The 72089-nt window shown below is 35.5% G+C and overlaps 1 long non-coding RNA gene across 1 annotated transcript; it reads left to right on the forward strand.

The window, feature by feature from the left end:
• Positions 1-25863: 25863 nt before the first annotated feature.
• Positions 25864-29274, forward strand: LOC130232929 (uncharacterized). The gene is made up of 4 exons (XR_008838148.1): positions 25864-25937; positions 26013-26072; positions 26711-26821; positions 28790-29274. It is a non-coding gene; the product is annotated as an uncharacterized LOC130232929 (long non-coding RNA).
• Positions 29275-72089: the final 42815 nt, after the last annotated feature.

Consider the following 72089-nt stretch of genomic DNA (forward strand, 5'->3'; position numbering starts at 1 on the left):
GTTTGGCTGCTGTGTTTTTCATGAGCGGTTTGTACGTCTTTAAATATATTTGATCCGCGCCGTATCCCTTCAGAGTGCACAACATTAAGTCCCTTTGGTAAATGTACAAATATGTGCTGGAGTGTTGAGCGCAGAGTCAAGGATCAGCGCATCAAACGGCCCTGATAAGCCGTGGCAGTTCCTCAGACAAAGCTGACCCAGATCTATCTGGAGCTCTTAACCGAGAGGTCTTAAGTCCGGCCTGTCCCGCAGCCACTGTGCCTGAGGGCAGGCCTGGAGGAGAGAAAGATCCGCAACTCCTCTGGGGCTCAAAGTAGCGCCTCTGTCTGCAAGGGGCCGTTTATGAGAGGTTATGGGGGGAGACGCTGACGGACAGTCATGTGGAGGTGCACTTTTGAAGCTTCTCAGTCAAATGCTGAAGAAATAAATAATGATCCGCTCATTCTTGAGTCCAGAGGCGTTTAATGTTGTGCGTTTTGGGAGGGGTACAGCAGGGAAAGTATATATATCAGGCATCAAACAGGGTCAAAAACACTTAAAGATGTACAAACTGCTCATGAAAAACAGAACAGCATGATGCTTCAGAGCGTCTTCTCTAAAGAGAGAACTGGAGCTCGCTCAGACTGTCAGAAGTAGGGTTTTGTTTTCGTGGAAGCCTTCTTGCAGATGGCCAATAAAAATGAATGATAGTTGAAAGGATTTATGATTTTGTGATGAGAAATGCTTGAAAGATATAACAATACTAGTTAATGGAAGGTAGACATTCTACAAATCTTATTTTAGACTAATCTGTATACACACACAGGCATGCACACACACACACACACACACACACACACACGCACACACACACACACACACACACACACACACACACATACACACGTACGTACACAAACACACATGTGCACAAACACACACGTGCACAAACACACACATTATAATTATATTATTAATATTATTTTTATTATTATCATCAATTCATTTTTATTTAGGATTAGTCCCTTTAATGATCTAGCGTCACCACAGCTGAATGAACCGTCAACTTTTCCAGCACATATTTTACCCAGCGGATGTCCTTCCAGCTGCAACCCAACACTGGGAAACACCCATACACACTCTTTCAAACACATACACTACGGCCAATTTAGCTTACCCAATAGACCTGTACTGCATGTTTTTAGACTTTGGGGGAAACTGGAGCACCCGGAGGAAACCCACACCAACACAAGGAGAACAAGCAAACTCTACACAGAAATGCTAACTGACCCAGCAGGGCCTCAAACTAGCAACCTTCTTGCTGTGAGGCGATTGTGCTACCCACTGCGCCACCGTGACCCTATAATAATAATAATTATTATTATTATTATCATTATTTTATTTATTTTTTATTAGGGATGTAACGATTTATCTGACTCAGGATTCGATACAATTCACGATACTAATCTCACGATTCATGATTTTTCTGCAATAACTAAACTGGAATTTAAAAACAAAATCCTAATAAAAAAAGTGAATAATACAAACTAAAGAAGAGTCTTTAATATACTAAACAAGCAAACTAAAACTTTGACTCGGCTAAATTACAAATTTAAAACGAAAATAAATCAGAAATGAACAATACAAATTAATAAAGAAAACTCTTTAATACAAACTAACTAAAACTGTGACTGTGCTGGGATTTGACAAAATATTTTTTAAAAAGTCACACTTTATTTTGATGGTTCGTTTGTTGAATTTTAGCTACATTGCAACTAATTCTCATTAGATTATAAGTAGACTGTTAGGTTGGGGTTAGAGTGAAAGTTGACATGTACTTGCAAAGTTTCTTATAGTCAGTTAAATGTCTGTTGAAGGAGCAGTATTAACAGATATTAAGCAGACGGTCTACTAATACTCAAATGGACCGTCAAAATAAAGTGTTACCAAAAAATATAAGAATATATATCTTTTTGTTTGTGTTTGTTTGGTGCACCTCACCGCTGTCAGGTTGTTGCTAGGTCAGATATGGTTGTGGTCGGAAGTTAACGAGAATTATATATATATATTGTTAAATTTCCCATTAATTGTATTTTATTAACGTCTACCCCCACCCAACCCTAAACACAACTGTCACAGTAGTTGTAGCAAGTATTATTTATGTTATCTATTAAATTACCCAATAAATAGTATTTTTTAATTCCTACCCCAACCCTAAACCCAACCGTCACAGTATTGTAAAAATATTAATTATTGTTATACAGTGTCATAAAAAAATGCTGCTATATTGATGTGCATATTGCACTTCTGGCCAGCTGCAAACCCATCTTTACCCCACTGTCATTTTAGTCTGCTACCCCACTTCTTGCTCGCAGCTGATGTGCAGGTATACACAGCGCCTCCTCTGTTCAAAACATGTATCGCGATTTATTCAACATGCCTATCGCTTTCTACCATTAGTAAACTCGTAGTTTTAAAGCAATTCATTTACGTTACACAACAAAAAGGTGAATAAACCCATTGCCTTAAAATTATACAGGATCAGGCTTATTTTATTTGTGCCTAAGGCAATTCAACTTGGACATAAGGCCTGCCACCAAACACATAGATACATAGATACAATAGTTACATAACTGGATTCTTATAGCTGCATCCTTTCGCCAACACATTATATACATATTATATATAAGTTCATAAGGTTCAGTGATAAGGGAAAATAATAATAATAATAATAATAATAATAATAATAATAATAATAATTATATAACTAAATTAATTAAATTATAGGTTAGGTTAAGTTAGGTTAGGTTACTTTATTTAAACCCGAAGGTAGATTTGGTTTGCAGTCAAGAGTCCTCATCTCACAACAGTGCCACACAAAGGAACTCACACAGTAACAACAACAAATGAACATTAGGACATAAAACATAAACATAAAAACACTTATAAAGTATAAATGAGTAATCACTTCAAGTGTCCACCCCCCCATCCTTGAAAGGTTAAACTGTAACAGCATGCTCCTGGTATACTGTATTCTTCCTTGATTAACAACAACAACTGTAACTTCAACAACAACATTAACAACTGTATTCTTCCTTGATTATAAATATGTGCATAATTATAAAAATTAAGTCAACAGATTTACTCACTTTTCTAAGTAAAGTAAACTTGTCAATTTTAAGGCAACAGGTTTACCCACTGTATGTACTTTTGCATGTTATGGAGTACCTTTGCACAGGGATGAACACATTTGGGGTTTGTGAGACATAAAAGACTAAAATACCCTTGTTTACACCACAATCACATGAACATGCAAAGGGTACATCTCTAAAAACAAGTTAATATAACCTCCATTAAATGACAAGTGAAATAATTCAATATGTCATTGACTGATATTGTGTGTACAGTGCTTAAGAGGCACTGCACGATTTCCTTAATTAGCACTAATTTCACAAAACAGGTTATCATTTGTTGAAGAACCACCTCATAAATTGCCCTGATATCTGTGTGCAGCTCCACCTTTCTCTTCCAATACACTAGCAAGTCAGGTTAACCACTCATAAACCCCCTCCTTGTGGCTGGTAAACACAATTTATCTTAATCCCTGTGGTTTTAACAAAGGCTGTCTCCAAAATAATGAATGTTCAATGCAATTAATTAAAGACACACTGCAGCACACTAACCTCTCAAAACAGAAGAAGCTTTTATTGATATCACAATCGACAGCTGATATAATGCTCTGTAATTTGATTTCCACTGGAGCCCCTTTTTTTGTAATTACAGTGTTGTCTCTTATCTATTTTTATCACACCGTGTTAGCCATTTGTTGGCGGACACTGCTTTTAATATCATTTAAATGAGCAACACTGGCCTTTAATTTCAAAAGACAAGGCCATCTTTTTCATGTTGGCCTTCATTTTTTTTTTCCCACACTCCTTCGCAAAATACAAAATAGACCATGTTCTGTTTCATTCTCTCTCCCTCTCTCATGTTCTTCTACGTCCTCCCTCTCTCCCTGGCTCAACTTGTCAGTCAAAACATGAAGCTGACACGCCGGCATAAATTGTTCAAAGTAGTTTTAGGTGAAGAGGAACGGAGATGGGAAGCCAATGTGGATATTTTTTCCCCCTCTCTACAAAAGCCAACCTCAATTTGCGTCAAACGGGGTTAAAAGACCTTGGGATTAAAGCAATAAAGTGGCTGCTGTCAGCCCTGAAACCCCCTCCATCGCTTAAGTGCCAAACTAGAGTTGTTCAATATCATCTCACATTAGATCATGTCATCGCGAGGTGACGGGCATGCATCACAAGTCCCGACAGGTCCGATTTCTGCTGAAGAATTCATCCCTGTCTGGCACAATCAAACCCGACTCTTCTCCGCAAGCGTCGAAAATGGGAAATCCAATCTGATTGTGCCTAGGCAGCATGAGAGCACACGACGGGGGAAGATGTGAAATTCTAGTCGGCTGATGAAAACGGAAAAATTTGGGAAATGGAATGTGATGGGGGCCCAACATAAGCGCCTGGCCTGCTCACCTGCGTCTTGACGCTCGCCCCTTCGAGACTAATGGAGCGCTCATATACGCCAACTTGGGAGGAATAATACACTCGGACAGGGGGTAGGTGGGGTTGTTATCTCAAAATTGGAGTCTGAAAGGATGTTTATTTTTATCATCTTCCCACCGAATATCTGTCTTCCCCCCAGCTCCTTCCTCCAGCAGCGGCCCGGCATTTTTCATTCACAATGGAAGCGAGGCCATTCAGACAGAGTCTGCAGACTTGGAATAAATAGAGACTGCCAGAGGCTGCCGGTGAGTGACTGACAGGCGACAAGGCCTCAGCCAGCTCACTGTCACTGGCAAATCCCTCTGCACACATCGCTTTCCTTCACTCGATGGCTTCTAGGCCTTATCACTCAAGGGTCTGCTAATTCACTAGCCAAGGTTGGACTGATAAGGTGCGCTCCTCGCCGTCCGTTTCGCTCAAGAACGGAGATGGACAGGTTCCCAGGATAAACGCAGCACACAGCCCCCCTTCCAACATGTGTCTGTCTCAATGACACGGCTGCCCGACGGGTTACAATGCACAGTGCCCTTTGAATTAAGGGACGTAAGCGATACACTGATAAAGTGACACACTGTGCGGCAAAAGAGGGGAAGAAGAGAGACAGCAGACGAGCGAAAAAGGACTGTATACACAAATAAGGACTCACGCAGGCCCACTTTTCCGCAGGAAGTGGATCATGCCTAAAATATCAAGTCTGTCAAATAACAAGTGCACGGTGGCATTTAGCAATGTCTGTAACTCTTTCCTGCTCTCTCTCGGCTCACACGCCAGTGCGCGATGAAATCCACCATCTCCCTAATGAGACAAGATGTCGCGAGTGATGGGCCGCGTCGCAGTGAGAAGCGTTGCGGATCTCAGAGTGTGAATATCCAACTTGAAAGTAAATGGCAAAACACTTGCTGGATATATTCACCACTATATCAGTAAAAGGCGACAGCTAGAAGAAGAGAGAGAGCGAGCGTGCGCGTGAACTATCAGCACATTTTCAACAGAAGCAGCGTTTATTGTATATAATGGAAATATTCCACCATATAAATGATTCAGGTACGCGGAGAGAGGGAGCTGAAGGAGGGCATTACCATTATGGTACAATAATGAGGAAGAAGATCTTCAAAGCAACACGCTAAAGCTAATCAAACACAGTGGTAATCCCGATGATATATGGGCAATTTAACTATCAGTGGAGCACTTTTTAATTGTCGATTCCCGCTTTGAAATCCCCCTCAAATTGACGGCCTACATGTTTCGCACCTAATGCTTTTTTATTCTGATCTCTCGCTCTTTCTCTTCCTCCGTGACATATTCTTTCATTTCACATCGAACCCCGGTCGCTCAGGGAGTCATTTGAACGGCTTTGTTAAACACCTAATAATATTCCTCCGTTCACAGATACACTGGGATGCCACTCAAATGACCTGATGTTAATCTTAGAAAGAAGAAATGGAGAAAAAAAGGAAGATCAATAGCAATGATAGAAAGTTTTTTAGATGCTATGTGTTTGACAATAGCTCTGGGCAATGGGAGTGTATTGTTTAAACAGTGTTATCTGTGGAGGCTGTTACTGATGCTACAGTCAAGAGCACAGATCGTCTTATCCTCTCTCTCTCTCTCTCTCTCTCTCTCTCTCTCTCTCTCTCTCTCTCTCTCTCTCTCTCTCTCTCTACTGCTGCTGCCTTATGGTTCCTTTTTTATCGTTTAGGGAGGACAGAGATCTCTCTCAAGGTCTTCCTATTTTCTCTTCTTTGTGATATGAATGAAAAAGGGTAGAACATAACAAGAGTGGAAAATTACTTAAAAACATCAAGTTGTTTCTCAGGATAGTTTTATATCTTTTTTGAAGGTATTGTCAAGAGAGACAAATGCAATTACTAATTTACAGAAGTGAATGAATCTGTCTTAAATAATTGAATGAGTCTTTTAACTTAACCTATGTTATGCAATGGTATACAATAAATACACCAGAGAAGTAGTCACCGTGTCATATTCCTAACAAAATCAAATGTAAATCACCACTCTTTTTTAGATTTAGTTTAGTGCTGTGAACAAATAGTTTTAAATAAAGAGTAACCAAGATTATCTGCACGGAGTCATTTGTAAAATAAGCAGCAGGTGAAAAGAAAACATTAAGCATCACAACCATTTTTAGTATTCATAAAAATGAGAAATATAAAGCACCAAATATGCATATTAAAATGACTTAAATAGAATCATGTCATGTGACATTTAAGACATCTTAGCTTTGTCATTACATAAACTGCATTTTATGTTGCATTACAACATATTGTATATAGCAATACACAGGTTGTTTTACAAGATAAACTATTATTAATTTCAATAAAATTTAAAAATATACTATATATTTACTAAATATATTTACTAATTTCTTATTAAAAAATGTACCTACCACCACAACAACAACTAATAATAATAAGGGTGGCACGGTGGCTCAGTGGTTAGCACTGTCGCCTCACTGCAAGAAGGTCGCTGGTTCCCAGCTGGACCCGTTGGTGTTTCTGTGTGGAGTATGCATGTTCTCCCCGTGTTCGCGTGGGTTTCCTCCGGGTGCTTAATTTTCCCCTCATAGTCCAAACACATGCGCTATAGGTGAATTAAATAAACTAAGTTGGCCGTAGTGTATAAGCAACTCAGGCTCATACTGAAAATGTACCACTATATACATTTCTGGAGAGTGCCAAATACGTCCCAGGAGGTATGTTTTTTTTGCAGTTTTTGCTTTTGCAAATCCACCAGAGGCTGCTGTGTGTGCATTTTCAGATCTTACTTTTCCCTCGCTAGGCCATTCGTGCCTGCTTTTCTCATGTATATCTACCAGAGGCCGCTGTTGACTGACTGACTGATTAATCAACTGACCCACCCTCCTCCTTCCCTAAACCCAACCAATAGTGTTTTCAAAAGCATTTGACCCGCCCACCCACTTCCCTAAACCCAACCGACAGTTTTAAAAAGCAATCCAAAAAAACAAAAGCCCTGGCCTGATTTTTACCACGATTTCAGATTTTACCACATTCTCACACTGTTATTTACTTGTTTATTTTATTTTTGGGCTTCTGTTTTTGTCCTACCCACTTTCTGGAACCGTTCTTCACTAGACTTAAACCCTGTTGTTGTGGTCAGCTCCTCTCTGCGTCTCAAGTCTACCGACATACATGGCGAGCTACATGGGCAAACTGATAACAGTGGGAAAGGTTGAGATATGGAGACAAGTGGTCAGCGAAGCGCGAAAAGGAATGGCGTCATACCATCCCGTAGCGTTCGTTGTAAAGATGAAATGCAGCCATACGTACTTCTGGCCACATAATTCACGATCTCCATAAATGTAATAATAATAATAACAATTTACAACAACATCAATTATAACACAATTATCATTATTGTCGTTGTTGTTGTAAATAAAAATACGTATTTTATTGTTGCTACTGAAGTCCAAAAAATTGAACCAACAACAACAAAAAATATAAGCCCTGGGAAGCCATTGCTCTTTACAGTTAATAGTTCATTCATTCATTCATTTTTTCATTCATTCATTCATTTTCCTTTCCGCTTTGTCCCTTTATTAATCAGGGGTCACCACAGCGGAATGAACCGCCAACTTATCCAGTATATGTTTTACGCAGCGGGTGCCCTTCCAGCTGCAACCCATCACTGGGAAACACAGTTAATAGTATTTTATTAAAATAATCTATTCTTAGCAATGGCACATGAAGCAAACTGTGTGTCACCTGCCACAATAGCCTTGACAAGAGTGTGTGCTCTGTAATCCGCTCTTGTCTCTGCACAAACAGCACCAAATATCTGTGGGCAGGACCATGAAAGGCTGCTTTACCTTGGTGCAATCCTCCTCGTTTGCTTATTACACACCGGCCCTGAAATGACAAATGTGTGTGCTCTTATCACCAATGAATATAGATTCCTGCTGAGCAAAACAGAATATCTTGTAGTTGCACCCGGAGAGAAAGAATAGCCAGATAACATCTGCATAGGTGTTGTTCAATTACTCCAAAGCAGTGTGCTGCAGTTCAGCGCAATTTTAACACGCGTTTAATTCATCATTGACGATGCCAACTGTTTTATTTTTCAGACATAAGCATCTCGTTTTAAACATTCGTCAGTACTTTTAGGCTAACACGTGAGACCTGACCTAACCTGAACATTTTGCCTCCGATTTATCGATCGCGCTAAGAGAGCAACTGTTGCAAATCCACCCATAATTCACATATCTGTCATCTTCCATTCACATGCAAAGGTAACATTTGGTTTTAGAATGGATTCTTTCCTCCATTATTTTAGGTCTCCACTTCTCATCATGGAGATATATAGGTTAATGTCTTTGTGGCATTTCACCAAAAGGCCAGGCTGAATGGTCCCTCCTGCCATATGAATAATTGAAACCAAACTGAGCATTGTAAAAGTGAGCTGGTCACCGGGACTGAGGAGAGACAGAAGATGAGATGAGGAGCACAGAGTACAGCAGAAATACGTGACAAAGGCAAGATCGAATTCAGGGAGCCTTGACAATACAATGTGTCAAACCTTATGTATTGCTAAGAAAAAAAAAAAAAAAAAAACATATTTATCTCTGGAGTACATACACTTCCACACTCCTTTTCTCGTCTTCAAGATGAAACGTGGCATCTTTGGCCTTTTAGTCGAGCAGACAGAAGACAAGAGTCGTCCGAATGCAGATTCATGGCTGATTTCTGTTGACATGCTAAGAGGGAGGGATGCAAGCTATTCAACGCTAGTCCCCGATCACCGCATTAGCCTCTCTCTGCGCATTAGCCGCTGGCGCTAATGCTACGCTTACTCTACTTCTATGGTCATTCTCGACGCCTGCGTCCCCCCGCTCTTTCACACACCCTGGCACACATGGTTCACGTTGCGTCCATCTTCTGTTGACGCTAATGTGACGCAGTGACTCCTAATGATTGGTTCGTCTTGATGAATAATATATTCAGCACACCATAAACATGATAAATTATGTGCAGAGTCTGTGTGTGCTTCATTATACATGAGGCAGCACTTATAAAGGGCGATATAAATGACATTAAAGGCTTAATAAATGGGGTATTGATGAATAATTGACTGCTTCGGCATATCTTTTTGGAGGCCCGCGGTTAGCCTAGTGGGGGCATGTTTTTTGAAGATTAGGGCACATTACTGGAATGATGTGCTAATGTTATCTGCGGCACCGTGTTCGGCGGGAAAAAGCAAGATAGAGGGACGTGTCTCTGCACTCTGGGAAGACAGCCGTGTTTAGATGTGCTGTCCCCACACTGTTGACTGGCGCTGCGCATCAGTCTCAAGTGTGCACTGGCTTCACATCACATTTGCAATAAGGCTGATATCATACAGAGGAAGTAACGATGGAGATGCAGCAGTGTGTGCATACTTTAAGGATTAGCGTACCCAAAAATTATCAGTCTGTCATCATTTACTCATTTTATGGTCGTTTCAATATTGTAGGACTTTCACTTTCCATAAAGTACCATTATAACAATTATAACAAAGAAGGACTGAACTTCAAAAGTCTAAAATGTTCATATGCTTTTTATTATTTTTTATCCCAAACATGTATCACACACAAACCTTGTACACGGAGTCTGATGCATATTAACGAAAATGTTAGCTCACAATAGGCTACAGCCAGGGTCGGACTTAGTGATTTAGGGGCCCTAAGAAATTTTAGGTATGGGGCCCTTGCATTTTTGAAGAATAAACTGCATATTATAAAATATATATATGCTGTGCTTTCACCTCACAGCAAGAAGGTCGCTGGTTCGAGCCTCTGCTGGGTCAGTTGGCGTTTCTGTGTGGAGTTTGCATGTTCTTCCTGCGTTCGCATGGGTTTCTTCCGGGTGCTCCGGTTTCCCTCACAGTCCAAAGACATGTGGTTCAGGTAAATTGGGTAAGTTAAATTGTCCGTAGTGAATGAGTGTGAGTGAGTGTGTGTGGATGTTTCCCAGAGATGGGTTGCGGCCGGAAGGGCATCCGCTGCGTTAAACAAATGCTGGATAGTTCATTCCGCTGTGGCGACCCCAGATTATTAAAGGGACTAAACTGACAAGAAAATGAATGAATGAATGAATGAATATATATACAGTTAAAGTCAGAATTATTAGCCCCCCATTGAAATTTTTTTCTTTTTAAGTATTTCTCAAATGATGTCTAACAGAGCAATGAAGTTTTCACAGTATGTCTGATAATATATTTTCTATATATTATTATATATATATTTCTATATAATATTTTCAAAATTATTAGCCCCTTTAAGCTATATCTTTTTCCGATAGTCTACAGAACAAATATATATATATATATATATATATATATATATATATATATATATATATATATATATATATATATATATATATATATATATATATATATATATATATATATATATATATATATATATGTATGTATGTATGTATGTATGTATGTATGTATGTATGTATGTATGTATTTATGCCTGAATTTGGATTAACCACTCAATTCATATGGATTCATTTTATTTTATTTATTTGATGGGCCCCAGGTTTTGAAAAGAATCAATAATGTTTAAATCTTAAAAGTTATAGACAGATTTTTACAACGTGATAGAAAATGTATACAAGAGCTATATGATTAATACAAGGGGGCCCCTAATTCCCCATGGCCTTAAGCGGCTGCTTACCTCGCTTATGGGTTAGGTCTGCCTTGACTATAGCAGTGGTTCTCAACCATCTGACACAATTTGTCTTTATAATCTACATTTTGTTTGTCAAAGTAAGCTGTGCTTTGAAATTTATAATTTGTCAGATGCCATTTTAGATTTTGATTTCCGCTTTTATGGTGGCTGTGAATGGTCAAAACATCTCTCAAAATACATGCAATGAATGCAAAAAATAAAAAATTGTCATTTTTAATAAAATAATTTTTAAACCAATCTGGATTTTTTTTTATGACGTATGAAAGTTTCAATGAAAACGTGACTGACACAACGTGAAGTCAAATAATATGAATATCTTATTTGTGCTACAAAACTATGATAATGATTTTTTTCTTTTTTTTCTTTTTAAATGTTTTTTAGAAAGTTATTATTGTTATCAAAACGATTGTTATCATTTCTTATTCCCTCATTATGTTCTAAACCCATAAAAGTACAAGGTTCATCTTCAAAGCACAAACTATGGCATTTTTAATGAAACCTGAGATATTTCTGTCTTCTGTTCATGCCTGTGCGTGACTGAATTTGGATTAACCACTCAATTTATATAAATTCATTTTATTTTATTTATTTGATGTTTCTTTGAACAATTCCTATGTGTATGTTAGTTAAGTGTGTGTTCTACAGTACCAGTAAGCTCAGCTTTCTTGCTTCTTTTTGTACCAGGTTAGAAGAAGAAAATAATACATTTTGGGATAGTTCAAAAATGGAAAGTTAGCTATTCATTTACTTGCCCTCAGGCCATCCAAGATGCTAGTAACTTTGTCAATCTTGTAGAAAAAAAATAGATTATGTAAGAAAGGATTTATAAAATGTAAGCATACTATTAAATAAAATGAAATAAATTATATAAATACATACTGCACACCTTAGTTTCAAGTAATGAGTAGACACTATTCAATATCTACAGTATCAATGCAATTACAATTATACATAATTGATCTAATATGACATTAATTATACAATCTGATCACTGTACTGTAGGTAAAATGACTTCCTGTGTCATTCCCTTTAACACTGGCGCTCAATTAATCTTGAACTAAAAGAGCTTGCACATGTTTGGACTGTGTGAAAAAAAAAAGAGGATGACAATCATGGTTCATCATACTGACAAATTTGTTAATATCACTATTATAGTAATAAATAAATAAATAAATAAATAAATCATACAGTAACAGCAAGACTCCTTGCAATACCCAAGAGTAAGTTTTGATTTTTACTGGCTTGAGCCACAAACTCTTTCAGACAAATGTGTCTGGTTAATCTGGTGATCCGGTTAAAAGAGTGATTTGCAAACCCAATAACACTCCAGCCCGCTTGTCGGAGATTGTTAATTAGATAACACTGCTGTAAATATTATTTATTTTATTGTACAGACTGATCATTTTACTTTATATGACCTTAATTTTATATTTCCTGTTTGCTTTTTTATTCTGAAAGTTTTGGGATCCATTGACTTGCATGATATGTATAACTAGGGCCTCGCACTTATCTAAAATTTGCCTGTATCTTGAATGGCCCGTCAATGAGTAAATTAAAATCATATTTATTTATTTATTATTATTTTGTGTGTGTGTGTGTGTGATTTATCCCTTTATTACTACACTTAATGTCTTCTAATGTTGTGCTGAAACCAGCATACTGTCCAGTCACCTTCAGTCTCACTAAAGCACTCCTGCTCTGCCCAGTACAGGGATAAAGGGGAGTTTCTCTCCTTCAGTGTTTGACCGTTTTAAAACCCTGCCACTCATTTCCAGTCACACCCATAAATCTCTGGCAAAATGAAGTAAAAGGAGCCCATTACATTCAGATCTGTGGGCATTTAATCAGGCCGATGTGCCACATAAACTTTCTCCTTCTAAAGCGTCATCCTTTTTACTGAGATTGCCAAGCTGTGGGTGGAGTCGGGATGGGGTACGACCATTCGGCGAATGGTGTTGCTGGGGACAAGGAATTACAAAGGACACAAACATTCCCCACCGTGTCCCTCCACGACGCGGGTTGTGTTTTGTCAGTGATACGACTACATTGATTTAGGAGGAATTTTGCATGATTGCATTTATCACTCCCTAGATGAGGTGAGCTGATTGATGCGTCTGGGGATCGTAAATGCCAGTCTCTGAGTCTGCGTTACGCACAGTAGGATTTCTGTCAGAGTTAATGGTGCCAGATTGCGATTCTGACCCATCACACAACACAATTTGTTCAAGGTTTAAAGAAAAGGGAGTAGAAGATAGCGAAAGCAAGAGAAGCCTTGGACTGTATCAAGCGTGAAGGCATTTGTCTGTTTCGGCTGTTTTCTCTCAGATGCTTTTTGAGCAGAAGGCTGAAACATCAGTACGGACAGGACGGTTGTAGTGCTGGCCATCAGCCTGCGGCATAACACACGATGACTGCATCCCCATAATCTCTTTGCCTACATTCACAAAAGATGATGAAGAAAAAAAAAAAAAAGTCTAAAATAAAGGAATTTTGACATGCAGCTCATCCATGGCAGTTTTCTGTCACTTTCTTTCCAGTCGTGTTCTCATTAGGGTAATGTGATGCTACAAAGTGGCAGCAGAAAGTGCTTCAGTGGTGAAAGTCAGTGAACTTGCATGACCACTCACTCCAAGGAGAACACATACGTGACTGATGCTCAGAATAAATCCAAGTGACCAGAGAAAAGACATGTCATTTGTGGATTCACCAGAGAATGATTTGAGAAATACTGACAATGTTCCTGGCTTCACAAGAAACACACTTACATACTCAAACAGTCTGAAGTAGGGCTGCACAATATATCGTTCCTGCATCGATATCACATTGTGTAATAGCCACATCGCAGTAAACTGTAATGTACTTTTATAATTATAAATTATTATATTAGAATTGACCAGACATTACAGTTAGCAACATCGTCTGAGTGATTTAAATTTTTTGTTTGCATGTGTTTTTAAGCCCTGTAACTGTCGCCATTTTAAGCAATTTTAAGCCATTTGGGCACAAAAAAAATGTAACAAAGTGTACATTATTTAATTATTTACTCAATGAAAACGTTAGATTGTTGTGTTGCTGTTATTATTATACAGTGATTATTTAATTTCTGTTTATGAATACTGTTTGACTCAACCAGAAAATTCATAAATCTCAGTTTATTTGAATCTTTTTTCTTCTGTCTTGAACTTAATTTGTAATTTAAACAAATGCCTATCTTTTATGCAGATACACTCCCCTACAGCAATCAAAATTGACCATTTCAGACTCGGTGTGCAATGAACCTAATGCTATACTATTTATGCTATAAAACTATGATAAGCTTTTACTTTTCTTAAAAGAAATCTGTTATCATTTCTTAATCCCTCATGATGTTCTGAACCCATTAAGCTAAGGTAGTGTTTTACCTTGTAGCTCAGCTTTTTTGGCTCCTTCTAAATCAAGCTAGAAGAAAAGATGAAAATAATACATTTAGGGATAGTTCAAAAATGGAAAGTTTACAGAATACTGGCTAATAATAAAATTTATTTATTTATTTGTTGATTGATTGCCTTTTAAATGTGTAAAAAAACCAAGAAACAAACACACAGATGAAAGAAAGGCTGTCCCTGGCCAACATTTTACAAATCAGTTTCATCAACACCTAACCAACTAACAAAATAACTCATTAGTTAGTCATTTACTGCTTTTTTAATTAAAAAAAAATAATATTAAATAAAAACACACACACACACAATGCTAAACTTGTAATGAAATTTATATATTGCTTCTCTCTGGTGACCTGAAGTGCTTCTATTACATTCATTTGTAAATTGCTTTTAATAAAAGCATCTGCTAAATGACTAAACGTAAACTGTAAAAAAAAAAAAAGAAAAATAAAAAATAAATGACCCTGCCATTATATACCAAAAGTATTCAAATGTGGGTGTGTGTATGTGTGTGTGTTAAATTCATTGAAATTGGTTCAATGTTCAACTTTCTTCTTTCATTCATTTTCTTTTCAGCTTAGTCCCTTTATTAATCTGGGGTCACCCCAGCAGATTGAACCACCAAATTATCCAGCACGTTTTATGCAGCAAATGTCCTTCCAGCTGCAACCCAGTACTGGGAAACACCAATACACTCTCACACGTATACACATACACTACAGCCAATTTAGTTTATTCAATTTACTTATAGCGCATGTGTTTGGACTGTGGGGAAAACCAGAACACCCAAAGGAAACTAATGTGAACACAGGGAGAACATGCAAACTCCACACAAATATGCTAACTTACCCAGCCGGGACTTTAGCCAGCAATCTTCTTGAGGTGACAGTGATAACCACTGAGCCACCGTGTCACCCCTTTCTTTTTCTCAGAAACATAAATAAATGAATAAATAAATAAATAAATTCATAACAATGATTTTCTTTTGTTACTAATGCTATAAAGACAAAGTAAACATGCAGTAAACTGATCACACATGTGCCATTTGACTGCTGTATATATAGTGTAATTGTGTTTATGTCATCCTCTTGAGCGTCATTTGAGCATGAACAACTTGAATCCATGTGCAGGCCCAAGTGCAATGACTGCGAAAGTGGAAACTGCTGGAAGTCGTGGACTCAAGTTGAATTACGTTGCCAAGATGAGCAATTTGTTTTAACTTTTAATGCACTGCTGCATTGTGCAACTGCGTCTTTAATTAGCAGGGACGTTCAGCAAATGAAGCGTGCTCCAAATTGTTTGCTTGCGTTGCCTTTAAAAGACGGCATACTTTTTTATGGCCCTCCGTTTGAGTTAACAAATGCTGTCACAAAACTGATCTTTCTGTTACTTCCCCCTCCTCCTCCTCGTCCCATTTGCCGCGCACTGGTGGCAGCAGTGGGTCTGCGCTTGACTCTGTTAATCGGCAGACGACAGCTTAACAGCTTGCGCGAGCATAATTAACGCCGCTCGAAATAAACGTGAAGAGGAGGGGGGAAATAAATAAATAATTCAAGGAAATGTGGCAGTCTGCTGACTGTTGTCTCAGGTACGGCTTTACCTGACCGGGCATCTTCACACTAAACAGGGCCGGGGCAGCGGGCACACACAATGACAACCTTAAATTATTCACCACGTCAAAGCACAACGTGACTATTTAAAAGCCATTATTATGTTTAATAGTAATGACTCTTTCAGGTCTTGCCGAAATAGACTGATTGTCAGAAATCACTTTTGCACCTCCGCATTTTTGTCGAGAGCACAATAGTGAGGATCCAAAAGAGAGAAGAAGAAAAAGAAATGTTTATAGCTAGATTATAATTGCGTTCTTGAATGACTTTGGGTGCTAGACCAGTTTTGTTTTGATTGCTCGCAAAACCAAAACTAGAAACAAGTATTTACAATTAAGTCTATTTATTAAGATACAAATTGCACGGAGAAAGTGTAAATTAGCAAAGAATGATTTTCTCACATCACACTTTCCGTTCACACTTATAATGATATATGCTGCGAGCTAAATTGCTTGCTTAAAAATGGAAATATATTAATTAGCCTCTTCAAGCATTGTTTATAATGCTTCGTGGTTTGTTCCCTGTGTGAAAAATGTCAGCTTCAGTAATAGTCTCTGTCTGAATTCCCTTCAAGGTTAATGTCTCCAGCCCGGCCTCTTATGTCTGCTGTCAGCAGCCGTGTTTACATGCTCCTCCGCTGTTCACGTATGCAACGTTAAGCTCCTGCAACCAAGCCAGGGTGAAATTATTGCTTTTGTAGGTGAGCGCCAGTGAGCATGAGAGGCGGTATCCAAAAATCCCTTAGCATATAAATAAACCAATTCATCACATGCTTTTTTTTTGACAAGAATAAACACTAATTTTCCTGACGCTGACCCTGACAAATGGAGCGTCGTGCGAAACGTCCCCAGCTACGCTATGGTCACCTCGTCAACAATGCCAGCCTGCTAGCGGGGGCTAGGTTGGCTTTAGCAACGCGAGGCGCCTAATAAACGGCTAGTGTCAAAAGCGTTGTCAGTCCATTCTTTGCTTGTTTGGGTTCAGCATGGGTTGGAGAGAGAGGCCAGTGAGTGTTCGGCCGTGTTCAGTGGCTTCACCCTGAACAGGAGCTATTGATTTCTGGCCGTGCTGCTCTTTGTCAAAAAATCAGATACAGCTAGGCCCTCTGGACCCCTTCACCTTTTAAAACACATACGCCGTGTCTCTTATGCGGTGGGCGGAGAGCCGTATGGACGTGTGTGTGTATGTGTGTCTGTCTGCTTCTTATGGGGAGGAATGGTGCTCTTTGTTTGAGATGCGGTTGGAGCTGGTCTGTGTGTGTACATGAGGGGCGTCCGTGATATTTACTCTTACTGTGTGTGTTTTTTTTTTTTTTGTTAAATAATGCGAGGAGGTTTACAAAATAATGCTATGGAGAAACAGGTATCTTAAATTGTTGATTGTGAGAAGTCTTAACGGGAAAATCTTTAAAGGGATACCAAAAATGAATATTATTGCGTTGATAAATCAGTTTTTTAAAACATTTGTTTTTTTCTTTGGATACCAAAAATGCAATATGACAGAACTGTTCTTGCTCATTTTATGAATGGGGTCTTAAAACATTTTAGACAATTTTGAGGGATGTAAACAATAACAATGGTCTTAACCTATTTTTTGTTTTACATTTTGAATTTCTATAGCTTCAGCTAATCCAAAAATGTCCACAAATTGATAAATATGGAAATAAAACCATGTTATGGCAGCTGTTTTAAAATTGAGATAGGATTGAATTGCCTCTTGTTACAGTTCTGAAATAGTTTGACAACAAGCAGAAAATGTTCATAGGCCAGTGACATCGACAACGACTACTATTACTACTACTAGGGATGCTCCCATCAAAACTTTTGCAGCCGATACAGAGTACCGATTCCTTGTCATGGTGATTGGCTGATACCGAGTACCGATTCACATCTTGCCTTACCTAAGAGAATAAATGAAGGATGTTGTATATAATCCCTTAAACATCAATTCACTTCAATTCACCTTTATTTGTATAGCGCTTTTACAATGTAGATTGGGTCAAAGCAGCTTCATATAAAAGGTCATAGCAAATTGAAACAGTGTAGTTCAGTTTGTAGTGTTTAAGTTCAGTTCAGTTTAGCTCAGTTCAGTGTGGTTTAAAATCACTACTGAGAGTCCAAACACTGAAGAGTAAATCCAACGATGCGCAGCTCTACAGATCCCGAACCATGCAAGCCACTGGCGACAGCGGATAGGGAAAAAAAATCTCACTAATAACTAAAACTTCACAAAAACTTCACTATTCCCATTTAGTGTGGACATGTCATGGTCAGAAGCAGCTTTCCAGAAAATAATAGATAGCACAGATAAAGAAAATAGTAAGAAAAACAACTAACAAAGCAATTTGGAAACATTGCAATTGATGGAGGAAGAATTTGACATGTCTCAATCAAGAAAAAGTTTGAAGTTCATATTTTATGCATATAAAGTTAAAATGCACACCTAAATAAATATTTGTTTATTGAAGTAAGTATATTACAAAAAGGTAGGCTATATTATAAAAAATTTTAAAAGTTTAAAAAAAATATTTTTACGTTTTTTTTTTTTATTTCATTAAAATGTTCAGCCAGTTTTTAAGTGAACTGGCAATATTGCCAAAAACACAGAACTTTCAGTTCTTAAATATGTAAAAAAGTGTTCCTAAATACATGCAAGACTATTCTAATATTTTGCTCTCCAACACGTCTGGTTCCTCTGTGTGTAAACACGTAAACAAACACTTGTGATTGGTTCATCAAATCGGCCAGATTGGCGAGTACCGATCAAGTCATAAAATGTGATTATCGGCCAATGCTGTTCGATCGGAGCATTACTAATTACTACTACTACTAATAATAATAATAATACTAATAATACATTATTCTGTAGCGATAAAGGATAGAAGTGACATGTTGATTAGTAAATTCCTTTAGAAGACAGTCATCTCAACCACTTTTACTATTTATGTGTCACCATGTAAATAGCAATCAACTTATCAGTAATCAATTTATCCTTTATTTCTTTAGGTTATGATATGCAGCATAATTGAAGTACACCCCATTTTGAACATAAATATTTTTATCCCTTTCTCAGTGAATATAAGTAATATAATTTGGTCCATTTAAAAAAAAACTGATTTATTAAACAGATGTATTTATTAAAATAATATTTTAATTTTATCTTCAGAAATAGAAAGATTCATACATTGGATACATGGATCCATGCAAAATATTGGAAAAAAAAATGCATGTATATACAGTTGAATTATTAGACCCCTAAGATTTATTTTCGTTTATAAATATTTCCCAAATACTGTTTTACAGGAGCAAGTAAACTTTCTCAGTATGCCTGATAATATTTTTTCTTCTGGAGAAAGTTTTATTTGTTTTATTTCAGCTAGAATAAAAGCAGTTTAAATATTTTTATAAACCATTTTAAGGTCAAAATTATTAGCCTCTTTAAGCTATATATTTTGATAGTCTACAGAACAAACCATCGTTATACAACAACTTTCCTAATTACCCTAACCTGCCTAGTTAACCTAATTAACCTAGTTAAGCCTTTAAATGTCACTTTAAGCTGTATAGAAGTGTCTTGAAAATATCTAGTCAAATATTATTTACTGTCATCATGGCAAAGATAAAATAAATCAGATATTAGAAATGAGTTATTAAAACTATTATGTTTAGAAATGTGTTGAAAAAAAATCCCTCTGTTGAACAGAAATTGGGAAAAAAATAAACAGGGGGTTTATAATTCTGACTTCCAACTGTATGCACTATATTTATTTATTTATTTGTTTGTTTGTTTAGTGTATTATTGTTGTTTTGTTAACTAAAATAAAACACTTTTGCAATGAAGTACTGAAGTGAAGTCACATTAAAAAAAGTCAAAAATGTGTTAACTCCATTTCAACATGAATCACATTAAATATGATAGTTAGATAGTTACTGTTTATTATGATTTCCAATCTTGATCTCTACATATATGATGTTGAAAATGTAACTCTGCAGTAAAGTGATTTTTATTGCCACTGTTGGTAGTCCAAAACAAAATTTTACTTAGGTTGATAACCATGTAAATACCTTATATAACCCAGCACTTTTCAAGGTAAAGGTACATCTGTAAGTTTAACACATTAATTACACATCTATAATAAAGCAACGACAAAATGAGTTGGCACCAGTTTTGGGGTGCATGAAAAATAAGTAAGCAAAGTTTCCTCATGAAAGTGTGTTACTATAATAATAATAATTGAAAAAGCAGGGATTTTGTGACAGTTTAAAACCACTTTAAGTTCTCACTTTCAATTCAAATGGCAATTTATCCCTAAATAAGGCGGCAAATTATGTTTACAGGTCAGTGCCTCTGAACCAAGTCTTATTCAAATCCACATTCAGAGTCCTTATGCATGTGATTTTATGTTGAGTGTGTGTGTGTGTGTGTGTGTGTGTGTGTGTGTGTGTGTGTGTGTGTGTGAAATTTGAGAAATGTTGTAATACTGGGTGGGTGAAAAGTAAATCTGCAATATTTAAAATCCCTGTGAAATTAAAATGTTTTAGAGGCCAGTCTTAAGATTATCTATAAACTAGTGTGCTCCAAAAATGCGACAACATTAGCAATTGGGTTCAGCCATTTTTTTTGATGTCATACTTTTTCATCAAATCTTCTGACCAATCAAATGCTCTCTACTTTCTGACATTGTCAAATTATTCTTTATTGATGATTATAAAGACTAAAATTCTAAAGATAAAGAAAAAATAAATTATCTTTATGAACAAGAGATGAAAAAAAAAAAACTAACACTAACCTGTAAAGAAATAAACATCTCCTGCCCCCTTCAATACACTATTGCTATATTGTCAACCCGGGCTCATTCTGATTCCGTAGCCCTATATACATTTCTGGAGAGAGCAAAATACGTCCCAGGAGGTACGGTTATTGCAGTTTGTGTTTTCGCGAATCCACCAGAGGCTGCTGAGTACGCTTTTTTAGATTTCAAATTTCTCTCGCAGGTGCCATTCATGCCTGCGGTTCTCACACAAATCCACCAGAGGCCGCTGTCGACTGACTGTTAACTGACTGAATGACTGACCAATCGACTGACCCACCCTCCCCTTCCCTAAACCCACCCAATAGTGTTTTAAAAAGCACTGATTGACCCGCCCACCCACTTCCCTAAATCCAACCGACAGTGTTTTTAAAAGCAATTCAGAAAAAGAAAAGCCCTCGTCTGATTTTTACCACGTTTCCAGACTTTACCACATTCTCACCCTGTTATTTAATTCTTTATTTTACCTTTTAGCTTTTGTTTTTGTGTTATCTGCTTTCTGGAACCTTTCTTCACCCGACTTGAACCCCAGTGTTGCAGTCAACTCCACTCTGCATCTCAAGTCCGCAGACGTACATTTTGAGCTACTGTGCAAACTAGAAGCAGCAGGAAAGCCATCAATATGGAAGCAGTGAGCTAGTTAGCATGAAAAGGAACGGCGTCATACCGCCCTGTATCGTTTATTTTAAAGATGAAATGCAGCCATACGTAGCTCTGGCTCCATAATTTGCGATCTCCAGAAATATATATTGGGCTACGTTTTCAGAATAAGTATGCTGTATATAGCACACTTACTGGCAGAGCTGTGATAAAAATAAATAAACGCTACTTGCTTTTTTATTTGTTTGTTTGTTTGTTTGTTTGTTTGTTTAAGAGATGAGATAATCTTTTTTTCCCCACTCAGTTTTTTAAATTCAAATTATGTCACACATATAACAAAAATGCATATTTTAAGGAACATCATGATGAAAACAGTCTCTAAATAGACAATAGTAAATAGGATTTCATGTTTCCTATCTCTATAGAGCAGATATCAGCCACAAAATGTACACTGTAAAAAATGTCAGTGAAAACTACAGTAAAAAACTGTAAAGCAGCAACAGTAAAAGACTATTTAAACCAAAATAGTATATGACTGTATTACATACATTAAATCACCGTAATTTAAGAAAGAGTACATAACTTTAATTTTTACTCTTTTAATATGTAATAAATACAACTTTTTACAGTAAAAATATATTTTTTTGGTGAAATAAATAAAAAAATACCGTAACTTCTCAAGCAAGTAATTACCCTAAAATCAACAGTATAATTCTGTGTAAAAACACATTTTGTTGATGTGTACTATGAAATTTACAACATAAAACCTTCAAAAATTCTACAGAAACTTACTTTAAATTCTACAGTAACAAGAGGTTAAAAGAATGGTATATGTTAGTCAAATAAAAGGGATAGTTCACTCAAAAAGAAAAAAATCCAAACCCGTAAGACCTTTGTTCATTTTCAGAACACAAATTAATATATTTTAGATTTAATCGTAGTTCCTCCCATAGACAGCAAGGGTTCTTACGCCACAAATTACAATGTTAAATCCAAAGTATTTTAATTTCTGTTCCGAAAATGATTAATGACATTTTTTTTTTTTTTTGGTCAAACCATCCACTTTGTTGAAAAACAAAAACAAAAAACAGCATATGCTGGTAAGGTATGCTGGTTTCAATGCTGGTCTTGCTGGTCTCAATGGTGGTCAGGGCCAAGATATTACATTGAAACCAGAATACGGGCATCAAAACATAGGCTACATCACCAGCATATGCTGTTTTATTTAGGTCTTTAATGTAAAATGTTATAATATTCTGTAATTTACTGTACTTTTGTGTATTGTTCATTAAATAGGCCCTATGGATCAAATCTGAGATTTAATTGCTAAAGGCAATGAAAAACAAATTCAAGATATAATTGTAAAAATACAAATATATCGACCTTTATGTAATCATTCATTCGTTCATTTTCTTTTCGGCTTAGTCCCTTATTCATCAGGGGTCACCACAGCGGAATGAACCGCCAACTTATCCAACATATGTTTTACACAGCGGATGCCCTTCCAACTGCAACCCATTACTGGGTCCATCCATACACACTCATTCACACACATACACTACTGCTTGTCTTTGGACTGTGGGGGAAACTGGAGCACCCGGAGGAAACCCACGTGAACACGGGGAGAACATGCAAACTACACACAGAAACGCCAACTGGCCCAGTCGGGGCTCGAACCAGTGACCTTCTTGCTGTGAGCACTACCCACTGCGTCACCGTGTCGCCCACTATGTAATCATGTTGTAAAAATATTAGATTTTTCATATTACTTTGTATTTAATCACAACTATATAGGTTAAAGGCTGAAATAAAAGGTTGAAATAAAAGATGCTAGAATGAGCAAAAATAAAAGATGAATTATGAAGACAATTATGAAAGTGTTTTTAATTATGAAATGTGTTTTATTATTGATTATTTATTATTAAACAGCATGTTTTAAAAATTCTGTAAAAAACATGAACACACATGCAGAGACAAAAAAAATCACGATCTGCATGCAATGCACGTGGTGAGTCCAATGCCTATTTTAAATTTTTTCATAGGGTAACTTGCAAATTGTGAAGTTGGGAGAAGACTTTTTGTCTGACGCAAAGTGTATTTATTTAACAATTACTTGTTAACTTGAGTATAAATTACGAACATTTATACTATTCAAAGTGCATATTTAAATGTAGTAATAGCACCACTCAGTAAACGAAGGTGAACTGTCAACGTTATTTTATATTTCAGTTGGCGAAAAATGGGCGCGCACACTGTTTAAAATGGCGGAATAGCACCGCCCAATGAGCCAACGTGAACTGTCGACATTTTATATTTCAGCCGCCAATTTAGCGCGCCCGCTCTTCAACTTGTGATGCTTAGTGCAAATCTTTGGCACCTGCTAACTCCACTTCTCTTTTCGAGGTAAGTCTGTTTGACAACACGGTTCTACACTAAAAGTACATTTTTACAGAATCAGTATTAGCGATGTTGAGTTGCAATTTCTGTGGCAAGTCAGTCAAATCATTGAGGGCTTATGTAATACATTGCAAACTTCACCGAAATGAACCGCGTTTATTTAAGTGCTTTGCAGCCGAATGCAAACAGACTTTCTGTACATATGCATCGCTTAAGGCTCATTTTTACAGAAAACATAACGTAAATGCGCCTGTTAACGTTGCTGTCGGGACAGATGTTATGCCTATTAAATGTGCAATGGCGTTATGTGATCGACAGTGTGAAGATGCTAAATCTCTAATAGCACACTTGAAAGACCACATTGTAGAAGGACGTGTTGTGAGTTGTCCAGTAAGAGGATGCACAGATGCTTTTAAAGTTAAATCTTCCTTTACCTCCCACATGTCACGGAAACACAAACATTTCACAGAAAGCACAATTAGTGACTTGTACAGAGACTCGTCGGCTTATCAGTCATCTTCACAATCTGTAACAACCGAATTAACGTCACATGACTGTGGCACAAGAAGGGCACAAAAGTGGAAACTAAGAAAAACAAGAAACAGCTAACAGTGAATCCAAGAGTCCTCACACTCATTGCAGATCTCTCAGATCATGAGTGGAGAGAGGCATGTTAAATATGGACTTTCAGTTCACATCATTTGAAGTGTTAACACAACACGTATACACCACTAACTGAGTTTTCAGTTTACCTTATCTGTTAACCACCAACAAAGAAAGTACGCTTTTAGTATTTGGGTTAATGATAATGTTTTATTGAGCATTGTTTTTGTTTAATTGGTAAACTGGCTTATTCTAGATTTTGTTAAAAGTACAATGTAACAGACATTTTTGTTAAAGGCTGCATTTGTTCCATTTTTTTTCTAGTTTTCATTGAGGGAAAGAGCAAATTTATATATTAAATTTATTTTTCTAAAGATGTTACAAAACAAATTCATTATACTCCCTGCACATAGTGTTATATGCTTATGATTTTGGCATTTATAATTATTATTAATTTATTTTTTTTGTTTCAAAATATTCTGGTACTAGCAAGGAGTTCAGAGTGTTTGGCTGATTACATGCGTAGTTTAATAAACCTTTTGGAAAATGCTTTCCAGACACCTTTTTTTCAGTGATTATTGTGACACTTCAGATTAAGTTAATGACTGGTGGGATTGCTAAAATCTAAGAATCTACGTAAAAGTAAGTAAACTAAACACTTGAGAATATTTATGTAATTATTTTTACACAAAACAGCATGTGTAAACACATTCTATAAGCTAAATATTGCATATTGTGTAAAATTAAAGCTTTTATCTTCTAACACATTTCAGGCACTGCATTCAACCTTCACTAGATGATGACTTCAAGGAAACACATTTCTGGACAAAAAGTGTTAATTAATACTTTTTTTTTAATAATGTTTATTTTTTTTAAAAATTCACTTTTAATGAGACATTTTTGTTGTATCCACTTTATTGAACAGCAACACTAAAGTTCATCAGGAAACAATGGAAAGAGATCAGGATTGCAACTTTGGTTGCTGCAATAACGGTATGTGTTGTGTTGAACTTGTTGAGCGGCTTGTGAAGCACAGCTGTTGTTTTTCCCTAAATGTAGCCATTTATTTAGTACATGTAGTGTGCATACTGCTTTTAAAAGAGTGAAAGATATGCTTGAAACATTTTTGTCTTATTTAGGACAATATATTTTCTTATGTCTGCCAGAGTTTGAAAACAAGGATTCTCTTTTCCTGACAAGTCTCTATTTGGAAAAGAGTCCTTTCAAGTATAAATTTGGGTAAGTTTTGTTGATTATTAAACATCAATTTAAAAGTACTAATAACCTATTTAACTCTTGCTTTACCTTACACAGATGGGCAATTCGGTGCTTCCAACTTTGCAGAAACGGGGTGTGGCCAGGCTCTAAGCTTCAGTGAGTACATATAAATTATAAGCTTTTAAATTAACTGCCATGCATCAATTTGTCAGATCATACATGCTACTGTTTGGTCAGTTGCTCAACTAACCTTACTCTGTTGGTATCACAAAATTGTAGAACTAAAATTACCTTTCATTAAAAGAGTATTTTATTAACCAAACGTGTTTCCAATCTTTCCTTGTATAGCAGTGGATTGTCCTAATTTACAATCTCAAAACAGATTTTTATGCTTGATCTCAACTGAAGTGTAATTTTATTTTAGTTTATATTTAACTTAATTTTATGCTAGCTTTTAAAAAATAATAAAAAATTATATTGCTAAAGTTGTCTTGCACATTTACAGAACAATATTACCACACATTCATCACATTGTCATCTTAGTAAAGTTTGTTTGTGTTTAAAAAAAAAAAAAGAGTAAAGAAAATCTCAGCTAAATTGTATTATATTTATGTACATTGTTTACATTATTATTATTATTCTTTTGAGTTGGAAATAACACAAACTGCTCAATATTTCGAAACTGCAGCAATATTTACTGTAGCTATTGTGTAAATGCTAAAATTAGTTATATTTATTTAATAACTATTAATGTTAGAATTGTTCCTTTTTTGTTTCTTTTCCCCTGTTCACAGAGAGGACCTTCTAAAAGTTCCGGTTTTCTGAACATTGTATCCTGTGTGTAAGAGACCTCTCTTCAGTCAAGTCTGGACCCAGTCAGACGCCAGTCTTAAGGATAATTGATGGTAAGCAGTGTTATAGTATGGTGTAACAAATGCGAGGTAGACTCAAGCAGTCGTGGGTGATAAAAATTGTTATTTCATCATTTCATTTTTGTAATTAAAAAAAGATACACAGTATAAATACACAAATTAAATAAATGGTGCATTTATGTTTTAGCTACAGTAGGTGTATTTATATAGAGGAGCAGGAGTGCTGGTCAGAAATAAAATGAAGAAGCAAATTATCAATTTAATAATTGAAGCATAAAAATTTATATAAATTACCATTTAAATGGACAAATAAATAGACAATTGTAAAACTATTAATTTAATTCATGTTTTAAAATGTGAATTAATCAAAGCGTAAAAAGTATATTTATTCATTCATTTTCTTTTTAACTTAGTCCCTATATTAATCCCTTTATTGTGGGTCGCCACAGCGGAATGAACCGCCAACTTATCCAGCATATGTTTTACGCAGCGGATGCCCTTCCAGCTGCAACCCATCACTGGGAAACACCCATACACACTCATACACTACGGACAATTTAGCTTACCCAATTCACCTATACCGCATGTGTTTGGACTGTGGGGGAAACCGGAGCACCCGGAGGAAACCCACGCGAACGTAGGGAGAACATGCAAACTCCACACAGAAATGCCAACTGACCCAGCCGGGACTCAAACCAGCGACTTTCTTGCAGTGAGGCGATCGTGCTACCCACTGCGCTACCATGTCGCCCTAAAAAGTATATTAATAAATACTTTTACTTTGCCACATGATTTCCTCGAGTTAATCGATTTTTTTTGTCTATTAACATCATTTTACAACTTTAGATTATAGTGTTTACCATCAAATTTTATATCAATAAACAACAATAGTTGACAACAGAACAGCATTAACAATACCTGCAACACTGTGATTATAATAATATATTAGCATAATGCATTAAAGGAATGGTTCATCTAAAAAAGAAAATTCTGTTATTATGTTCATGTAGTTCTAAAAACGAAAGACCTTTGTTCATCTTTAAACACACAAAAATATATTTTATATTTAGTCCAAGAACTTTCTTATCCTCCCTTAATAAGTACATGTAATCAGTAGTTAAATAAAAATGTTATGATGATGTAACTGGTGTTATGATATACACTGGGTAATGCTCCCAGTGTACCATGTTATACATCAGAAGTGTTGTTGAAAATGTTTCCCAAAAGTATTATCATTGCTTCACACAAGGAGCATTGCTATCTGTGGGAGGATCAGAAAGAGCTCTTAGATTAAATAAAAATAATAATAATTTGTGTTCTGAAGATGGACAGAAGTCTTAAGGTTTTAGAACAACATGAAGGTGAGTAATTAATGACAAAATTTTCATTGTTTGCTCAACTGTCCCTTAAATTATGACCACACACTAAAAATAATGGTTTGGAATAAAAGATAAAGTAAAAGACTCTTTATAGCAGACAATGATGTTTGTATACTCTTTTGAAAAATGTACTGTCAACACAGATCTTTAATTGCAGTTTAAAGCAAAAATGGCACACAATGTAAATATTTTATCAACTTTATATTTAAACTAGTTTTTCTACAAATATATATTTTTAAAAACAATTATTTTATTATAGTTATAGCAATTACTCAACCTAGAAAACTTTAGTGTATTTTTTTGTAAGAATGACTAGGATTGTATCTGATGACTCCTATCTGATGATTTAGTACAAATTGTGTGAATTGTTGAATTTAGGCTCCAAGCTGACAGAGTGAAGCAAATACTTATGATAGCTCAGTGCTGAGATGTGTCTATTTCAATCTTTTGCCCTAATATTGATTATTAATTATTGTATTTATTATTAAAGTGGCCTACAAAATTCTATGGTGTTGCTTGTGTGCAGTTCATTGGTAATCAATTAAAGAAAAGAAGACTAAGTTTATTTCAGTTCAAGCATATTTCTCTTGAACTAACTTGTCTTTGTGTCTGTTTTCTGCAGAGAGATCATGCCAGTCCATATTGAAATAGTGACTACATGCAAGACTTCAAGCAGTACTACATTTCAAGTTTGGAACATACACAGTCCTGTGTCTTCCGTCAAGTGTGGGCTCAATACTATTGTTCAACCAGAGCAAGCAGCCCTGATGGATGTACAGTATATGTCTTCATTGATTATCCTTACTTTTATATATGGACACATTTTATTTCCAACATCAACACGCCTTTGTGAGTACACTGGTCAAGTTATTGGATCAGCTCAAACTGTTTTAACACAGTCCCTGTATGTAGTTTCATTAAAATCTAATAATTATAGTTTGTGCCTTCAGTTGCTATAGACTGTATTTACTAGTTCATTTTGCAATTTCAAAAACCTGATTGATTGTTGTAAAATCTGTGGCAAACAACTGTAATGTCTTTTGTGTTTTACCGTGTTTTTTACGGTAAAGTTCTGGCAACCACAGCTGCCGGTAATTTTCTGTAAAACTGAACTTTACAATAAAATACTATTATATTTAATACAGTTGTTTTATGTTTATTACGGAAATAGAATGTAGTTAGTTTTACAGTATATTTATTATACACAGTAGTTTACTGTAAAGGAATTTACACTTACGACTGCTATTTTTAAAGTAATTTACTGTAAACATGTTTACCATACATTTGTTTTATTTAACAGAAATTTACTGTAAACATACAGCAGTTTTCAACTGTAAAATTTACAGATCATCAAAAAGTATTCTGTAAAGCATTGCACGTTGCAACCTTATATTTTACGGTGAACTTCTGGCAACCACAGCTGCCGGTATTTTACCGTATATTTCACCCGTTATTTTTTACAGTGTAGCATTAGACATATTGTTTTTATTACCAATTCATAAATGGATAGTCCACCCAAAAATAAACATTTACTCATCTATTTTCTGTTGAACAAAAAATAAAACATTTAGAAAAATGTTGGAAACCAGTAGCCACTGACATCCAAAGTAGAAAAAGAAAGTACAATGGAAATCATTGGTTGGGGCCAGACAGAATCTGCAGACATTGTTAGCTATTTCTGTGCAAAGTTTTGTAAAAAAACTGTGAATTTACGTGAAATGAATTTGTGAGTTTCATAACTAAAAACTTCATATTGAAATAAAAAGTAATACCTTTAATAACTTTTATGTATTTTCTTCCACTTAATTGGCAAGTCTCTCATATAATATAGACCATTTCAATGTAGTGATGTCATTGGCTCATAAACATTTTCTGCTTGTTGTCAAACTAATGCATAATTGTAACAAGAGGCAACTTAATTATAACTTAGCATTATAACAGCGATCATAACATTATTTATCAATGTGTAGATCTTTTTGGATTATCAGAAGCTTCGGAAATCAAATATGTTTAACAGGAAATATGTTAGGACCATTGTTATTGCTTACATCCCTCAAAATGGTCTATATCTACTAAAAGACAGAACATATTACTTTACAAACTATTGTAAATAAGTCACAAAGATTTTCATATTTGTTAATAATTATGTTAAAAACTGAAAAATTTATTTAAAAACTGAATAAGTATAAGTTTATACACATTTACAAGTAAAAATCTGTGGAAATCTGCAGATTTCTGCACATGCAGATTGCGTGTGGGCCTAGTCGTTGGCCAGCGGTTTTCAAGGGTGAGTAAATGATGACTGCAGTGTCATTTTAGGGTGAACTCTTCCTTTAATGTCTAGTTACGTTTCAAGCATGTTGAAGGTGGGGTTAAGATTAGGGGTGGGGATTAGGTTTGTATTACATTTTCGGACAGGAATGATGTTTCAGAATCAAGAAAATATGTTGACCCAGGAACGCCTCTAACACTGCGAAACCAGCGCGGCGAACGACACAACAAGGCTAAAGAGTGAAGAAGAGACCCAGAAGAGGTGAGAAAGAGCGAGTATTAGAGGAGGGGTCCACTGTCCAAAGCTTCAGCACCTCTCTCTTTCTCCTGACACAGAGAAAATATTATGCAGCCACTCGAGTCCATTGAATCCTTGTGATTCATTGCCCAATTTGAAACTGCCAAGCTGCTAAATTGCATCAGGTCTGCCAAAATTCATTCCAGGACTGTGGAGGAGATATGAAAAATTAAATGTCATCTCAGTACAGTGGAAAACTTTTACCTCTCAGCGTGCGCAGCGGCGAATATGCTACATACCGTAATGATCGATGACGACTCGAGACTACACTTAACCTACTTAGTGATGTCATGTAGGCCGCGGGGGTGTTTACTTTTGAATGTGGCAGGAAGACATAAACTTTATTGGGTGTCTGACACGGACACATTCTTCTGCTCTTGCTCCTTCCACAAGAAGTGACTTTCTGTGTTGATTCACTGATACAGAATTCACCTCTTCTTTTTTTTTCTCCTGTTCCTCTCATCAGATGCCAGTGGGTGGCAGAGGAAGGGGATGATTTAAGACAGAATAGTAGATTTAGGAGAATGCAGAGGTCCACAGATATTCTTCTGTACTCCACCCTTTCTTCTGTCCTTCTGCATGTGAGCCACTGGGTATGACTTAATAACCAAAGAGCCCTTGTAGGCAAAAGCAAACAGATGATGGGATGGATCGTGTATGTGTGTGTGTGTGTGTGAGATCAGAAACATTTTATTTTAGCAGACTGTCGATTTTTAATGCAACTTTCAATAGAAAAACAATACAAAGTAAAACAAAAATAGATAAATTAATAATAAAGTATTATAACAACAACAACAACAACAACAACAACAATAAAATTATGTTTCTATTATATTTATTATTATTATTATTATTATTATGTACAACAACAACAATATAATTATACAACTATACTACTACTACTACTACTAATAATAATAACTTTGTATTCTAACAACAAAATTCTTATTATTATTGTTGTTGTTGTGTATTATGTGCATCTCATTGCTTATCACAAACCAGCAGGCTGAGCACACTCTTAAACATCTGAAATGTTGTTTGTCATTCTAAAATGCCTAAACCGTTTCAATACTAGTGTAATTATATTATTAATTACCTCCAGAACTGTTAAGAGAGCCTGTTCTCTGTGTCTGATGCCTTCAAACACCACCACGTGTTCATTGCATGTAAGCATTGTCTTCTGAGCCACAAGTCATTATTAAATAAAGAAAAGATTCATGCAGCTTCTCCTACCAAAGTATATTCAGTTTTTACTGTTGATATTTGGCGCCAGTTTAATTAGGAAGTGATGATTTTGTTCTCTTTGATACGTTGGATGGAAACACTGCTTTATTCGCACGTCTTTAATGCAATATTCCAGTTTTGCACATAAATTTAATTAGCTTTTTTTATGGAAACATAGCTACTGCCAATATTTCACTAACACAAAGAACAAAGTCTCGTACAGGAATGGCTTGTCCATTTTTAATGAATAATTAGCTCAAATTCGCTGACCTTCAACAGGGATATACTGTAACTAGATTAATGGGATTATTACTCGTTCTAAAAACTATTGTTTAGTTCTGCTTACATTCTAAATGTCATAACCTCTACCACTTGATCAATAATAAAGGCAGACACACAAGTGCACTTTTTCATCTATTAAAAACCCAATTTTACACATTTTATCATAAACTCATCAACGTGTGTAAAAGTGGGAATCTTAAATTAAGCATTTCCACTAAACATTAAGCTAAGGTTATATGCATTCTTGTTTTGTAAAATTTGTTGTAGAAATTGAGCAGTAGCCTATTTTATGTAATTTAATGCAATTACATCTAAAATAACTTCAAAATTCACCAATTCTTTAAGCAAAAAGTTAATAAACGACACACATTACATTACTTATTTTATTATTCCTTTTTATAGTAACGATGTGCGTGCTTAACTTGTTGGTCTACTTAAAGTTGACTGACCTAACTCAGATCAGCTGTTCTGAAACTAAAAACTCTTTAATCTCTCGGTAAGTCAACTCAGAGTTCAAGTATAAACTCTGAGTTGGTTGAATCTCCTTACTGAAACAGGCCCAATGACTGCAAACAAAAAACTATGTATGTGTGATGCATAAGTACTCCAGATGAGCAGTGATGATCATCAGGGATTCAGCTGTGTGCGAATCATCAGTGGTGAACAGCAACTGGTGTGTGTGAAATGGCATGATGGGAATTGTAGTTCGTTAGTGTGAAATGTGTAGTTCACCAGCAATCTGCCAGGAGTGGCGATCATGACACAAATATTTTGCTGCCTAAAATGTTTAAATTGAATCAAATTAACTTTTCTTGTCATCTCAATTTAATTCAGTCATGCTTAATAAAAATGTTATATAACATTGTCAGGCCAATAGCCTAGTGGTTAAGTGTGCTGACATATGGCACCATGGTGATCACGGTGACCTGAGTTAGATTTCCGGCTCGAGTTCCTTTGCCGACCCTTCCCCTCTCTCTGCTCCCAATACTTTCCTGTCTTTAACTTCCACTATCCTATCCAAATTAAAGGTGAAAAATCCCTAAAAATAATTATTTAAAAAAAACTTTATATAACATAATTATATTTATTATACCTGAGTAACTTATTAAAATAAGTTACAGTAGCATAAAACATTGTTGTCATGACTTTTTTTACAGTGTATTTTCATCCAAAGTTGCCAAGTGGAGCAGAATCCCCTCCAAAAGCAAAACAACAACAAAAAACAGTTGCATGACGTCCACAGTCTATGGTGGGTCAAGTCCAATGAGAAATATCTCAGAGTATTAAACACTTCCTCCAATCATCTTCCTACTGCTCCAGCAGGCGGGACAGAAAAGGGGGAAGAAGAAGAAGAAGAAGAAGCGATGGCAGGAGAACAGAGAGAGCAGGAGAAGAGAAGAAGAGGCATATTCTGCATAAGTATGGCGTCGGACTCAGTAATTTTTCTCTGGGGCTTTGTGTTGTACTGACAGCTTCATTTGTTTAAAGGCCCCTGCTCCCACTGTTCCTCGCCTTCTCCGATTATGATAGCTCTCTTCTGTGCATTATTATGGCCCAGCAAGGAGAAAAATACATATTAAAGGGGTTGATATTTGGAAATAAGTGGTTCGACTATGTCTGTGAGACGATGTTCACATGGGGTTTCTGTCTGGGCTCGACTCTCTGTACTACTCAGTCATACACACACTCACACAACTCTCTGTACTATTCAGTCCTACACACACATACACAGAGACTGCTGCCTTACTTGCATCTTTATGTTTATAAAGAAGTCAGGGCCATTAAACTTAACTAAATATGCAAAACTTGTAATTTTTTAAATAAACATTAACTTAGAGAATGGAACATAAAGTTTATTATTATTATTATTTTTATTTTTTTATTATTATTATTATTGATTAACACTATAATAACTACACACTATGAATCGCCTATTAAGCATTAGCAAATTGTTAATTCATTATTTGTTACGCACTAACTACATTAACAGACTTTAGTAAGCAGTTTATAAATACAGATACAAATGCTCTGACTAATAAGCATATTTATAATGTGCTTAATTATTGTGTTTTCATAATTTATTAATGGTTATTTTTTCGTTAAGTATTGCATTATTTACAAATGAGTTATTTAGGAATAGTTGGTGGTTTAATAAGACAATAAGATCATTCAGAATAAGTAAGTAAATGATTAATAAACTATTCAAATCAACAATCATATATCTTTTTATTCAGGCATATACTAATAGTTCATTTGTATGCTAATAAATGCTTTAATAACTCAACTTTATCCAGGTTTGAGACCTAAAGTGAGGACTATTTGTGCTTTATAAATCCTTTATGAATGACAATTAAAGGCTCAGTTATATTCTAAACAGGAAAAAAAGAAAATAAATTACTTCATTTCTATTCATTTAAAGACACACAAACAAAACTTTTTCAAATGAAAAATAAATATTTGCAATTTTAATTAAAATACATTTTTTGTAGTTTAAACTTCGCTAATTAACTTTGAAATGTTGTATCATGATTTATTGTTAAATTAATATATTATTGTTGTTGTTTTATCCAAATTTATTTAATTATGTATTTATTTATAATTGTATTTTGATACTCCTGTTACTCCACAATGTTTAAATTTACTGTCATTTTATTTTTTAGATAAGACTGCAAACATTTATTCATTTGATACTGACACTTTAATTGTCAATATAAGGGATTTACAAAGCATAAACAGTCCTCACTTTAGATTAGGTCACAAAACTGCATGATGATAAGTTAATAAAGCATTTATTAACATACAGATTAACTATAAATATATTCCTAAATAATAAAATATATAAATGTTGCTTTGAACAGTTTATTATTCATTTATTAACTCGTTCTGAATTATTTTAAAAGCTGCCAACTACTCCTAAATACAAATGGTTTGTAAATAATGTGATACTGAATTTAGTAATGAACAATTAATAAGTAATAAAGTATGAAAATACAATCATTAAGCACATTACAAATATGTCAAGAACACAGCATTTGTAGCTGTATTTATAAACTGCTTACTAACGTCTATTAATGTACAGTTAATGCTGAACAAGTAATCAATTAGCTAAATAGATGATCCATTGTGTGTAATTATTATTATAAAGTGTTACCGTGTAAAATAATTTAAAAAAAGATAAATAAAAAAAAATAAATAAAATAAATAAATAAAATAAACTGTGGAAAAAAATACAATAAACTATTTCATAAAATAAAATAAAATATTATAAAAAAAAGGTAAAAACTGCATCTCATAAAGAAACAGTAAAGAAATTTGCAACAACTAATTCAGGAATTCAAGTATTTCAATCAATCAATCAATAAAAACAAATATTTGTCTATATACACTTTTTTTGTCATGTTTTGAAACCCCAATTACACCAGAGTTGACACTTTCACTTCTTTTACCTCAAAGCAGATGCAAAAGATACAGAATAAAAGCTTCACACTTCACAGAGAACAAAAATTATGTGTTCTGTGTGACACACACATGCATCTGCAGTTTTTAACACTTAATTTCAACAAGGCACACTCACAAACAAACCGATAGTCACACACACAGATGCTTTTGGCCACATGGATCTGCAATCCCTCTCTCCTTTTCTTCTCTCTCAATCTTCCCCTCAGTCTCTCCTCACCCTCTCTCTCTCTCCTTCTGCCTGCTCGCTGCGAGGCAGCAATATTTATTATTAGGAATATCATTTGTATTAATCATAAGGATAAATGACTGGTTTGGCTATCTGAATGCCTCATTTAGAGAAACTTCGCTCCTGTGTCATTGTTATAAATTACTGGCAAGGCTTTGTTTCACCTGAGGCTGCTCATCCAAGCCTCCATGTATATATACATGCACATATGCATGCCTTTATTATATAAAGTGTGTGTATTTTTAAATAAATTGATAAATAAACAATATTTATTTAGTTATTTACACTTTTATATATTTATTTACATTATTATTGAATATGTATGAAACGTAAATAAACACAAATGTAAACACAAATGTAAATAATCAAAAATCTAAATAAAAAGAAAATAAATAAATATTATTTATTTACATTATTTTTTTATGTACATTATTATTTAATATGTATGAAATGTAATTAATACAAATGTAAATAAATTAAAATGTAAATTGATTAAAATGCAAAAGTAAAAAAATAATACTTGTTTATTTACGTATTCATTTATTTATTTACATTTTATTTATTTACAATTTTATTTAATATGTATGAATGTAAATAAATACAAATGTAAATACAACAGACATTTTACGTGTTTATATTTTAGTATGTATGAAATGTAAATAAATTAAATATATAAATAAGTAAATAAATAGTGTAAATAAAGTAAATAAATGAATAATACATATTTATTTATTCATTTCTTATTTATTTACATTTTAATTTATTTATTTACATTTTTATTTAGTATGTATGAAATGTAAATAAATACAATTTATTTATTTAATAATATTTATTTATTTACATTTTACTTATTTATTTAGATTTTAGTATGTATGAAATGTAAATGAATAAAAATGTAAACAAAAAGTAAATAAATAAATAAACAATATTTATTTATTTACATTTGTATTTATACATTTAATTTTCATGTTTAATTTTTTAATAGTGTCACACTGACAGCATCAGCCAGAAAATAAATAAATTAAAATGTCCTTTGAAGCCCAGCACCATCATTGATGTAACCTCTTCGTGGCTAGAGAGCAAAGAGGAAAACAAACTAATGGGTTTCAAACATAAGTACATAAGTAGCAAACACACACCACTGAAGAGCTAAAGATTTGAGATTGAAATTTCCAAACGTGATCCCCACCCCCTCTCTCTCTCTTTCTCTCTCTATCCTCCATATCTCTGTGTGATTAAATTATTCAGTGCTACAAACTACAATCATGCTTTATTAAAAATTATTAAAAAATTCTCACTGGGGTGTGCAGATGTGAAAGAATTTATTGCCTGCTTGTTTTTCTCATTTGCATCATTGATTTTGTGGGAGTTTAGCGAGCGATGCTACTGCTCTTTCTTACGCCTCTTTTTTTTTTCCACGAAGGGGGGAAATCTTGACATCTTGTCCCATTTGATTAATGACGCACACAGGCTGATTTTATTTACACGCGTTTATGACTTTTATCGGCCACAGAAAGTGCGCGTCCCTGTAAAATTAGCAGCGTCGAGCTCCCTGTACTTCTTATTAAACGCCGCGCTCTCATAATGACACCCGGAGCATCTCATTCGCTCCGGTGTTGTCACTTTGTCCATCACAAAAAATGCATTACTCAACTTTTCCAAGATAATCAAGCTTTGTTTTCGTCCTCCCGCTTGTTTCTCCTGAAATGAGCAATTGAGAACACAACGGCTCTGCTTGCCTAGAAAGGCGGTATCAAATCTTCATCTTGTGTATTACTCAAATTCTTTTTTATTTTTTGAAATTCCCATACATTAAATATAGATGCAAAATTTACACTTCAAAGTTCTGCCCATTACGAGAGCCATTACTTATACTTGTTACACGAGTTCCCTATGGCCGCACTATGAATGATTTAACAGCAAGTTACAGTAAACTAAATTCAATTTTGGTTCAAAGCAGCCACATCTACAGTGCACTTTGAAGGGAGAGGGAGAGAACGGCAGCTTGCTCACTGTTGAATCCTGAGCAATGACTGGCTACTTTAGCAATTAAAATCCGGGGCAAAGACACAGCGGCTTCGTTTGGCCCAGAGACTGCACCATTCATCATCCCAGCTGCCATAAAATAGCACTAGATGGATTCTTTGATTTTAGCTTTGGAAGAACATAAATCAAAATCTAAACCATGGGCTGTCAGGGCCATCACCAGAATTATCCATTTGAGAGAGAGAGAGAGAGAGAGAGAGAGAGAGAGGGAGGGAGGGAGGGAGGGTGAGGAGAGACAGACTTATAGTTCAGACTAAGAGTTTCTCATTGTTTCTCGTTTTTTGCTCTCTTCTTTCCCTCAATATCATGCACACGGATGTGAAATGCAAGCTCTCTTTGATTACGATAATGTGACTTAGAGAGCAAATTATCTGCTTTCCCCACATGTCACAACTACTTTTGAAATTTTGGGTTGCACTTCCTGTTTGGAGAACTGCTGATTAAGAGTCAAAACCTTTTGAATAATATAGTTATAGTGCTTTTGATCTTAAAATCATTGTGATCTTAGAAGTAAAAAGAGGTAAATATCCATAAGCTGGTCTCATGACAAAACGTAAGTATTTGACGTATTTTCAGAAAAAAGTGGCTAATTTGTACATTCATTTGAAAACGTGTGAGTTTTAAAAGATGGCTAAATCTACCCTTCATTGGAGAATGAGCAAAGCAAACTAAAGTCTATATGAATGTGATCATACAAATGAATATGACTTACCCACCAGTGTTAATTTCGTTAACTTTCATAACTTTCATGACAATTTTCTACTGACGAAAACTAAATAAAAATTAAGTGATGACGACAACTATAATAAAAATATACTGACGTTTCCATTGACTAATAAAAACGAGACAAGAATGTGACTGAGGGATGTTTTTTTGAAAAATATTCAATCAGAATTAATCTTGGTGTATAATTATGACACACAGATTTGAAAAGTAACTGGTCCACTGGTAGACGCGGGCGATTATCATGCAGATTGATTGCGGACACATAATTTTACATATTACTTATGATATAAATAAACAATGCAGATGTAATTTTTGGTCTTCAATGGAAAAACTCTATTCCATATTTTAATGAGACTCTTTTATTTAATTTGAAGTTAGCATATTTCATTTAAATAAATGTATACAATATTTAATTAAATTACACTTAAATTAAACCAAGTATATTTTAGTTAACTAAATCTAGAGTAGTTTCAGGTTTTAGTCGACTAAAAATCTTATGAAATTTAGTTGATTAAAACTAGACTAAAACTAAAATGAATTAGAAGACTAAAATATGACTAAAACTAAAATGGAATTTTTGTCAAAAGACTGAGACTAAAACGAAATCAAATGTTCTGTGAAAATGAACACTGTTGCCCACTAAATCTAAAAATTACTATACTGCATTAAAATAATTGTAAATTGACTCCCAGAATTCCCTGCATAAGACATTTTCTTAATGGAATTACTTTGGTTCTATGTAGGTCCTCACCGCTTATATACATTACAATGTTGTTACATGATAAATACTGTTTATTGTATTCCTTTAGTTTTGTGTGTTGCAATGATGGTGTTTAGACAGTATCTAAAAAAAAATAATAATAATAATAAATAAATAAAAAGAGTACCAAGAAACCATGATATCTTTATCCAGGTTTATCATACCGCCAGAATCTTATACTGGCCCAGGCCTAATCTATAGTCAAAGCTCTTCAAGTTGATTGACTGTGATTCTCTAGATTACACTCTCTTGTATTCCCTCCAGTATATTAATATTCAATAACCCCTGTAATATTGCTGAGGAAAGACTAATTTTGAATATCTGTAGTCATTCATGATCTGCTGAAAGCATTTTTTTTTTTTTATTTAAATAAGTTACCTTTTACTTGGATGAACTTTGAGGAGAAAAACACCCTCACTTCCAACCCAGGCTCATTCTGAAAATGTACCGCTATATACATTTCTGGAGAGCGCCAAATACATCCCAGGAGGTGATTGATTGATTGCTTGCCTTTATTTCCTATATTGTATAAACGTGTTGTAAGTTATACTTTTATAATGGCCATTATTGATTATTAAAAGTGATATTCAGTGAAAGACACAGGGTATGTTTCGTATTTTCAATAAAAATAAAAGGAGGCAATAATGTTATAGGCTCCGTTTTGTTATAAACATGCATGAAGATGACGGTCATATAATTATGCTGCTACACAACTCCTCAACATTTTTGGTGTCTGTTAAGTTGCTAATATCAAAATGAAAACAGGCAGTTCCTTTTATCATGTTTTCATTTTATTGTTAAGATAGTGAAACAGCGTAGCCAGGGTGATGTGAATGAGGTTATAAAGTATACGTTTCCCTTTGAAGATTTAAACGATGTGTCATCGGGAGTTTGTTTTTCATATCAAACTTGTGAAGTCTGAACTTACAAGGAGAGGATGCAAGACTGAACTGTGTGTAGGCTACTTAATGTCGAGGAAAAAGCCCCAATCAGAAGCCCTAACCCTAACGCCTGCGTTTTTAAGATGTCTCCGTTTTCCCCCATCCACATTGAGACGGAGTAGCAGCGTTTTAGAATGAAAATGGTCTCTTCAGCATTTCCAAAATGCTCGGTTTCCTTTGCTGTAGTGTGGACGGATGGCGTAACCATAGCAAAACTTAATCATTTTAAAACAAAAACATATTAGTGTAAATAGGGCCAGACTGACTGACTCCTCCTCCACCCTCCTCCTTCCCTAAACCCAACCAATAATGTTTTCAAAAGCACCGATTGATCCGCCCAAACACCCACATCCCTAAACCCAACCAACAGTTTAAAAAGCAATCCAGAAAAAGAAAAGCCCTCGTCTGATTTTCACCACATTTTCAGATTTTACCACATTCTCACCCTGTTATCTACTTGTTTATTTTACTTTTTGGCTTGTTTTTGTCTTACTCGCTTTCTGGAACCGTTCTTCGCCGAACTCAAACCCCATCATCGTGGTCAACTTCTCTCTGCGTCTCAAGTCCGCTGACTTACATGGTGAGCTAACTGGACAAACTGGCAACAGCAGGAAAGCCATCCACATGGAGGTTAGCGTTCAGCTGGTAAGCGCAAAACCCTGTAGGGTTCGTTTTAAAGACAAAATGCAGCCATACGTACCTCTGGCTACATAATTAGTGCTCTCCAGAAACATATATAGGGCTACATTTGCAGAATGAGAATATATTGCTCACTTTACCCAGTTTAAAAAAATATATTCCACTGATTGCTTTCAGTTAAACATGAGTTACTCCCTTAATTAATGCAAAGCATCATAGGGTGTAGGAAAAAGGTGGATAAAAACACCAACAATGGTGCACTAGTGTGTCTGATGAGTCTTTCTCTCTTTATAGCAAGGCTCTCCTGAGAGCTCATTCTAGACCAGAGCAATTCCTCTCTCACAGGGCAATGCCACCTTATACCAAAGAGACCGCAGGAAGCTGGATTAAGCTCTATGCACACTTTAGCCCTCCTTTTACTCTTAAACGCCTGCCAAGGTGAGGTGGATTCCCTCCAGCACACACACACACACACACATGCTCTCTACATTGTTGCTCCCATGAGGGCTTCCTTGGAGCACCGGCAGCCTGGCTAACAGAAGACCTAATTTTAGTGTGGAGACGATGATAAGGAAAGAGCGAACAGGAACAGGAGAGTGACTTAAAGAAAGAGAAGAGAACGGAAGAGGACGAGGGTCTCCAGGGTCTTTTACTTCCTCCTCTGCTCAAGTGGGAAAAAGATACTCAAGTCCCAGCAGTTATCAGTCATCACGCGGTTCTGCTCCTGGTCAGGTTTTGACTTGAAGTGATACAAAAGTTGCTGTCTATATTTACTCGCTTTCTGGACATTTCAAAGACTGTATAGAGTTCCGTCAGGCACAGACGGAAAATTCTTGAAATTAATTTTACATTTGACTTCTCGAAAGTCAAATTAGCACTTACAGAAGCTGAAACTGTCTGTGTGACTTCTGGACTATATTTTAAGTCAGCTCAAGCCATAGAGTTATACTGTGTGTAAGGGGAAAAGACCAAGCAATGATTTCTCACTAAAGAAAAGAAAGAAAGTTAAGTATAGGTTTTTTTTTCAGATGAAAACCATACCACATTTTTTTTGTCAAACAATTGTTGAACAAAGCGAAAATGTTGTTATTCAAATTATTACCACCTAACATATTAAAGCCACCCGCTTAAAATGTTATCACTCGATTGAATGGGTGTTACCATACTAAAAGAGAAGACTCCAGATTCAGACCTGTTTTTACATTACTGTGACAGTTGGGTTTAGGGTTGCGTTAGGGGTAGACGTTAATAAAATACAATTAATGGGAAATTTAATAAATAATATAAATAATTCTCAATGTTAATCAGCTATACTCATAGAGAAGACTCCAGATCCAGATCTGTTTTTACATTACTGTGATGGTTGGGCTTAGGGCTGGGGTAGATGTTAATAAAATAAATTAATGTGAAATTGATTAAATAATATAAATAAATCTTGTTAACTTCCGGCCTCAGCCATATGTGATCTATAGCTGATTAACCATTTGCATGGATGATAACATACTAGTATGCGCAGAAGTCCCCTACTGGCCCACATCTATCAGCTGATAACCACTGATAATGCCCATTCAATCAAGTGATACAGTGCTCAGCATAATTGCGTACATCCCATATTAAAATGAATATTTTTATCCATTTCTCAGTGAATATAGGCAATGTTTTTTGGTGCATTTAGACAAAACTGATTTATCAAACAGATATATTTATTAAAACAATATTTTAGTCACCAAACAAATAAACAACAAAATTTAGCAATTTTTTTGCTTCTCTTGATTTTTCCTCTTTTTTAAATTTGTATTTAATACTTTTTTATAAGATATAAATTTTGCTGAACTAGTTTTTGAATCTTTATCGTAAGTTATTTTGTTAGATAAGCTACAGATTTGGCTTGGGTACTGTGTAATCTAATGTATATGCACAAATATAATATTGTATAGCTTCCTATTAAAAACCTTAATTTAAAAGATAGATTTGAGAGGGGTGTACTTGTATATGCTGAACATTCGAATCGGTTGTTAAAGCTGTTTTAAGTGTTTTAGACACCATAGAGATGATTTCTTCACCCTTGTGTGACAATTGCACATCCTAACATGTAAGTGGCATATATTTAGTGTATTCTAAAAATGCTTAAAAACATAATAATGATAATGTTGATAACATTATTACTACTACTACTAATAATAATAATAATAATATATGGGTCTAAAAACAATTTAAAAAAATAAGTTTAAATAGACTTAATTCATTTGTCATTGCTCATTCATTTTAATCAGTTTCTATCTATCTATCTATCTATCTATCTATCTATCTATCTATCTATCTATCTATCTATCTATCTATCTATCTATCTATCTATCTATCTATCTATCTATCTATCTAGTTTGTTTAAATCTGTTTTGGATTTCAATCCAATTTTGATTCTTAGTTAAAAATGTTTTATATTTATTTGCATTAAATTGTAGTATAAAAAAAATTATAATAAGAAAAATAAGGTAATTTTATTTACATATATTTATATATATATATACACTCACCGGCCACTTTATTAGGTACACCTGTCCAACTGCTCATTAACGCAAATTTCTAATCAGCCAATCACATGGTAGCAACTCAATGCATTTAGGCATGTCGACATGGTCAAGACGATCTGCTGCAGCTCAAACCAAGCATCTGAATCGGGAAGAAAGGGGATTTAAGTGACTTTGAATGTGGCATGGTTGTTTGTGTCAGACGGGCTGGTCTGAGTATTTCAGAAACTGCTGATCTACTGGGATTTTCACACACAAATATCTCTAGTGTTTACAGAGAATGGTCGGAAAATGAGAAAATTTTCAATGAGCGGCAGTTCTGTGGGTACAAAAGCCCTGTTGATGCCAGAGGTCAGAGGAGAATGGCCAGACTGGTTAAAGCTGATAGAAAGGCAACAGTAACTCAAATACCCAGTCGTTACAACAGAGGTATGCAGAAGAGCATCTCTAAATGTACAACACCTCTTGAGGCAGATGGGCTATAGCAGCAGAAGACTACACTGGGTGCCACTCCTGTGTGATAAAAGCAGGAAACAGGTTACAATTACATAGGCTCGCCAAAATCTGACAATAGAAGATTGGAAAGACGTTAATTGGTCTGATGAGTCTCGATTTCTGCTGCGATATTTGGATGGTAGGGTCAGAATTTGACATCAACATCATGAAAGCATAGATCCATCCTGCCTTGTATCAACGATTCAGGCTGCTACTGGTGGTGTAATAGTGTGGGAGATAGTTTCGTGGCACACTTTGAGCCCATTAGTACCAATTGAGCATTGTGTCAATGCCACAGCCTACCTATGTATTGTTGCTGACCATGTCCATCCCTTTATGACCACGGTGTTTCCATCTTCTGATGGCTACTTCCAGCAGGATAACGCATCATGACATAAAGCGCGAATCATCTCAGACTGGTTTCTTGAACATGACAATGAGTTCACTGTACTCCACAGTCACCAGATCTCAATCCAATAGAGCACCTTTGGGATGTGGTGGAACGGGAGATTCACATCATGGATGTGCAGCCAACAAATCTGCAGCAACTCTGTGATGCTATCATGTCAATATGGACCAAAATCTCTGAAGAATATTTCCAGTACCTTGTTGAATCTATGCCACGTAGGATTAAGGCAGTTCTGAAGGCAAAAGGGGGTCCAAAGCGTTACTAGTAAGGTGTACCTAATAAAGTGGCCGGTGAGTGTTTTTACATACTACTTCACACATAATGATGAATGAATCTGATTTAAATAAAATACAAAGATAAAATAGTTCATAACTGAAAATGTTTTAAAAATCTGTAAAGGTCACTATATTTCCATTCAGCAGAATTAAACAGGCAAGATCCATATACTATTTATCCTTTTATAAATAAAGTAAGTTCCTATACATACATTTTGCTGTGCTTCATGTAGGCCTACAGTACTGCTATTAACAACACATTTTCTCCCCATCAAATTTCACTGTAATATCGCACCGCTTATTTGTTTGCAGTCTTTCATTTTAATAAATCGCCGGCTCTTGTGATCATACAGTCTCTCTAAAATGATTATTTGAAACACGAACAGCCTCCAGGTGTAGGACTGTCCCATCACCAGTCAACTAAGCTTGGCTAAACTGCATGCAAACGCTGCAACATTTCTAATTTCCTCATGAACAGCTCAGTGATTAATAATTTGACGGAGGCGCTTTCAAAGGTTTGTTGTGTGTTTGCGCGCAGGGCAATATGGAGGGCAGCTGTCAATGTGAAGACATTTGTCTCTGTCATTGCTTCTCCCCTCCTCTCAGTCGTTCCCTCTCTCTCATCTCATGTGACGGAGCCGCCGTGCCATTGAGCGCCTCACATTCTGCCGAAAACTGATAATACTACTGTCTAGGCCAATTAGGAGCCGATTCAATCAAAAATAAAGCAAAGCATAAAACGACCTATTTTAATTCCCCCGGCTCCCCGGCAACATTCAATTACATCTTCCCATGGTACGTTTTTCATGTGCTCCAATTAAAGTCTTATTTAATGTTTAAAGCATATTACTTTTCTTTATTACGCCGGCGAGTAACAAAGTCAGCAAAGGTACAAAAGCCTCTTCCTTTTGTTTTGGGTTTTATTGCAAGAGTTCCTGAAATGAATTACAGAGAAAGAGTTGGAGAGAGAAAGAGATGGATAGACAGAGAGAGAATGAGAGAGAGAGAAGAGAATTTTAGCCTTCTAACAAGAAATATTACTTGCATAGACAATTTTTTAGAAATATTTCAAAACTATTTCATAAAAAGGTGCAAAACAAAGCTCAATTTTAATAACAGAACACAAAGATCATCTGTGTCACCATATTCCTTCAAAGACATTTAAAGGATCCATAGCTATTCAATTAAAAACCTTGATTTAATCATATTATGCTCTGTTTTTTTTTTTTTTTTGCTTAATTCTGTTTCTTTTCCTGATATAGATGGTCATTTTAGGTCTTGGAGTAATGCATAACTGTGCGTTCACACCAAAAGTGGAGAGAGCGTCAAAGTAGCAGGAAGTCATTTATTTTCAATGGGAGCTGGGGCGAAAAGTGGGCTTACAGTGACATACATAAAAAAATGTGGTGAGTTGATGTGCATTAATGTATTGTATAAATATGTATATTTGTTTTCTCTTTAAAAAGTGGGAATCTCATGTGAACTATAACGACAGTACAAAACGGTTTTGCTGCTTCAGAATATTTCAGACAACAACTTAATCTTCCATAGTTGAATGAATTTGATAAAAAGGTGCCACATTTTCACACTAGAAAGAAAGTTTTTGTATGCGGGAATGTAAATGATTTGCTGATATGCTGCAACGGCTCCTTTGTTTATTATGAAAACAATTATTATCACCAGTGGAGCAGTAAAGGCAGACAGCGTTGTGGTCAGGGCGGCCAGAGCGGACTTTGACGCTCTTGCCACCTTCGGTGTGAAAGCACATTTTCAAGTAATGTGAGTTACGTAAAAATATTACTTTTCCAAGTAACGAGTAAAGTAACACATTACTTTAAACAATAACTATTTTAGTTCAATTATTTAGCTTTTAAAGAAAGAAATTACTGATGTTGAATCTCTCACTTGGTGAGAAGACCCATTCCCCATGAGAACAGACAGAAACTAAGATGGCAGAGCCTTACATCTAAATAACACTACTAATTGAGAGTTACTAGGGGAGTTAGTAGTTGGGGAGTAACTCAATACTGTAATGCATAACTTTCAAAAGTAACTTTCCCCAACACTGGTCAATTTAGCAAATTGTATTTAACTGACGTTCAAATTAGTTTTTTTTAAAACCAAGATGGCAGAGCCTTACATTTCTGCGATGGACGTATAAAAAAAAAAAAAAAAAAGTAACTCAAATGTAATGTAAAGCATTATTTACCATAAAAAGTAACTAAGTGACGCTACTAGTTGGGAGTTACTTGGGGAGTTACTAGTTGGGGAGTAACTCAATATTGTAGAGCATTAGTTTCAAAAGTAACTTTTTCCAACACTGGTCATTTTAGCTTTACCCAAAATTGTATTTAACTGACGTTTAATTTTTTAGACATATTTCAAACCCAAAATAAAAGTATGCACAGAAAAGTCATTAAAAAAATCTAAAACTGTTTTGAAAACCATCAAAAAGCCTATTAAAGCTATTTCAATTTGAGTCGTGGGGTAATGCATAACAAGTAACGCGAGTTATGTAATAATATTACTTTTCTAAGTAACGAGTAAAGAAACACATTATGTTAAACAATTAAATAATACTATTTTAGTTACTTTTTTTAAAAAATGTAATGAGAGTTACTTTTAGGTTAATTAATTCACCTTTAAAAATGAAATTGCTGAATTAAAATAAATGTAGTCACGTTGAATCTCTCACCCGATAAGGAAACGCGCTCCCCACAAGAACAGACAGAAACCAAGATGGCAGAGCCTCACAATTATGTGACGGAAATATAGAAAAGTAATGCAAAAGTAACTCAAAAGTAACATAATGGATTACTTACCACAAAAAGTAATTAAGTAATGTTGGGAGTTATTTGGGGAGTTACTACATTGGGGAGTAACACGATATTATAATGCATTACTTTCAAAAGTAACTTTCCCCAACACTGGGCATTTTACCCAAAATTTTATTTTACTGACGTTCACATTTTTGTATTTTGGACATATTTTAAACCCAAAATAAAAGTTTGCACAGAAAAGTAAAAAAAAAAAACAACTATAAAAATGTTTTGCAAACCATCAACTAGCCTTATTGAAGCCATTTCAATTCGAGTCATGGGGTATCGTATTACAATTAACGTGAGTTACGTAATAATATTACTTTTCTAAGTAACAAGTAAAGTAACACATTAAACAATTAAATACTACAGTATGTTAGTTACATTTTTAAAAATGTAATTCAAGATAATTCTTAGGTCAATTAATTCACTTTAAAAAAGAACTTGCTGAAATAAAATGAATGTAGTCACGTTGAATCTCTCACTCGATAAGAAAACGCACTTCCGGCAAGAACAGACAGAAACCAAGATGGCAAAGCCTCACAATTATGTGATGGAAATATAGAAAAGTAATGCAAAAGTAACTCAAAAGTATGCAGTAATGCATTATTTACCATAAAAAGTAACTAAGTAACGTTGGGATTTATTTGGGGAGTTAGTTGGGGATGAACACAATATTGTAATGCATTACTTTCAAAAGTAACATTCCCCAACACTGGACATTTTACGCCAAAATTTTATTTTACCGACGTTCACATTTTTGTTTTTTGCACATATTTCAAACCCAAAATAAAAGTATGCACAGAAAAGTCGTAAAAAAATCTAAAAATGTTTTGCAAACCATCAAAAAGCCTATTGAAGCTATTTCAATTTGAGTCTTAAACAATGCAATAAATACGAAAAACAGTCTCTCTGTCAAAAGAAAAATGACATCCCCTGCTAACCCCTAGACTTAAAACTAAAATAATGGCATTATCAGCAATAATTCAATGAGAGAGAGAAAGATAAAAAGACAGAGAAAAAGTGCATAAAGCCATGAAAGAAACGATGGAATAGGAAAGTAAGGAAATCCATGGATAAGAGAGGGCAAAAAACAGCCGCCTGTGTCACAACAACTGGGAATGAGCAAGAAAAAGAAAAGAAAAGAAAGCAAAAACAAAACAACGGTATCAGACACTTTTCTTATTAGATTTATATGCTGCATTAAGGCAAATCCACACGCTCGCTTTACAGATGGTATTAGCTTCATCTACTCTAATATTTGCCTGCTAAAAAAATCCTGGACTTTTTCCCCCCTCTATTGTTCTGCCGTACTTTGCTGTAATCAGGGAAAACGTCCAACAAGGCTCATATTTCTTGAAGGTGTATATCTGCTTCTCTCAGGGATATTAAAGATTTTCTAGGCTCTAGAAGTGCAAATGATCTATATTGGGACAGTAAAGAAGCTTTTGTGCTTTAATACTATTCAGAACACACAGCTAATGACGAACTCATTGAAAAGAAAAGAGATGAAGATAAAGCTTTTGTAAACAGTCGTTAGTTCTTTCATAGAAATGTCTGTTGTTGTATTGTTTTGTGTTTTTTTTTCTTCTACAAAGGGTTCAGAGAGCATAGAGTGGGCTTTTATAGACACTCAATGAACACAAGAGAGTCAGTTCATCCCATCTATGAAATGGGCTGTTCATTAGCCCATTGATCAAGTGGTCCCATCCTGTCACCAACATACAGCTGGCCAGCGGTCTGAGTCTCAAACACACGTGCGCGTTCACACACCAAAACACCTTCCGTCCCGCTCTGTGGCGGTGAGGACTCTGGTAAGTGGGGTCAAAGGTTGTGTGTAGTAATCCATCTAAGCAGCGTGACAGCAGCAGCTAATAAATCACTCATTCATGGTTTAATCCATCGTCTGTCCTCAGTGTAGGCTGGCAAACAATGCACTGGTAAAACTATCTTTCTCTTTCCAAACACAGACACTGCTTTGGTCTTTTTCGTTTGAGGGTGGTTTGTAAGAAGACGGTTCTTATATGGGCTTAAATAAAGATGGCAGAATAGTTGACTTGATTGGTAGTATCCACTTTAATGTATGTGCCTTTAGCTTTTTCAGACTATATTTGAAATGGAAAGAAAGAAAAAAAGAAAGAAAGGAAGGAAGGAAGGAAGGAAGGATGGAAGGAAGAAAGATCTTGATAAATGAACTATCGTGATTAACAAACATCATATATTGACTGATTGGTTGATAAAAATACCTCCAAGTATATATGTGAATAAATTATTTTCTATATTCATCAAAGACAGATTCTGATATAATATATGTTCAAATCAATATAGAATTATAATGGAAATAGCAATGCAGGCCTTCACAGGATCTGTCATTTTTATTCTGTACCAACAAACCGTGGTTTCAATTTCTTGTCTTGTTAGATTAAGACTGTACATGCATTAGTTAACAATACACATTTACTATGGAATCTATGGATATCTATCCATCTATCAATCTACCTATTTGCTATCTATCTATCTATCTATAAATATAATTTTTCATTTTTTTTAGCAATGACTTTTTAAAACACTACCCATTTGCTCTAAATCAGGGGTGTCCAAACTACAGCCCGCAGGCCATCTGCGGCCCACAATCAGTTTTGTGGCGGGCCGTGAGGCTTTTTAAAAATATCAATAGAATCTGGCCCGCTATACAAAAATCAACATAATTCAATAAATAACCACCGGGTGTCGCTATCACATGCCTTCAATTAGGCAGCAGTTCCTGTTATGAAGTAAAAGAAACCGAACAAACTGGCATAGTAGAATAATAATTGATCAGTATATGTAAATGGGCATACTGTGAGCCTCAGACAATACAGTTTGCTCATTCTTACGTAAATTCTATGAGTGTAAAACCCTGGTTGACAACATGCCAATCAAAAGACAAAACGAACTGAGATGACACTCATGGGCCATGCCCTCCGCATTTGCATGTATGCCTACTTTAGGTCATTCATCCGGACCTGACGAGCAACCACATCATCAAGAGAACATGACTCATATGCAGCTTTGAGATCATAAAAAAAGCGCTGAGGTCATTAATATGCACGCCTTGTGCTGTGTTTGATAAGCCAGATTTTTTTTTTTTATTTGTAAGACAAGAGTGATAATTTTTCTCCCTTAGTTATTATAAGCATATATTTCACTTACTATGTATGTGGGACTTTTATTTTGAAAATGCAAGTCCAAAAATGGTTTATTACAGGGCAATATTACTGGGTTTCAAACTCGCCTAGGAACCCAAACTGCAAGATTTACAGATAACACATTTATTCATTTCCACTCCAAAGAGGCATAAGGTGTTTATCTTTTGTTAATTTATAATGTTTAATGTAAAGTTTGATGCGTATGTTTCAACAAACACATGTAGACTGCTGAATCGTGTCAAATCACTCAGCTCAGCTGTTATATGTTCATGCAGAGGTTGATATGAATTCCCGGCTGTGTTTTCTTCGAATATAGCTTCAAAATACAATGTGATATCTGTGAATCTCTATCACTCTCTTTTTTCATGTGTAATTATAATTTAGCCTTTATCCACAACAGATCTGGTGAGCAAAATAGGTTAACATTACTCGGATTGGGTTTATATTTTTCCATGTTCAGCATACATCATGCTCTTTATGTGTGTGTGTCTGTAAGAGTGGCACATCAGAGCAGAGCTCATTAATATTCACGACAAACCATATATTGTCAATCATGAACCTTCTGATTCTATATGTACTTTATGGAGTACTAAATGAGCTCATAAAACCGTTTCTGGAGATTTTTTGAACTTACTGAAGCCATAATCCTACTATGTAGATATCAGAGAACTATTTAACTTATTAAACCAATGCAGTATATGGCACCTTTAAGTTTAACAAACACATTTATTAAACGGTAACTTAAATACAAGCCAAGATTACCTCAGAGTAGGTTCCATGGTAACGCGCTGAAAACTGACTGTATTTTTTCATGTATAATTCATTAAATAAAAAATATGATATATAAATGCTGATGATGTCTGTATTGAAGTGTAATAGATGAGTATGGAGTAGAATTGTATATACAAATGCAACGACCAAAAGAGAAATTCTCATGTTACTGTGATTGAAACACCTAAGCCTCTAAGTAAACATCTACATGTGCAGTCAATATTTATTAATAAGGTATTACCAGTTCCAGTTGTAATTTCTCATCCTTCATTTTTTTTTAGGTATCTTTAATGAAAAACACTGTCTGTGAAATCACTGACTTGCTGCCAGAGACTGAAATTCAACTACCTTAACTTCCACATACTGTACAGCCCATGACACGATACAGGACACTATAGTCTAATAAAGTGGGCTCATGTAAAGATATTCAGTATTTATGCTGCTCTTGGCCCCAGAAGAGGTGGCTATTAGCTCTGAAGGAGACTTCTGAATCTCTCCAACCTTAATTTGTTCCCCCTCTATCTGCCGTTCTCTCCGTTTCCTGAATTCTGCTTGTCTTTCGATGCATGGCGCCTCACCTGACAAAGAAGAGGAGAATGAGAGAGGGAAAGAGCGGAAAGAGGACGAGAGGAGAAGAAGGGCCAGCGGTTGATCTTACAGTTTAATTACCTGCCTGCCTTGTAAGTGCTCTAGCAAGGAACTACATCCCTGGCTACAAAAGACAGCTCTGCTATTCCAAATAATTAAATACTGACCCATTAAAGTGAGAACATGAGGACAGGCTTCCTCTCGCTCTCTCTTTCGGCACATCCTCCTCCTCCTCCTTCTTGTGTCCTCACTTCATTGCCTCCATCCCTCTGTCTATTTTCTCCCTCCCCAATCATCCCGTCACCCCCGCCTCTAGACCAACTTTGTTTAGCATGGACGGCCCCACCGCTATATTTGTTTGTTGTGATCGTCCCACTCAGATTGAAAGTACCGGGGTTAAAACCCCTCAGCAAGAGGGGCTCAAAGTAATAAAACTAGCGATTAGCTATTCCCATCGATGTGTTTGGAGGGGAAGGGGGAGAAGGAAAGGTAGTGGCACCTCATTACGGCACTGCACTTGGCTGCTTTTATCGGTAATTGGACTATATAGGCCTTCATTATAATTTACTTTCTTGGTCTCCCTCCTCCCCTCTACAAGCACCCAAACTGATAATGCAGACAAGCAGAACAGAGTGGGCCTGTTAGTAGCTGTAGAAACTGACACCATTTAATGGCTAATTATAACAACTAAATTAAAGAAGAGGCCCGCAGAGGTACCAGGATAATACCAGCACTTCACTTTCGAGCATCACCATCAGCTGAGGGTGTATTCACCGATAAGATAAGAGGAACAAATTAAAGTATGTCCGGGACATAAAGCTGGACAGACTATAGACAGAGCTTCTAATTCTTCCAGCTAGCTTTGGTGTTATGCTAACAGCAGCGAAGGTAAAAAATATTGTGATGAGAATGCATTGGGTTCATTTCTTTTTCTTTTTTCCAGTACTATCATCCACTCGCACTAGGATGCATCTCTAGTCTGTCTCTCAGCACAATACAACAGTCATTGCCAATGATTGAAGAAAAGCTCAAGCAAATACAGCTAATTACGTTTGATACTCAGCGTGGTGCCCTCTGTAAGCAACGACTGCATTAAATAAGAGGCTGAACTTGTTGTGAGCACTTTCAAATCAAGTCTCTGAAGGAAAATCTCAATGCCATTGCTGCTATTTTGGTCTAGCAAAAGGCAAACAAGAGTCACTTTGCAAACTTGAAACTTGCACGTCTTGGTGGATAGAGAAACGAGATGCGTCCCAAATTGCGTACTTATGCACTATTCTACGCCATTTTGGGTAACACTTTATTTTGATGGTCAATTTGAGTATTAGTAGACTTTCTGCTTCATATCTGCTGATACTGCTCCTTCAACAGACATTTAACTGACTATAAAAAACTTTGCAAGTATATGTCAACTTACACGAACCCTAACCCCAACCTAACGGTCTACTTATAATCTAATGAGAATTAGTTGACATGTAGATGCAATGTAACTTCAATTCAACAAACGGACCATCAAAATAAAGTGTGACCCCATTTTGTGGTTTAAAGATTTAAGTAGTGCATTCCCAGTGCAATACTGAACACTTCATGCACTTAATGCTCACGTAATCGAAGAGGAGAAGCTATTGGGCAAAGTGGATTACGTTATATTGGATTGTGCAAGCAAATTTATTATACGTAAATTATTATGCTGCCTCACAATGCTGAATTCGGTTGTACATATGTACTTGGTCATTTATTTCATTAGTTTTGGCAACCATTAAAACTTAACAAGGAAACTGTTAGAACCATTTATAATAAAAAAGTTAGTGTTCCATTTGGGACAACATAAATTCATACTAGGGCTGGGCGATAAAATCTGTATCGATATTTATTGACTGAACAATATGGTCAATACCAATAAAAAAAAGTTTGGTATGATGTTTCGGTATGAAGCGCTATAGTTTTACTAAAATGTGGCTGCCAAGTGCGCGCCTTGGAAGCAGTGCCAATAAGCCTGAGGTGTATATTTTGTTACTTCCAAACACACGTGAACCACACACATTTTCCAGTTGCACCTAGTTAAATGGTTGCCTAGTTGCGAGAGATGCCAGGGGAGAGCGAAGTCCATTGTAAATGGTCAAGGAATCCATGCGCACGCACTTGCCACTCCAGATCAGAACAACACATGCGAAAATGAGTGAAGCAGTAAAGAGAACGTAAATAAAAAAGGATGCAAGGATGTTGCCAGAGTGGCTTTTTGGTTTCTTTTCTTGTGTATCCCAGCCACTGGCTCGCCATCAGAAAGAGTTTTAGCATAGTGGGCAATATAGTCATTCAACTTCACAATCTGTAATGTTGCAATGTATATTTGAATAATGATGGTTAGTTCCTTCACTTGAATTCTCAGATTTAATTATCGTTAATTGTGTTGTTGACAGAGTTTGAGGTTTACTGTATCATTATTATTCACACTTTAAAGTTTGCTATAATTCCTGCACCCCGCTGGCCAAACACTAACTACATTTCTAACTGGCAAATGACATGATCTAGTGGGTTTTCTGCTGTCATCTTTAAGGTGTGTGCGTTTGTGCTTCAGGAGGCGTGGCTTTGGACGGCTGAGGAGGGACTGTGTTTGAAAGATATTATGCTAACCGGTTACCATTTTGGCAGATCTCCTATTGCACCTTTAATATAATCAGTTTATGAGTTACCACAACTCCTTTTCATTGAGTCAAAGTAACTTTAAAAAAAAAATTTATTCATTTAGTGATTTTCACTGTTCGGTTTTACAGTGTATAACTTGAGCATTCACACTGACAATTCTAAATAGAGTAGGTGACTTTAAATACCTGGAAATTACACTTATTCACTGTTTAAATAGTCAACTTTGCTTATGTAGTGGAAGGAGCTATTAGACATTGAGGCTGGATTACTTTATTTATTTTGGCTTGATTCTCCTATATGTAAATAATAACTCCTGACGGTGAATGTGGTTGTATTCACAACAGGTATTGTTTGGTACTTTGGTCATTTATTTAATTAATTTGGCAATTAATGTCGACTCGAGGAAATGTTGTTCGAGGAAAAAACAAAAAAAGTGTCGGTGTTTCATGTGAAATGACACTAACTTAGCCAGTCCATGGTGTATCATTTGTGACTCAAATACTGACCCAACTTTTACTCATATCTCAACAAATTCAAACTTTCATTCCACCAATCTCAAGCAGACTCTGTTCTGTAAATTCTCCACATGCACACACTACTCTGACTGAAGCTGTACCTTGTTAGGTTTGAAAGTATTGAAGTCTGCTAACACATCCTGGCTTACTCTAGTCACCCACCCCCAGTAGTGCTCTCCGTTGGACGCCACTGTCCCATCAGTAAGTGGCACCTCGCCTCCTGCCGTGGACTGGCACAGGGCTGGCAGTTCAATAGGCTAAGCTGGCGGGATGAGGGACGTTACACCCACCCCCACTGTCACTGAAGCCTGCCAGGCCTGACGGAGGGCCATGAAGCTGCCTGCTTAACGTCACTCTCCCGGCACCTCCTGCCACTCACCGGGACTAAGCGCTCACCTGATTGACAGACGTGCTGGAGCCTTTGATGATGATGGTGACGATGATGGTGGTGGAGACGCTGGAAGTGCTGGTGATGATGGGGATTTCTGAGGCTGCAGACTGACTGTGATTATGTTCCGGGAGGATGGAGCGAGAGAGTGTCGACGACATGGCTGATCCGGCTTAGCTTCGTCAGGAACGACGAATACAGGCGTCAATGTGCCACCGGCGGCCATGTCACAGTTGTAGGGTAAGAGGACCTGGGGAGGGGGTGACACAAAGCCCTGGATTTACCGAAAGAAGCTAAACATCACAGATGCTCCTAGTTATATAGGGACACAGCTGCCCGGAGAGAGAGACAGAGAGAGAAAGAGAGAGCGAGCTTTGATGAAGCTCTGGACGTGGCGCTAATCACTAGCGACATGAAGGAGAGCAACTTTAGAGAGTGATACTGGAGTTTCAGTGTCATGGGCAGCTTTTGATCACCAGCATCCGAGTCTGCACTTCTAATCCCAAACACTAACAGCTCATGTGTGTCTCCAGACTTTGTAAACAGCCGAAAGGAGTGGCAGGTGGCTAAATCACCAGCCAGAAGTGAAGCTCAGAACTCTTGATGAAGACTTGCAGAGGATGAGGAAATTTGAGAAGTGTGTGTATATGAGGGAAAGTTCTGCAACGTTTGGAAACTAATTTAACATTTCTTATAAACTGTGTTAATTTCACACTGTAAAAGTGAATAAATACAAATAAATTTAACTGGAATTTAAGGAACTTCACACATGAAAAAGGTAAAGCAAAGTTTGTAAAAAAAAAAAAAAAAAAAAAAAAAAAAAATGAATATTTACATTAAAAAAAGCCTTGATTGAAAGTTTTGAAAGTTTATAAGCTACATTAGTTCGCCTACAGTGGGTAAGAAATTTGAAGAGTGGATGGATAAACATTACAGTAGCTATTGATAGATTACTGGATCTACTAGGATTGGGTTGCATTTTCTTTTAAATAAATATCAATAATATGCCATATTTGCCATACAATAGACCATTTTCACATTTTCAGGTTTCTTAGGCGCCATAGCTGGGTAAACTTAAGAGTGCAGTGAATTGGAGAGTACAATAAATATTTTTTACAATCCTATTTGCTGAAATAATAAAATAAAAGCTCATCGATGGTGTTATCAAGACTTTCCGAAAAAGAAAAAAAAAAATTGTGTGAGAATGATGACGGCAAATTTACTCTCAGCCCCATAGACACTGCATTACAAGCACCTAACATAAGCAGTGATTAGTTGTTTTTTTTGTAATTTGACGCAAATACGTTATAATACATTCATAAATGCATTTAAATGTACATACTTTTTTAAAAATCTAAATAATAAACCTTTTCAAGGATTTAAATTTATGATGACCGTTAAACACATCATAACAGGCTTGTGAAGAGTCCATATGTGATAGTTCACAGCATATTTAAAACTATGTCAAAATGTACATAAATGACCTCCTACTTCAGATTGTATCTGTCTACTAGCCATGAAAGAAAGTGATAGGGGAAAATAATAATAATAAAACATATTTACCACAAAAACACCTTTTCTTGCTAATATATATAAAAAATAGTAAATCTACCTCTAAAAACTAATTAAAACTAACTGAATTTGAAAACAAAAAGTAAAATAAATAAATAAATAAATAAAAATCCAAAACTATTATAACCTTGGTATGTAATTGCTAAATCAATTTCCATCGATTGGCTCTGATAATGAAATTGCTCATAAACAATGTCACATAACCTGTTACATTTAATTAAAGAAAGCCATTTAGTCTACAAAATAAGTTAGTTTAATTTGTGGTAACTATGTTTTATTATTATTATTTTCCCCCATCACTCTCTTCCATGGGTAGTAGACAGATACAATCTGAAGTAGGTGATATAGGTATATGTGAATTATCCCATATGGACTCGTTTATCATAATCTTAAATCCTTGAAAGTTTTTAATATTTTGATTATTTTTAAACCCATGAACATTTATATGTATTTATGAATGTCTTATATAACATATAATAGCTTATGAAGGTGCTTGTAATGCAGTGTCTATGGGGCTGAAAGTAAATTTGACATTATTCTCTCCTCTGGCTGCCATAATTATTCTCAAACATTTTTTTTTTCCTGAAAGTCCTGATAACACCATCGCTGAGTTTTTCTTTTGTTATTTCATCAAATAGGATTGTCAACAAAATATTTATTGTACTCACCGATTCACTGCACTCTAAGTTTACCCAGCTACTGTATGACGCCTTCCGCTACTGTGAAACCTGGAAATGTGAAAATTCAACAGATATTCCTAGGAAATCCAGTCATTTATCAATATCTACTGTAATGTTTATCCATCCATTCTTCAAATTTCTTACCCACTGTAGACTAACTACTGTAGCTAATAAACTTTCAAAACTTTCAATCAAGGCTTTTTCCAAGTAACATTAAAGTTTTTTTTTTTTTTTTTTACACAAACTTTGCTGTTTGTTTTTTACACAAACTTTTGCTGTACCTTTTTAAAGCGTTCTTTAAATTCCAGTTAAATTTATTTGTATTTTCTTTCATTTACAGTGTCAAATTAACAGATTATTAGAAATTCTAAATTAGTTTCCAAACGCTGCACAACTTTTCCTCATACACGCTTCTCAAATTTCCTAATCCTCTGTAAGTCTTCATCAAGAGTTCTGTGCTTCACTTCTGGCTGGTGAATGATTCATTTTGAATTTAAGTTTTATAAATTGCTTATAGTTTTAGTTGAGTTTCTATTAGTTTCAGTGTTAGTCTTAGTTTTTTTGTTTGTTGTTTTTGTAAGGATATTTGTTAAGTGGAAGATTCAAAATCATCAGAATAAATATTGAATAATAAAAACTCAACCAAAGGTGTAGCGTTGCATTTTTTTTGACACAAGAACAGTACCATCTACCTCTACCATCTACCCATCCTCAAATTCAAATGGGAATTACCAACCTACGTCACACATGACATCACACTGGTTCTCAGTTGCAAAAAGAGACCAGTTGCAAATTCGAAAAGTCTAAAAACAGAAAACTTAACTTTTACCATACACCACACTGCTTTTAATCCCAGCCGCAGTCGTCTTTAGCTAACAGTCAGCTGAATGGAGTGAGGACCTAATTAAAAATGCCTGACTCTGCAGTTCTCATTTCATATCAGGTAAGTTCATGCTATACTGAATCATACACATTACTCGTTTTTGATTGCAGCAATGATTTCAGTAAAAACAGTCACATATGGTTAAACTGCGGACACTGAATGCTAAGAATGAAATGTAAAAATGTACGTTCACATACCCTGCTATACAGGTGCAGTTCGCTGTCAGAATGCAGTTGATTTGTTTGTTGATGATTACCCAGGCCTTGTACAGTTCCGTCTTCTTTTCTTGTCTTTGGCTATGCTAAACCTCGGTTTTTAGCACTATACAAAGTTTTAAATCTGGTAATAGAGCATTATTTTTGCACATGACCACACCGAACAAAATTGTTGGCATTCAAAGACTTGTAGGACTTTAACTTCTCTCTTGTAAATTCACTTGTAGTTTCAATTATATAGTTTTTAACTCGGGCTGGATGCTTTGCCATTTTGTCTTATCCAATGTCCATTGGGGGGGGGGATATTGCAAATGGACCTCTCAGACGAACGCTGCTCACTTTAACGTTAATTTTGTCGAATAACTGTGCTTATCACTGGCTGACAAGCTGTTATAATACGCTGATAGCATTATGTAAATTATATATATATATATGTAATCAAAATGACTTATTTCTAAAACAACAAACTCTGTACAGCATCGGATGTCATTCCCTCGCTGTAAATGCTAGCGCTGCCATTTTTTTTCTGCAACCTGGCTCGCATCCTGCATGTTTACAAACATGGTAATTCGTCTATACAACAGCTCACAAGATAGCAGTCTTTAGTAAAAAAAAAATGTGCAAGGCTGCTTTTGAGGTTAGACACACAGTGGAAAGTTCGAATCTTTAACGCGAACCAGATCTTCCCATGTTTGGACTCAACATCAAAAATATGTAGTCAGAAATCATTCAGTCAATAAAACATCACCATGAGCTGAAATGTTTCTTACGATTACGTTTTGCAACCCAACTAAAGCATGATTCACTTTTCTGTGATGAAACAAACTTACGTTTCTTCAGATCCTCTCATTTAAGCCTGTTTACTCGCACTGCAGTTGTTCAAGTTTAGCTCAATCAGAGCAGGCTGCCATGTACTGATTGTGATCGGTTCATCATCTCTGCTGAATCACGTATGCGCAGTATTTTTGGTTCACCGCTTCTCAAATCTGATATCAATGTACTGTTCTAATAGCTAAATAATCTAACATATTGGTTTATTTCAAGTGAGAGGATGTATCAGGCATGTTAAAAAATAAGTAGTTTGTGGACAAGTGCTTAACATTACTGGAAACGCGAATCGTTACAAATGATTCAGTTAGATTTGGTGAATTAGTTCAACCGGTTCACTTAGAAGATCCGGTTAAAAAGAAAGATTCGTTCGCGTTCGCCATCACTAGCACTGGAATAAAGCCCATTCATGGGCACAAATGTGTTAAGTTAATAATTTTAAGTGTCAGCTCGGGTTTTCGTATTTAAATTTGTCACAATGCTGCTGTCATGTCCACCTTGTTTATGTCGCGGACTTCCGGGAGAAACAGCGAGGAAGACTGGTGCTGCGTCCCAATTCGCATACTATCTGTCCTAAATAGTATTTGAAAGTAGAATTAGTATGTCCCAAATCGTAGTATGTTGAAAAGAGTATGACAAAGGTTCCCGTATAATTTACTATTTCCGGTAAAAACTCGAAGTGTAGAAGCGTCCATAACCGCTGATATTGCCCACAATACATTGCCCATAGGACGTGAATTTGATTTAGAACTACAAACGCGGGTGAAAAGTGTAAACAAACTACAAACATGATGTATGCGCGAGACGAACCGTCAAGTAGAGAGGCTTCGGTAAAGATGTTTGTATGACTGTTAATTAAAATCTAGCCCACTGGAACGTTTAATCGCGTTTTCTGTATTATATTTCATCTGCAACAACAATACTAAACTTATATAAAAACGTGTTTGGACATTAACGTCTGAATGCAGAATTATCCAAACACCTGAGGAGATTTCTCTGCATGAAAGACTCGTGAACGGGAGATTAACCTGCTGCTGCTGCTTCTCCAATAAGGTAGGAAATTAAATATGAAAGAAATGTGGATGATGTGTGGATGATTGACAGGGCAATCATCAGGGCAAGCAACACAACGATCTGTTAAAGAGGAAGTAGTATGTCCCAAAAGATTGCATCCTCTTCTGTTACGCACTCAAAAGTGTGTACTTTTCCTTCACAAATAAGTACATACTTTTAGGGTGTAGTATAAGTATGTGAATTGGACGCAGCATGGGCTTGGTCTGGCCAATAGGCATCATGATTACAGACTGGTGCTGAGTTTCAATTCGTATACTCACACTACGCCCCAAAACTATGTACTTTTTGTGAAGGAAAAATATATACTTAGTGTGTAACAGAAGAGTATGCAAGGTAGGGACATACTACTTCCTCGTTAACAGAATTATGTTGCTTAGTTACGAACCCCTGTGTCAATGCACACATCATCCACACTTCTTTCATATTTAATTTCCTTCCTTGGAAAAGCAGCAGCAGGATAATCCCAACAAACAATTCTATGTTGTAGGGATGTCTGCACAACGTTGAAAGGCAACATCGCCGTTTACGTGCTCGCTACATTGTCACAACGTAGAAATGTAAGACGTGAGAAGGCTGTAACAACGTTGTCGTGTGACATTCAGCAACCGCGAGGCGACATGTTTAAATGTTTTTTTTGTTTGTGGCAGTTTATCAATACTGCCTAGAATACAGGATAAGCAGTAATACTTTTCCAGTATTGCTTAATATTAAATATTGTTCATTTATTTTTCCTTTTTAATTTAACAACTGCATGTGTAAACTTTGAAGTATAAAAATGCCACACAAATGTATATAATCAAACTTTTATTATAAATTTCACAACATTTAATATGTACAGTACACATCTAATTATAAGCATACAGTATAAAATAAAGTTTAGATTAAATATATATATATATATATATATATATATATATATATATATATATATATATATATATATATATATATATATATATATAAACTAAAGGGTAAACAAACAAGAAAAGTAAACAAGAAATCATTAAAATATAAATATATAATTTAAAATGCAGTCACTGGACAGTGAAGCTCTGGACTGAAGAAAACAGCAGACAGGGGAGCGCAGCTGAAGACCAGGCGTAGTTGTTGGTACGGAGAAAGCAGTCCGAGGAAGAAACAAATCCAACAGAGAATCCAGCTTCAGAGATCCACAGAAGACACAAGTCAAAATAGGCAGTGAACAAGAGATGACAGATCAGAGCTTGACACAACAGGACTACACAGGAAATGATGTTTATTGAACCTTCAGACATTTAATGTAATTTAATTACATATAAAATCTCTAGTGAGTAATTATGTAGCCTACTTTATTTTAATGCTTTAATAATATATCAAACACCAAAAATACATAACATTAAATGATTTTAGAGATACAGGGAGAGCAGGTTTGAGTTAACAAAAGTCAGAGTTAGTCTCTGAATACTTACTTAAATTATGAGAAGAGAAAGAAGAAGAGGTCCTGTTGTGGCGTTGCTCGCTGTAAAAATGGAATGTTAAACTTAGTGTCATTTCAATAACATCTGTACAAAATAATAAAGTTATTTTTCAATTATAAGCATGATCTATTTTCCACATTATGGACATACTGTGTTTTAGATAACGTAACTGCATTTAATATGATAGTAAATAGAGTAGTATACTCCTTCCCTCATCTAATTCTTTCCATAGATCAGGAATTACAGCAACACTGTGATCTGAAGTGAATTCAACAACTGAAAACATTCTGAAGTTACATAAGTAATTTGAAAACAACAGTGAGTAGTTAAACAATAGAGTTTTATGCAACTTACACATAATTAAAATCCAGAAATTATCAATAGAAGATTACCTCAGTGTGAAAATAGCCTGTTGAGCAAAGAAAAAAAAAGTGGATTTTAAATTCAAACATCAAAAGACCAATCAAAATAGCAATTTAGACAAGCAGATCTTTTTATTAATATCAATATTAACTAGGCATATTAACATCAATTTATGTGCTTTAACTTATAGGGATAGATCACCCAAACTGACAATTCTGTCATTTAGCCTTATCTTTTACTTGTTTCAAACGTATTTAGCTTTTTTCTGCTGAACAATAAAGAAGATATATTGAATAAAGCTGGAAAACTATAAGACTTCCATAGTGTTTAAAACAAAACTCACGTCTCCACGGCTGTTGATGAATGAGACGACGGCTTGTTGTAATTTAAACTGATTCAGTTGTGACGAGTAAATGTTGTACAGTGGTCGTCCACGCTACCTAAGCACAACCTAAAGCATGCGGCCCTCATGATGTTTAAATGGCAACATTATGACATCGTTGTGACAACCTTTATCAACAACATAGAATCCTCAACCTTTTTGCAAGGTTGCTACAACGTTGTAGGACTGTCGCTACGTTGAGGTTGTGTGTTTGCAGGGATCTGCCATTCACAATTCTTTCATGCAGAGAAATCTCCTCAGGTCTTTGGATAAGTATGCATTCAGAGGTTAATGTCCAAACACGTCTTTATATAAGTTCAGTTTTGTTGCAGATGAAATATAACACGAAAAACACAATTGAAACATTCCAACAAACACATCTATGTTGAAGCGATGTCTGTACAACGATGTAATTTTTCAAAGGCAACGTCGCCACTTACGTGCTCGCTACATTGTTACAACATAGAAATGTAAGACGTGAGAAGGCTGTAGCAACGTTGTCGTGTGCCATTCATCAACCGCGAGACGATGTTCTTACTACATGTATAAATGTTTTCCAATACTTTATCAATAGTTTATCAATACTGCCTAGAATACAGGATAAGCAGTAATAATTTAAAATATTGTTTATTCATTTTTCCTTTTTAATTTAATAACTGCATATGTAAACTTCATATGTAATGCCACACAAATGTATATAATAAAACTTTTTTATTATATATTTCACAATATTTAATATATACAGTACAGATCTAATTATAAGCAAACAGTATAAAATAAGGTTTAGATTACAATAATACCTGGATTAACACTGGACACTGGGCTTCGAAGCTCTGGACTGGAGAATACAGCAGACCGGGGAGCGCAGCCGAAGGCCAGGTGTAGTATGGAAAACGCAGTCAGAGAATGAAACGAATCCAACAGAGAATACAGTTCAGAGATGGATCCACAGCAGCCACAAGTCAACATAGGCAGTAAACAAGAGAGGACAGATCAGAGCTTGACACAACAGGACTACACAAATGACCACTGATGTCTTATTTAGCAAGAAGAAATAAAGCAATACTCACGTCTCCTTGGTCGTTGTTGAATGAGACGCTGAACGGCCTGTTTAAATTTAAACTGATTCATTGATGACGAGTAAATGTTGTACAGTGGTTGTCCATGCAGCCTAAGCACAACCTAATGCACTGGCCATTTAAATGGCAACATTATGACACCGTTATGACAACCTTCAGCAACAACATAGATCCTCAACCTTTTTACAAGGTTGGTACAACGTTGTACGAAGGTGGCTACGTTGAGGCAAGGTTGTGTGTTTATTGGGATGTTGCAGTTGGCTAGATATTAATTAACAGTCATACAAACATCTTTACTGAAGCCTCTCTACTTGACAGTTGGTCTCACCATGTTTGTAGTTTATTTACACTTTTCACCAGTGTTTGTAGTTCTAATCAACTTCACATCCAACGCACAAATATCTGTGTGCAATATTAGCGATATTGCACAATTATTGCAATATTAGCAATATGGTTCTACACTTCGAATTTTTACCAGGGATAGCAAACCATCCGGGAACTTTTGGCATACTCTTTTCAACATACTTTGATTTGGGACATACTAATCTATTTTCAGACACAATTTAGGACAGATAGTTTGCCAATTGGTACGCAGCATCTGAGGAGCCTTACGGGTCAAACACCTGTCGTAAAACTGGCAGCTTGAAGAAAATAGATTTATTATTATTTAGGTTTACAGTGTGTATTAAATACATTTACAAAGACGAAAACGAAGGGCATTTTTGCTATAATTTCGGTTAGTTTATGTTCGTTTTGTATATACACAATACGGTTTCAGTTAGTTCTAGGTTTTTTTTTTAAACTTATTTTTATTTCAGTCAACAAAAATGTTTTTCAATTTTAGTTTAAGTTTTTTTGTTCATTATTAACTATAATAATCTTGTTACATACATTTCAGTAAGCTGTATAATTTCTCTTAATGTAGCTTTTAAAGTTCAGTCATGTTATTATCTTGCTCTAACTGAACGGCTTTTGTGTTTCATCGCGTTTGCGCTTCTTCCTCCCAATTCAACTTCCTTTCAGGTGTGGCCAATCCATTTTGAATTCACATTCTTGAATTGAAAGGGAGCCTATTCTTCAATTCTGAATTTTACACAACCCTTGAGTGAGATGTCACATGGTCAAGGGCCTTGTAAATGGGATTCATCTCCCATCTCTGCAAGCCTAATTTCACTGTTGAATGAGACAGGGCTTAATGAACAGGCAATGCTAAAACATTTCATCCCCCACTCACCCCCTCTTTTTTCCCCCCAATAACCTCTCTAACCTGAGGGAATGCACACCTTGAGCTTATTCAGCAAAAGTCAAATGCCAGCACCTCAGTCTCTCTAGCAGAGCTCACTCTTCTGCATCTGTGAGCATGCACTCACATTTACGCCTGGAATGGGACTGTCTGCAAATCCCTTTTTTTTTTTCCAATCCAGAGATGGGTAACTGATGAAAAGTAGAATGCATTAAAAAAAGAGTTACCCGTCTCTCTTTTTTTCTATGATTAACTTTCTTTTATATATATCTGTACAGAGAAAGGATGTATGTGTTTGGTAAATGTTCAGTGGTTATAATGTGGAAATGAAAGTGGAGTGGCCCAGGGGTTGGTCCCTGCTTAACCATATTTGATTTACATCAATTAGGTCTCTCACATAAGATGGCCTAGCAAGGAGCGAGGTAATAACCCAGAAATAACCTCATTAAAAAAGACAGCATATCGGTCTGCGCACAATGAACTCATAGCTGAAAAATTAGTGACCTGGAAAGTGGCAGGAGGAGTCAATGACGCTACGTTGGAGAGTGCCATATCTTTCCTGCTGCCACAAAGGAGAGGTAGACATGTTGGAAAAAAATGGACCATGTATTCCTTCATTATCCCTCCTTTCTTCTTTTCTTTCATAACAAGGTCTGCAGCCATGCTATTGTTTGTGGGTCTAATTAGAGTTCGGGGGTGGGAGCAAAGCTGAAGCCCAGTGCTAATGGTTTAACATCTCAGTTGCATCCTTTGTTTTGGTGTTACTGTAGATTCACCAGTTAATACGCTGGGTGGATTGTTGCATATATGCTTTACTTGGTCATCGACAAAAGCGGTTTTGAAGCAATGACGATTAGAAGTGTAAATTAGGTGTCGAACCATACATGGTCTGATATTGATTTTCTAAGCTGGAGATACAATATTTGTAGATGCATCAAAAATGATGTGATACAATTACAATTCCATTTGTTTTAATAGCACAATCAACCATTTAGGGGTATAAAGATAATAAGTACATATTTTACACATACCAGTTACACAAAAGCAAATAAAGTTAATAAAATGAACATTTACTTTTGAAAAATTCAATATATTTTTTAATATAAATGTTTAATTTGAAAATTAAATTAAATTAAATTAAATTAAATTAAATTAAATTAAATTAAATTAAATTAAATTAAATTAAATTAAATTAAATTAAATTAAATTAAATTAAATTAAATTAAATTAAATTACCTGAAATATGCAATGTGCAAAGCCTTATTAGGGAACAACAAACTGTTTTCTGGTATAGTAATAAAAAAGAAAATGATCAAAAAAGTTAATGTCAAGCCTATACATTATCTAAATAAAGATTAAAAAACTAAACGGTTAAACCTCTCAAACAACTTTTACAAAATTTTATTTTAGGTACACTGAAATCTTTATAATATTTACTGAGTATTTCAGCTAGTATTGGAAATATGTACAAATTACAGGAGTTTTGTTTGTCTGATTTTTACCTTCAAATAAAAACAGTTCTAAAGCCATGTTTTGCATTAGACAGCAGATACTGTACAAATGGCCCCGAGCAAATCGTCTGACATTATTATTATATTTAAATGAATCACGCAATGTAAATTAATATTTGCAACAGTCAGTTTGATAGTTTTTATGCCATTATTAAAATGTTTAGTTTACCCAAAGATTTAAATTACCTGATCATTTATTCTCCCTTATCTGGTTTTTAACCTTTATAAGTTTATTTCTTCAGCTGAACTCAAAATAAGATATTCTGAAGAATTCTGGTTGAAAAAATATATTTTAAAAAATACTATGGATGTAAATAAAATATAATGTTTTGTGTTCGACAGTATAAAGAAACTCAAACAGGATTTGAACAAGTGAAGGTTAATTAAATGATTGCAGAATACAAAACAGCATGTCTTAACCCATTATGCACATCTACTGTTAGCAGATTACATACACCTTATGGACATTAGCTCTAGTTGTTTATGTTGAATATACTGTAGCTCAGTTTGTACTGCATTAGGACATTTAGCTTTCTTAAAAAAAACGATTAGCATCCAAACCAATGCACAAAGTTGTCTGATGCTTTCAAACCTCGAGCTTTTTAACCCTTTAACTGCCTTCTTGACCACATGGTTGACCATATTTCGACTGACTCTATATTTTTGAGAAGAGTACCTAACTTAACTAAACCTGATTGAGCCATCTCTATCTGGCAGAAGTATGTTATACCAAAAAAATCCACTAGTTGTCACTAACTCAATCAACAGCACTCATCACAACATTGCTTCTTCTAGCAAAATTAATTCTGATTTGCTATAAATATTTTTGATTGTTTATCAGCTGAAAACAAAAAGTTATGGAACTGATTCAAGCATATTATTCTTCTGAGCCCTAAGTGTGAACTCTGCTATTTATTTATATTGAAAACAATATTACTTTATATTTCAAACTATATTGCTATCATTATAGCTATTGTCATTGGTATGATAAAACTTTTAAATGTAGAAAATAAATAAATAAAAACATCAGATGATGCATTCACTAACAAGCATGTTCTAAACAACCCCACGCTGTCTTTCAACTGTGTCGAGTAATGAGTTTACCAAGACTTTCGGGCTGAAATCAATATACATTTTTTTCCCTCCACCATCTACGTCCCTAAGACGAGAACTCCCTGTTGTCCTCCAGTCACTCTCCCCACAAATCTTTCGGACATGCAGTGCAATTAAGAGCTAAAGCCCACCGATGTAAGGGAGTAATCACTGCTTTGATTTCTCACATCAATACAAGCTTGGCCACTTTGATATGCAGGGCTGCCTTGATGAGTCTTATAAATATATTAAAATAAGTTTAATTACCAATTCAAATGCAGACGAGCCCCAACTATAAAAGCATATACAATAAGAGCACACAACGGCAGGAAGTAAGGGACAAATTAAAGGGCTGCAAGGAACAAAAAAAAAAAGACAGAGCTCCTGACAAGGCACGTGTTTTAGCCCTGTGTCTCCGCTTCACCTTTCATCTTATTTTAAGGCCAGGGAAATCAAATGTGCCCCTCGCCGTTTTGATTTCTTCATTTCTCACAGAGAAAATATTCCGTTTAATTATTCCTTCCTCATGCAATTTTAATGGGCCCCGATCCCTCTTTGAAAGTGCGGTGGGGCCATGAAGTACATGTGTCAGTATTTGCTCTTAACTGTGAAAAGTTGCAGAGATGAAATGGCTGTGCCGAATGCCACTGATGTGCACTTTACCATATTTGCCTCACTTAACTCAGTTGATTTAACACTGAAGCCTGCTGCGATTCATCAGGGACATCATCTGAGAGAATGAGAAAAACAAATACTTTAGCATTTGCTTGTTTTTCTTTTCTCTGACCGCTTTACACTTATTATTGTTGGTATATCGCTACAGTAACTTACCTTGATATTATCTCAGGTCATGATCCATGTTGAACAGGTTAAAAGCCACATCATTGATTGTGCTCAATGTGCGAAAACTGACATCTGCGAGCGAGCATCAAAGTTTGAAGCCGTACGAAAGGAGATATCTATTTTTAATCATGTTAATCATTTATTATCGGCTTGTTGTGTGGAGTCTTGTTATTTCGGGAGAAATGATGATTTCAGGGTCATTAATGCATGTCATAAAAGTAACACATCAAGCTGAAAGACGTCTCTGATATGGAGCGCGGCGCGGTGACAAGAGAAGCAACCTTTTCAAAGCTAAAAGCTACCCGTTGACTCATTAAAATCCCAATAATTACATACATCCAACCATATCTTCACACCTTTAATTGCCTATTACAAATCGCCACTCTCATTGTGGAGTGCATATTCCTCTGTTGTCAGCAGATTGTAGCTTCACAGTGTGCATTTGTGTGTGTGTGTTTGTGTGGAAGCTAAATAAAAGAAGGGAAATGCTGAAAACAATACGCTACAGCTTGTTATTTGTGTAGGTTGCTATCATTTTTGATTTTTCTACCTATGACAGTTTGATTGTTAATACATGTACTCATTAAAAAGACAGCATATCCACTCCGCATGCTGTAAAAAGGATGAAAAATTAGTAACCTGGATTGCGTTATGTTGGATAGTGTCATATCTTTTCTGCTGCCACAAAGTAGAAGTAGACGTCTTTACAAAATATATCCCTTCATTATCCTCCTTTGATTACTAGCTCTAGTCACACTGATGCTTTGATTGTTCCTACATGTACTCTCTCTCACACACACTCACACTTGTATACATACAGGGACATTCCATAGGCATAATGTATTTTATACAGTTAAAAAAAAACACATATTATATAGCCCTACCCCTAAACAAAATGTTGAATTTTAAAAGGCTTTAAGTATGTTTTTTAACCAGCATAATAGAGTACAGTGTCATTATATAACTTTGTGTAAACCAGCTTAATAGGGTACAGTGTAATTATTTAACTTTGTGTCCCTGCAAACCACACATGAAGGGCTCTATTTTAAAGATCTAGACGCAAAGTCTAAAGTGCATGGCGCAAAACCATTAAGGCCGTGTCCGAATCCACTTTCGCTATTTTAAGGATGGAAAAATACTCTTTGCACCCTGACGCATCATTCAATTCAATTCAATTCACCTGTATTTGTATAGCGCTTATACAATGTAGATTGTGTCAAAGCAGCTTCACATAAAAGGTCATAGTAAATAGGAACAGTGTAGTTCAGTTTGTAGTGTTTAAGTTCAAACAGTGTAAATCATCTAACAGTGTTGTTCTTATTCTCTTAATGAGTTATGGGTGTGTTTTGAGCATACAGTGCATTAAACCAATAGAGTATCATCTCACATTTCCTTTAAGAGTCAGTTGCGACATTTGCTATTCACATAGCGCATTTTTTAAGTGAAAAACTGAACACTTCACTAGCGAGAAAACAGTTAAACAGATCATCTGCAGCGTGAGGATAAAAAACGAGCCTCCTCCATTCCACCTCTTTACTTTACTTTTACAACTTTACTTTTGCGGATGAGGAAATGGTGGAAACTCACTCCACTGTAGACATCCATTAGACTACATATTTAATTTCGTTTGTTAAGCTCAGAGACTTGTTTCAAAAATTTCTAAATTCAGTTCTAATTGATATATTCGAATAAATATAGTGACATCTCGAAAACCTGACAGGTGGACAAATCTAAACTTATTTGTATTATATATAAATAATAATAATAATAATAATAATAATAATAATAATAATAACAAGTAATAATAACAACATTATACAAATGTGAATTGTCATGAATAAGCTGAAAAAAGCACCCCGACATGAAGACATGGATGTAGTGTTTTTTTTTATCTATGTAGTAAATAATAATTTTGTAACATTAAATCCTTTATTTTTTACATATGTAAAGATAACTGTGTGTTGTTGTACATCCTGTGTGTATTAAGCAATGTGTAAGCATTTGGACCTACATAGGTGCCTAACTAATGTACTCTGCAGTGGATATTAGACCAGCTTTAGTTGGTCAATGGCGCTGTCTATTTCAGTCTGTTTCAACAATGAGCCTTAACACACTTCCATTTTAGACCAGAACACCCATGAGTCCACAAAGTGGTGCAAATGGATTTACTATTTAAACAACATGGAGCAAAACGTGAAAATTTGACTTGCGCTGGTCTGAAAATAGCAACAAAATGTGCCATACACGTCTTGCACTTTATTGCGCCGGGTGTATGATAGGGCTTATAGTTATAAATCCTCCTACTAGGAGGTGTTAAGGAATACACTCAAAAACACCAGAAAACTGTTTTACCTATTTAAAAGGACATGAAATTAGGCGATTGTTCCTGGGACTTAAATAGATATGTACAGAAGTTGAAATAATGAGGACATGCCAAATATCCTCATGATTCAAAATGTCCTTATTAAGTTGGTATGTAAACTGGTGAAAAGAACTTGTAATCCACCAAAACCAACACACACAAGCACACACACACGCACACAAACGGATACTATACATAGATTAATCTATAATGGTAATTGAAGCTGTAGGGTTCTGGGAAAATAAAGGCGGTTCTTCTTTCTACCTACTGCCATCTCCGCCAGACTGGGTTAAAGATCAAATGGGATAATGTTGGCAGCATGGGAGGTGTGGACAGGTGTGACACTGTTAGACATTGAGGATAGATGGAAAATGAATAAAAAAAGCATGTGAAAATCTAAAAGAATTACAAGTAGTAAAGTTTCTATATTTAAAATATATATTCAAGTAAAAACCCATTAAAGCAGGATTACAGAAACAACTAAATAGTCTAGATAAATGTCCAGGTAGGTAAAATAAGTCAAAGGTAAATGTTAAAACAAAACACATTGTCTCATCTGTTCATATTAAAATATAAAAGAATACGTGATCATACAAAATGCTAATTTAACATGTTTTAATGGCAAATGGGTAAAAGCCGGTGTTTTGAAGGATAGTACTGAAGTTATTATTAATACATTTTGATTGTGATCTTAAAAAAAGAGTATACTGAGTCTGGTTTGTTTGTTTATTTATTTGATTGATTGTTTATTTGTGCAAAAATTGATCTGATTGTTCATCAATTCAACAGCTACATAATGATAGTGAGAAAATGGTCAAGATTAGCATAATTACATATATTTATT

This window comes from Danio aesculapii, chromosome 7 (genome assembly GCF_903798145.1).
Source record: "Danio aesculapii chromosome 7, fDanAes4.1, whole genome shotgun sequence".
NCBI classification, from domain to species: Eukaryota; Metazoa; Chordata; class Actinopteri; order Cypriniformes; family Danionidae; genus Danio; species Danio aesculapii.